The following is a 72,089-nucleotide window of genomic DNA, read 5'->3' as shown; positions in this document are numbered from 1 at the left end:
ATCACAGAAGATAGATATGAACTCTAAGTTCACAATGTGCATATCTAAGTTCATAAAATTAGTTGTATAAATTTAATTTTTTTCTTTAGTGCCCAGCACAGTGCTATTCACAGAAATTATTAATATACAATGATTGAATAGTCAATTGCATGATCTTGAAATGCGCTTTTTCTTTTTTTTCTTTTTTAAATTTTTTTATTATTATTATACTTTAAGTTTTAGGGTACATGTGCACAACGTGCAGGTTTGTTACATATGTATACATGTGCCATGTTGGTGTACTGCACCCATTAACTTGTCATTTAGCATTAGGTATATCTCCTAATGCTATCCCTCCCACCTCCCGCCACCCCACAACAGTCTCCATTGTGTGATGTTCCCCTTCCTGTGTCCATGTGTTCTCATTGTTCAATTCCCACCTATGAGTGAGAACATGCGGTGTTTGGTTTATTCTCCTTGCGATAGTTTCCTGCGAATGATGGTTTCCAGCTTCATCCATGTCCCTGCAAAGGACATGAACTCATCATTTTTTATGTCTGCATAGTATTCCATGGTGTATATGTGCCACATTTTCTTAATCCAGTCTATCATTGTTGGACATTTGGGTTGGTTCCAAGTCTTTGCTATTGTGAATAGTGCTGCTATAAACATACGTGGGCATGTGTCTTTACAGCAGCATGATTTATAATCCTCTGGGTATATACCCAGTAATGGGATGGCTAGGTCAAATGGTATTTCCAGTTATAGATCCCTGAGGAATCGCCACACTGACTTCCACAATGGTTGAACTAGTTTACAGTTCCACCAACAGTGTGAAAGTGTTCCTATTTCTCCACATCCTCTCCAGCACCTGTTGTTTCCTGACTTTTTAATGATCGCCATTCTAACTGGTGTGAGATGGTATCTCATTGTGGTTTTGATTTGCATTTCTCTGATGGCCAGTGATGATGAGCATTTTTTCATGTGTTTTTTGGCTGCATAAATGTCTTCTTTTGAGAAGTGTCTGTTCATATCTTTGGCCCACTTTTTGATGGGGTTGTTTGGTTTCTTCTTGTAAATTTGTTGGAGTTCATTGTAGATTCTGGATATTAGCCCTTTGTCAGATGAGTAGGTTGCAAAAATTTTCTCCCATTCTGTAGGTTGCCTGTTCACTCTGATGGTGGTTTCTTTTGCTGTGCAGACGCTCTTTAGTTTAATTAGATCCCATTTGTCAATTTTGGCTTTTGTTGCCATTGTTTTTGGTGTTTTAGACATGAAGTCCTTGCCCATGCCTATGTCCTGAATGGTATTGCCTAGGTTTTCTTCTAGGGTTTTTATGGTTTTAGGACTAACATGTAAGTCTTTAATCCATCTTGAATTAATTTTTGTATAAGGTGTAAGGAAGGGATCCAGTTTCAGCTTTCTACATATGGCTAGCCAGTTTTCCCAGCACCATTTATTAAATAGGGAATCCTTTCCCCATTTCTTGTTTTTGTCAGGTTTGTCAAAGATCAGATGGTTGTAGATATGTGGCATTATTTCTGAGGGCTCTGTTTTGTTCCATTGGTCTATATCTCTGTTAAATGCACTTTTTCATATATCAGAGCATAAAGGCCTTGGAGTAATTTTGTATTCCCCATAATATCTACAAACAAATTGCTATCTAAAAGCTACTTGTTCAATTAGTTGATTATTAAATATTTTATTATATAAAGGGCATCTGTAAAAGGCATTATTTAAGCTCATTAAGGGTGTGATGGAATTTTAAGCCTCAAAAGGAAATTGATGGGAATAAAGATCCAGTTTGCAACCTACTAGATCACATTGCATATTTATGATTGTACTACCCACAATTTGATCTTTCACACGACCAAGAAGTTGTGGAATATGAACTGGATCTAGCTCTCATGAATTTCCCTACTGTGGCATTTATTTTTATTTTTACTTTTTTATCTCTCAGTCTGGCTCTTCACAATACTTTATTTATTAACTGGTGACTAACGAAAAAAATAGTACCAGTATCTTCCCTGAGGAGTGCAATTTATTTACCTCCCCAGTTGCTATCTCTGAGGCTTATGCAGTAGATTTTTTGTCCACAGAATGTTAGGATGGTGAGATTCAAAAACAGCAGAAGGTCTGTAAAGAATGGCAAGTTAATTAGACACTCATTTTTTTACCTCCTCATTGCTTGGACATTTCTAATATACCTTTGTCACCAGATAATACTCTCATGTGACATTTGAGAATGAAAAGTGAGTGAACTGTTGAAAGCTCATTCTTGACGGAAAGTTATGGGTATCTATTTTTTTCCTTTTCAGTTACCCAGAGAAGCCTTGCTTAAGGAATCAGTCTTTCTGAGATGGCTCATAGGGAAGTAATCAGTGCTATGGGCTCAATATAACATATTTCATGGCATTTGCTTGAAGCAATAGCTTATTGTAGCTCATTTGGTGAGGCTCTATTTTATCTCTCCCAAGCCCTATACTATCTTCCATTTTTTCAAGCTATCATATATTATCTCACTATCACTGAGTAACTAGATAAACAAACTAAAACTCACGGGAGAATAAGAGCATTTCTAAAATGAGCATGGTGACTGGTACTTTTCTGTTAGTAAATTCACATACTATCTTCATTCACTTTCCCACATAAAATAATCCAAACAGGGTTATTTTCTGATGTTCCCTAGAACTTAGCTATTGTAATCCAGTGAAATCTTCTAATGAGATGAGACTCAAAACTTAATGTTATCACAACCATTTCTATATTGAAATAACACTATTCTATTCCTTTCTACTATTGACCTCTCAAGGCCCCAAACTCTGTTTACCTACCTGCTCTTCTGATAATTCTGAGAAGCATCGCCCAAAGCATCATTGGAAAACTTTTCATTAGTCTCTTATTAGCTAGGGCCCCAAAATGTTGCTTGGTACTTATACTTTCCAAAACTCCAGGGAGTCATTATTGCAATATTATTTTTGGCACAGTTCCGTACTTCTCTCACTTAGCAAAGAGGATGCAGAGAACACCACAGATCCAAAATCTCACAGGTCTAATAGAAACAAATAATAAAATAAAAAAACAGAAGGTGGGGCACAGCGGCTCATGCGTGTAATCCCAGCACTCTGGGAGGCCGAGGCAGGTGGATCGTCTGAGGTAAGGAGTTTGAGACCAACCTGGCCAACATGGCGAAACCCGATCTCTGCTAAAAACACAAAAATTACCCGGGCATGGTGGCAGGTGCCTGTAATCCTAGTTACTCAGGAGGCTGAGGCAGGAGAATCACTCGAACTCAGGAGACGGAGGTTGCAGTGAGCCAAAATTGTGCCTCTGCACTCCAGCCTGTGTAATAAAATGAGACTCTGTCTCAAAAAAAGAAAAATGGAAAAAAATGGCATTGATAATTAGTTGATCATCTCTTCCAAGTTCCCTGGTGTCTCTTAGAGGCTGAAAGCTATTGTAAATTAAGGAAGTACAAGTATATATGGAAAAACCACATTATAGGAGATAATTTAGGCCTGTCTTTTACAAGGCCTTTTTTAGTGAAGGAGAAGCTCTTTTTTCCCTTAGACTTCATCAGGACAAAGTCTTGCTTTATCATTGTCAAAAAAGAAGCAAAGTTCTCTCTTTTAGTCTGTGTTCATCTGAAGCCTAACAATTGAGTTGCTGCACCAAGGAGAGGAGCATAGGAGCACAGCATGAGGGACGGGGAAAAGAGCAATGTTTTGATGACAGAGCTGAAACCTTGAAGAACAGCAGGAAAGAATATATATTTAGAGACTGAAGACAAATTCTGGAGTGCTTAAGTGCAGGTCACAGAAGTGATACTCTGCTTTTTTCCAGCTTTCTGGAGGTGAAAATAACTTCAATCAAGGGTCCGCCTCAACGTTTGTGAATGGGAGTAAAGTGCTTTGTGGGTAACCTCCTAGAGGGCTTGGGTAGTCCTCCATTATTCTCATTCTTTCCTGCAACTCTCTAATAGTCTGACTCAAGATAGATGAGAGGGACTTGGGGTTGGAGAGAAAACAATTAAGTACCTGTCTACATTTGTGTGCCACTGTTGTGAGACCCTGAATTTGAAATTAGGTTAAAAGTTGAACTTTTTATTTCTGGACTCGGTAACACAGTATCTAGATTTTCAAGTTTCCTGGAAATTGTTATTCTTCCTCCTCTGTGAGATAACAGAGGAAAAATCTGCCCTCTCTATTCTCCCTCAGCTTGTTATGAGTGACTCGCAAGAGGATGGCAGAGAGAATTGAAGGCACTTAGCATCGAGGTCTTCCCCAGCCTGAGTCTATTTGTTGCAGTTTCTGTCAGTGGCTCCCAGCAGACGTTCCTGGCATTGTTCCCAGAAGGTGCTATCAGAGCAGTAGAAACTCCCAAATGAGAGGATTCCTGTCTCAGAGTCTTTTTCTTTCCAATTATACTAACCATTGTCACAGGTTACCCACAGAGATCCCATGGCAGCTACTGCTGCTTCCAGCAATTTTCAAATGTTCACAAAGTTTTTTTTTTCCATTTGCAGCTGAGTTTTGGGGTTTTTTTTGGACTTCTGGTCTGCTTAGTGCATCTTCCTAAATAAACATTTCTCCACAGGATGCTGGCCAAGTCCCCAGACTTGGTACTGCATAACTCTAGAAAGAAAACTGTCCAAAAACCTCTAAAGTATTAGAACAGAAATAGACCTGGAAAAAATACTATAGTTAGTCACACTTACAGAAATACTTCTTGACACAATTTGTGGTGAACTCAGGCAGGACCCCAAACCAGTAGCTGCCTCTGCTCACATTCTCATGTACCTGAGGATAGTTTTCCAGGAAATTAAAGATAGTCATTCCTTTTTGAAACTGGAGTTTAAACCCAGGTTTCCAGCAAACTTAGTATGATACATATTTCATCTCAAATATACCAACACAGTTCAAATATGCAAACAAAGAATATCTTTTATTTCTATATTCAGAGAAAGGGACTTGAATTACTTCATTATGCTCAGTCTTCATTGAGAGGTCAACCTCTGAAAAACATCCCCATTATAATTTACTTTTTATTCTTAACATATGTTAGAATTTCTGTGTAATTATGATTACATGTTTCCTTTACATATTTCTGGTTTTGTGGGGTGATTTTTTAATGTTTTGCTGAATGTTTAGCCCCATCATTTAGGATATTGCCTGATACATAGTAAAAAGGTAACATATATATTTGTTGAATGAATAACTAGTTTTTCTTTCTCTGTTTTACTTGATTAAGTTTCACTGTATGTGCTGTATTTCTTTTTCATTGGCCTGGCTTTATCCAAATTACAGAAAAAAAAATGAAGGTAAAAGCCTTAAATATATGTTCTTAGCAATTCAAAAAGCTGAAACATTCTCAGTCTTATGTCTCCTATATATGGGATGTAATCATGTCTTTTGCAGGGACATGGATGAAGCTGGAGCTATTATCCTTAGCAAACTAACACAGGAGCAGAAAACCAAATACCGTGTGTTCTCACTTACAAGTGACAGCTAAATGATAAGACCACATGGACACATAGAGAGGAACAGCACACACGGGGGTCTATTGGAGGGTGGAGGGTGAGATAAGGGAGAGGATCAGGAAAAATAACTGTTTCAATATTTTTCAGTTAAAAGTTAAAATATTTTAAGTTAAAAGTTAAGTTCAAGTATTTTTAACTTAAAATATTTTCAACTTATAACAGATTTATCTGGATATAACCCCATCATATGTCAAGGAGTATACTAAATATGTGTCACTTTTGCACCATCATAAAGCCAAAAAATCCTAAATTGAAACATTGTACTTAGGGAATCATCTGTATATAGACAGATACAGAATACTGCAATACTGTAATGGTGATGTAGCAATATCACTTTTAATTCTAACAAAAAGTTTAAAAGATTAAACTATTAAGAATAACTGAAACTACATAATTTGTCAAGGTATCCACAACACTACATAAAAAGATGTAAATTGTAATTTCAGTAACATGTATAAGGCGGAAGAGTAAAAGTTTAGAGTTTTGTACGCAATTGAAGTTAAATTGTTATCAGCTTGAAATTAACACCCATAACTTTGAAAAGTCATATATAAGTTTTATGGTAGCCACAAAGAAAATACTATACAATATGCACAAAAGAAAAGTAAAAAAAAAATCAAAGCATATCACTACAAAAAAATTAACAAATCATAAAGGAAAAGAGCAAAAGAGAAAAAGAGGAACAAAAGGACAATAAGACAGTCAGAAAATGGATAACAAGATGGCAACAATAAATCTTTATCAATAATTACATTAAACTTAAATGGATTAAACACCTCAATTAAAAGGCATAGGCTAAATTGATTTAAAAAACAACTTTATGCTATCTACAAAAGACTCACTTTGGATTTAAGAACCCACGTGAACTGAAAGTACAAGGATGGAAAAAGACAATTAAGTAAATGTTAACCAAAAGACAGAAGGGGTGGCTATACTTATATTAAATGAAAAAAACTTTAAGCAAAGAACTATCATAAGAGAAAGAGAGGCTATTTATATAATGACAAAAGTGTCGAGTCATGGGAACAAGATAGTTGATTAGAACCATCCAGCAATTGTCCCCTCATAGGAACACCAAATTGAACAATAATCCATGCAAGAAAGCACCTTCATAAGAACCAAACAATCAGGTGAGCAACTACAGTACCTGTTGTTAACAACATCAAGGAAAGAGGCATTGAAGAGGTTAGGAAAGATAATCTTCCTTTGCCTACATCACCTCTGCCCCAATCCCTGGCAGCACCACATGGAAAAGAATCTGTGTGCTTGGGGAAGGGGTAGTGAAGTGAAAGTGATTAGGAGACTATGCATTGAAACTCAATGCTACTCTGTCACAGCAGTGCTCAACACAGGAGAGAATTCTGCCAGCACCCATGGAGGAAGCAATTAGATCAGCCCTGGCAGGAGGGAACTAAGTTCTGGCTGGTTCTACCACCAGCTCACTAATGTGGTCTGGGACCCAAAATAGATTTCGGAGGTAGTTAGGCCCTAAGGACTGCAGTCTCTGGGAAAGCCCTAGTGCTGTATTGTGCTTGGAGGCAATGCAATTGGGGCACACAAGACACAGTAAGACATAATTGTGGTGGCCAAGGGAGTGCTTGCACAGCTCGGGGAGAGACCCTTTCTGCTTGGGGAAAGGAGAGGGAAGAGTACAAAAAACTTTGTCCTGTACATTGGGTACCAGTTTAGCTGCAATAAAACAAAGCATCAAGCAAATTCCTAAAGACCCCATCCGGGCCTTAGCTCCTAGATAGCATTTCTAGACCCACCTTGGACCAGAAGGGAACCTGCTACCCTGAAGGGAAGGACCTAGTCCTCATGGATTTATCATCTGCTGACTAAAGGGTCCTTGGGCTTTGAATAAATAACATCAGTAGATAGGCAGTAGTTTCCACAGGCCATGGGCAAGACTTAGTACTCTCCTAGCTTCAAGTATCACCCAGCAGAATGCCAGTTGTGTAGCCACAGGAGTGCTTGCATCAACCCTCCCCCAACTCCAGGCAACCCAGTGCAGAGAGACACTCTTTTTGATGAAGGGAAAATGAAGGAAGAGAGTGAGAGCCTTTGCCTGGTAATCCAAATAATTCTCCTTGATTCTACCCAAGCCCACTAAGGCAGTGACTCCAGGAGTCCAAAAGAGTCACAGCATTACTGGACTGGGGTGCCCCCTAGTGCTGATATTGCTGTGGTGACAGTAGGCTTACAACCCAACCCTCAATTCCCTTTGAATACAAGGAAAACCTTTTCAAGAAGGTCGGGTGCAAACAAGCCCCAACTGGTGATATTGAAACAAATACCTAACTCCTCTATGCCCAGGCATTGCTGGACATTCACAGGCTTCAAGAACATCCAAGAAAACATGACCCCTCCAAACAAACTAAATAAGTCTCCAGTGATCAATCCCAGAGTAATGGAGATATGTGATCTTTCAGACAGAGAATTCAAAATTGCTGTCTTGAGGAAGCTCAATGAACCTCAACATAACATAGAGAGGGAATTCAGAATTCTATCATAGCAACTTAATGAAGAAATTGAAATAATAAAAATCAAAAATTTTGGAGCTAAAAAATTCAATCGAGAAGGTGAAAATGCATGAGTCTTTCTACAGAAAAATTGATAAATTAAAAGAATTAGTGAGCTTGAAGTCAGGATATATAAACATACAAAGTCGGGGAGAAAGGAGAAAAAAAATAAAGCACATCTACAAGAGTGAGAAAATAGTCTCAAAAGGGCAAATCTAAGAATTATTGGCCTTAAAAAGGAGGTAGAGAGATTGGAGTAGAAAGTTTATTCAAAGAAATAATAACAGAGAACTTTTCAAATCTAGAGAAAGATATCAATATCCAGATACAGAGTCATAGAACACTAAGAAGACTCACTCAAATAAAACTATCTCAAGCCATTTATTAATCAAAACTGAATGATCAAGGATAAAGAGCAAATCCTAAAAGCACTAAGAGAAAAGAAACAAATAACATATAAAGGAGCTTGAACATGTCTGGCAGAAAACCTCTCAGTGAAAGCCTTACAGGCCAAGAGATAGTGAGATGATATATTTAAGGGGCTAAAGAAAAAGACTATTATCCTAGAGTATTATATCCCGCAAAAATATCCTTCAAACATGAAGGAGAAATAAAGACTTTCCCAGACAGACAAAAGCTGAGAGATTTCATCACTACCAGATTGATCCTACAAAAAAAAATGCTAAAGAGAGTTGTTCAATCTGAAAAAAGGACATTAATGAACCACAAAAAGTCACCTGAAGGTCTAAAATTCACTAGTAATAGTAAATAAACAAGCAAATACAGAATACTCTAGCACTGTAACTGTGGTGTGTAAACCACTCATATCTTGAATAGGGAGAATAAAATACAAACATCAAAAATAATGACTACAACAAGTTTTTAAGAGATAGATAATAGAAAAAGTTATAAATAGAAACAACAAAAACTCAAAAAGCAGGGGGAATAATGTCAAAGTGTAGTTTTTTTGTTTTCTCTTTATTTGTTTTTCTTTTTTAATAGCCAGTTAAGTAGACATCAATTTAAAATATTTGGTTATAAGATGTCATTTACCAGCTCATAGTAACAGCAAATCAAAAATCTACAAGAAATACACAAAAAATAAAAAGTAAGAAATTAATACTTACTATCAGAAGATTACTTTTACACAACAGAAGAAAGGAAGGAAGAAAAGGGTCAATTCATAAGAAGATATACTAATTATAAATCTATATATAAGTGTGTGTGCATCCAGCATCTAAGCACAGAAACATATAAAACAAATATTGACAGATCTGAAGAAAGAAATACACAGTGATAGCAATAAGGATAGGACATTCAGACAGGATATCAATAAAGAAACAGTGGACATGAACAATGTAATAGATCAAATGATCCTAATAGACATATGCAGAATATTGCAGCCAACAGCAGCAGAATACACATTCTTCTCAAAAATACACGAACATTCCTCAGGAAAGATCATATGCTAAGTCTCAACAAATAAAAGAAGATTGAAATCATATGAATATAGTTTGGATCTGTCTCCCTGCCCAAATTTCATGTAAAATTGTAATTCGCAGTATTGAAGGTGAAAACTGATGGGAGGTAATTGGACCATGGGCATGGATTTCTCATAAATGGTTTACCAGCATCCCCTTTGTGCTGTTCTTGTGATAGTGAGTGAGTGAGTTCTCATAAAATCTGGTTGTCTAAAAGTGTATATCACCTCTGTCCTCACTCTGTCTCTTGCTCCTGCTATGGCTGCGTGATATGCCTACTCACCCTTCACCTTCCACCATAATTTTAAGTTTTCTGAGGTCTTCTCAGAAGCCAAACAGATGCCAGCATCATGCTTCCTGTAAAGCCTGCAGAACCATGAGCCAATTAAACCTCTTGTCTTTATAAATTACTCAGTCTCAGGTATTTCTTTGTAGCAATGTGCAAATGGACTGATACACATAAAAATATCTTTTCAACCACAATAGAATGAAGCTTGGAACCAACAGTAGGAAAAAATGAAAAATTTACAAATATGTGGAAATTAAACAACATACTCTTGAACAACCATTGAGTCATAGCAGAAATCAAAGGGAAATTAGAAAGTATCTCAGGGCAAATAAAAAATCTTATGGAATGCAGCAAAAAGAGCAGTAAGAGAGAAGTTTATAGCAAGAAACACCATCATTAAAAAAGAATGATCTCAAATAAACCATCTAACTTTATACCTAAAATAATTATAAAGATTAAAGCAGAAATAAATGAAATAGGGAATATTAAAACAATTGAAAAAAATGTAAAACCAAGAGTTAGTTTTTTGAAAAGATAAAAAAATGATAAAAAGTTATCTAGGCTAAAAAAAAAGTCTCAAATAAATTAAATCAGAAACTAATGAGAAGCCATTAGCATTGATGCCACAGAAATGAAAACCATCTGTCTTAATCAGTTCCAGCTGCTATAACAAATTACCATAGACTGGGTGGCTTAAACAACAAACATTTATTTCTCACAGTTCTGCAGGGAGGGAAGTCCAAGCTGAACTACTCACAGATTCAGCATCTAATAAGGGGGATTGCTTCAGGATTTCAGATAGTTGGGGTCTAATTATATCCTCACATGGTGAAGAACAGAGAAAGAGCAACAAGTTCTTTCTTGCCTAAGATTACTAATCAAATTCAATAATATTCCATTGTAAGTATATACTACATTTTCTTAATCCATTAATCTGTTCATGGACATTTAGTTTATTTTTTTCTTGGCTATTGTGAATAATGTTATAATAAACATGAGATTGTTAACATCACTTTAAAATCCCAATTTTAATTATTTTGAATATATGCCCAGAATAGAAATTGATACAGTATTAGTCAAACTCATAGAAACAGAGAGTAGAACAGTGGTTGCCAGTCTGCAGGGGAGGAGAAAATGTGAGTTCCATTTTGTTGAATATAAGTTTCAGTTATATAAGATAAACAAATTCTAGAAACCAACTGTACAACATTGTGATTTGATATAGTCTGAATATTTGTTTCCACCTAAATCTCATGTTGAATTATAAATCCCCAATGCTGGAAGTGGGACCTGGTGGGAGGTGTTTGGATCATGGGGATGAGTCCCTCATAGCTTGGTACTTTCTTTGTGATAGTGAGGTGAGTTCTCAAAAGATATGGTCAGTTTAAAGTGTTGCACTTTCCCTTCCACTCTGTCTCTCTCTTGCTCCTGCTCTGGCCAAGTGATGTGCCTGCTCCCACTACCTTTTGCCATGATTGAAAGCTCCTTGAGGCTTTACCAGAAGCTAAGCAGTTGCCAGCACCATGCTTTCTGTAAAGTTTGCAGAACCATGGGCCAATTAAACCTCTTTTCTTTATAAATTACCCAGTCTCAGGTATTTCTTTATAGCAAGGCAAGAATGGGATAACACAAGAAATTGGTACAGAGGAGTGGGGTATTACAATAAAGATATCTGAAAGTGTAGAAGCAGCTTTGGAACTGGGTAATGGGCATAGAATGGAAGAGTTTGAGGGCTCAAAAGAAGACGGAAGTTGAGGTTTAGTTTAGAACTTCTTAGAGACTGGTAAAATGGTTGTAACCCAAATGCTGACGTGTGATATAGACAGTGAAGTCCAGACTGAGGAGGCCTCAGATGGAAATGAGGAACATACTGGGAACTGAAGTAAAGGTCACTTTTGATATGCCTTAGCAAAGAACTTGGCTGCCTTCTGTTCATGCCCTAGGGATCTGCGGAAGTTAAAGTTTTGAAATGATAATTTAGGGTATCTGATGAAGGAAATTTCTAAGCAGCCAAGCATTCAAGATGTGGCCTGGCTGCTTCTAACAACCTAACTCAGATGTGGGCACAAAGGAATACCTTAAAGCTGAAACTTATATTTAAAAGGAAAGTAGAGAATAAAAGTTTGAGAAATCTGCAGCCTGGCAATGTGGCAAAGGAAGAAAAAGCTCTTGAGGGGAGAAGAATTCAAGCAGGTTGTGGAACAACCACTTTACTAAAGAAATTTGCATACTTAAGTGGGTCAGGCGTGGTGGCTCACGCCTGTAATCCCAGCACTTTGGGAGGCTGAGGTGGACGGATCACAAGGTCAGTAGATCGAGACTGTCCTGGCTAACATGGTGAAACCCCATCTCTACTAAAAATACAAAAAAAAAATTAGCTGGGTGCGGTGGTGGGCGCCTGTAGTCCCAGCTACTCTGGCTGAGGCGGGAGAATGGCGTGAACCTGGGAGGCATAGCTTGCAGTGAGCCGAGATCATGCCACTGCACTCCAGCCTGGGTGACAGAGCAAGACTCCATCTCAAAAAAAAAAAAAAAAAAAGAAAAAAAAAGAAATTTGCATACCTATGAAGGAGCCAAGTGCTGATAGTCAAGACAATGGGGGAAAAGCCTTGAAGGCATCTCAGAGACCTCTGTGGCAGCCCCTTCCATTAAAGGCCCAGAATCCCTACTGCCACACACACAGCTTCATGACACTGCTCCCTGCATCCTGCTGCTCCAGCTTCAACTGGGGCTCAAAGGGGCCCAGGTACTGCTCAACATGCTACTTTGGAGAGTTCAAGCCACTGTAAGCCTTGGCAATTTGCACATGATTTTAAGCCTGTAGGCACACAGAGTTCAGAGTGAATGAGAATTTGCACCATCTGCCTAGATTTCAGAGGACATATGGAAAAGCCTGAGTGCCCAGACAGAGGCCTGCTGCAGGGGTGGGGAACCCCACAGGGAACCTCTACTATGGCAATGCAGAGGGGAAATGTGGGTTTGCCCCCCGCCCCAGAGTTCCCACTGGGGCACTGCCTAGTGGAGCTGTGAGAAGGGGACCGCCATCCTCCAGACCCCAGAAAGGAAGATCCACTGTCAGCTTGCCCTCTGCACCTGGAAAAGCCAAGAACACTCAACACCAACCCGTGGAAACAGCCATGGGTATTCAACCCTGCAAAGCCATAGGGATACAGCTGCCCTAAGCCTTGAGAGCCATGACTGACACCTCTCTGAGGAGCTTGCAGCAGTGTGACCTGGATGTAGAATATGGAGTCAAAGGATATTATTTTGGAGCTTTAAGATTTAATGACTGCCCTCCTGGCTTTAGGACTTGCTTGGGGCCTATAGCCCCTATTTTTTTGGCCAATTTCTTTCTTTTAGGATAGCAACGTTTACCCAATACCTGTATCCCTATTGTATCTTGGAAGTAAATAACTTGGTTTTGATTTTATAGGTTCATGAATGAAAGGGACTTTCCTTGTCAAAGATGAGACTCTGGACTTCGGACTTGTGAGTTAACACTGGAACAAGTTAAAACTTTGGAGGACTCTTAGGAAGGCATAAATATATTTTGCAATGTGAGAAGGACATAGATTTGGGAGGAGCCGGAGAAATATTGATATAGTTTGGATATTTGTCCCCACACAAATCTTACGTTGAATTGTAATCACCAGTGCTGAAGGTGGGAGGTGTTTCGGTCATGGGGGTGAACTTCGCATGACTTGGTCTATTTTTATGATAGTGAGTAAGTTCTCACAAGATCTTGCCATTTCAAAATTTGCAGCACCTTCCCCCAACTCTCTCTCTCCTGTTCTGGTCATGTGATGTGCCCGCTCCTGCTTCACCTTCCACCATGATTGAAAGTTCCCTGAGCCTTCACCAGAAGCCAAGTGGATGCCAGCACCATGCTTCCTGTAAATTCTGCAAATCATGAGCCAACAAAACCACTTTTCTTTATAAATTACCCAATCTCAGGTATTTCTTTATAGCAATGCAAGAATGGCATAATATATGATTACAGTTACCAATACCTTTTGATCAGGGGGTGGATTCATGTTAAATGTTCTTATCACACACAAAAAAAGTCAGTGTTGACCTAGTTGAAAAACTAGCTTATTTGTGACTCATGCTATATTAAAAAACAACTACTGAATAAATCAAGAGTGCTATTGTTTTTTCTGAGTGAAATTGTAATTGACCTATGTAACCCTTGTTTCAAATGTCCTTGTTAGAATTTTCAGAAAAATTTTAGTGGAGTATATTTTATAAACATCTCCTGACATTAACATAATTCTAGGGCTCATAGGGATGAATAAATCTAAATTCTGTCAAAATTTTAAAAAGAAAGAAAATTAAGAATGTAATTGCCTTTTAGCTCCAAATCTACCTTTACTTGTCCTGATTGTGTTACTGGAATGTTTCTCCTTTACCAGCAGACATGATGTTAAGCTCTTCTGTAGAAGGCGTGAAGGGACACTGAAGTTAAAACGGAGTTCTCTTCCCATTTCTGGCTGCTTTCATCTGCCTGGACATGCTGTGTGTGTGAAGTCTAGTAACAAGTAGGACGCCCAGTAGTGCTACTTCCCAGGCAGTACCATCATCAAAGGTATTTTGCCAGAAGGTTGCAAACAGAAGCATCCTCCCATAGATGCCCCCCACCCACAGAGTACTTCAGAGAGTGGTTTTCCAGCAAGTTCTAAAGTATAGCTCTTCCTTATGGATGGCTTCCCATGAGGACTAAGAGGGCAGAATCCAGAAGGCATTACATTGATTTCAAGAAATGTTTATTAAGCTATACTTTTAGTATTAGTATAAAGATGAACAAATAGATTAATGGAACAAAACAGAACACTCAGAAATAGAAACACATATGTATAATTAATTTTCTACAAAGCCTCAAGGCAATTTAATGGTAGAAGAATACTCTTTCCAATAATAATGCATTTGGATAGAAAAGAATCTTGAAATTTTTTCACACCATTTACAAAAATTAACTAGAGATGAATCACATCCTGCTTGTAAGAACTAATATTATTAAAAAGAACATTAGATAGAACCTTAGTGAGCTTGAATTTTTCAGAAACTTATTAAGTATGACAGAAAACACTTGAACTATAAAAGTCAAAGTCAATAAGTTGGACTTTATCAAAACCAAAGGAAACTTCTGCTCTTCAAAAGACATGGTAGAAAATTAAAAGCAAGTTACAATATAGTGAAAATATTTGCGTAATATACAAGTAACAAAAATATATATACCTGGAAAACATAAAGAACTCTTACATTTCAATTATGAAGACAAAGGAACTAATTAAAATATTGGAAAGAAGAAAATATGCCTCTAACTGAGGAATGGACAAAAGATCTGAAAAGACGCTCAACTAAAAAATATGTAGATGACCAATATACACACAAAAAAATATATTCAGTGTCTTCAGTCATCAAAAAAAACTTTTAATTCTAACCACAATTGGATACTATTATGCATCTACTTAATGTATGAAATTAAGACTAACACATTTTGTTGAGAATGTTAAGCAACTGGTAACTGTCATACGTTTCTGTTGAGAGTGTAAGAAAATAAAACCATTGTGTATATATACACAATGGTACAAAAAGAATGAACTGCGAAGTCACACACATAACGGATAAACCTCAAAAGTATGCTTAGTGATAAGAAGTTAGAAAGCAAATTGTTATTTTATTTTGATAAGATTCTTTATTGTCAAACTAAATTCTGGCAATAGAAAGCAAATCATTGGTTTCCTGCGGCTGATGGTGGTATAGGGGACACAATGGGATGGGGCATGTGAGAAAATTTAGGGGTAATGGAAATGTTCTATATCTTTTTTCATTTTCAATATCATTTTTATAATAAATTGCCTTGAGAGCCTTGTAGAAAATTAACTATACATATGTGTTTCTATTTCTGAATGTTCTGTTTTGTTCCATTAATCTATTTATTCATCTTTATACTAATATAAATGGTATTTTAAAGTGTAGCTTAATAAATATTTCTTGATTTTTTTTAAGTATTTTAAAACAAATACAGGCTGGATATTCTGTTGTACAACTTTTAACGCATTTGAAATCAGCAGAAAAGTTGCTTTGGGTAAGTCTGGGATTAAAGATTTGCCTATATCTGATTTTAATTGAAAAGCATTGCAAGAAGGGATAATATAAAAAATAAATAATTCTCTTTTAACTTGAAATTACTTATCTGTATGAATAAGTAATAAAGTACAATACAAATATAATGCAGAAACACATTGGAGGCTGAGCCTGATGTAGGGTAGAAACTGTCACTGATAACCCTTTGTTTCTGTCTTACATGCAAAGAAATGTTCTATATCTTGATCATGGTGGTGATTACATGTTTCTACATATACGTCAAAACATCAAACTATACACTTAAAATTGGTGTCTTTTATTGTATATAAATTATGTCTCAATATATTTGATTAAGGCATAAAACATAAATGAACCTGCACCACACACATGAGCTAATACTACAAAGCTCTAGGCACAAATATAAGGGAAGATTTCTTCAATCTCAGTTTAGGAAAACATTTATTAGACAAGACACAAGAAGTACTAAATATAAAAGAAAACAATTGTAAATTTAATTAATCAAAATTCAATAAAGCTTGCCCTCATTAAAAGACACTATTTAAATAATAGAAATGCAAGCCACAGACTTGGGGACAATATTCATAGTACATATGTGTTCCAAACAAACTTAATTCAGAATATATAAATAATAGGATTCAATAATTTTAAACTAATCTTATGAGCAGAAGACTAGGGTAATTTACTAAAATGGAATGGTCAATAGGCAAATGATAAAATAATGTTCAACATAATTAGATATCAGGCTAATACAAAATAAAACTAAATGAGGTACTACTTACCCTCACTAGAATTATTAATATATTAAAAATACAGGAACATAAAACAGGCAGTGCCAAAAGTTGGAAAGAATGTGAAGCAGCTGGTAGGAAAGTTATGTGGTGTACCCATACCGGAAAACATTTGGGAATCATATTATGGAGTTAAATGTGTACCTACCTTATGACCCCAGGAGTGCTACTCCTAAACATGTAAGAGACAGGACAAATGTCCACAGAAGATTTGTTCAAAATATGTTCATGGCAGGTTTATTTATAACAGCCAATAATAAGAATGAACCAAATGTCTATCAACAGATAAATGAATAAATATGTTTTTGCATATCCATTCAGGTGAATACATCAATAAAAAGACAAACTATTTTACATGCAGTAAGATAGATGAATCTCATAAGCATTAAGTTTTCTGAAATAAGTTAGACACACAAGAGTACTTACTATAATATTACATATATCTCAAATTCAAGAAGTGCAAACTGAACTATATTGATAAAAATCAATTCTGTGTTGTCTCTGGGTAGGGAGTCACCTGGAAATTCACATGAGATAACTTTTGGATGTGATGAAAATATCATATTTCTTGACTGGTGGGGGTGGTTAAATGGGTGAATGTATTTGTAAAACCTCAAATAACTGATACTTAAAATACTTAAATTTTTAAATATAAACCATTCCTTAATTTAAAAATAAGGAAAAAAGTGAATGTAAAAGGGAAATTTAAAACCCTCATGACCTGTTTTTTAAAAATCTAATTAACAAAATACACACAAGGAACTCTAAGTATAGTATTAGAAATGGTGATAAGAGCAAAAGAACAAATTCTGGAAGTACTAATATCGGGAGAACAACAAGAACAACAAAAAACAACTGCCAATGGTAATAACTTAAAAAGTCAGTTGGCTGATTTGATATTAGCCAAAACAAGGAATGTTTAGAGGCTCCAATTAACAGCTGAATACTTTCTGATGACAACACAAGAGGGAGCTCAACAGCTGCAAAACTAGGAATACTATCCTCCCCTTACAAGAGTACATGAAAACAAATCTCACTAAACATGAATTCAGGAAAAGATCATGCCTATATCTCATATGAAGTTATTATGAGGAAAAAAATCATCAGCAGTACAACATTACTATAGAGAATAACTGTGCACCTACCGAGTGAAAACCAAGATATCCTGCCCAGGTTCTCTTTCAAGTAAAGGACTTGTTGCCCGCCAACTGATGGTAGCTCTGTCAGTAGGCAGACTTTAGCTGTCAACTTAGTCATTGTATCAGCAACACAGACACTTTGTCCAAAGTAACAGGCTTCGTGCAGCAAACTACACCCAAACAAAATTATGCAGATTAATAAAGCCCTGGCCATCATGGCTCAGCTCAGGACGCCTCTGAATGGTCATTCTAGCTACAGAACTCACTGTTGGGTCAGCTGAGGCTGTCACTAGGAGTGCATTCGGCTTGACTTCTCTCTGTACCCGATACTTCCCCCCACATTCCATAGGTGTTAATCCCATACATTTATTAACAAATATTCTATATGCCAAGTTGTCTCAGAATATGCTTCCCAGGGAGCACAACTTGCAATAGCCAGGAAGATATGACTTCAAAATCGATGAAAACTCTAACTAAATATTTCAAAATGAGGTCAAAGAAGTTAAAGAAGTGATAGAAAATACAAAATAACAGCAAAGATCAGAATCATAAACTCAGTCATGACTGAATAGAGGAGAAGTTTTGAAAAGAGGGGATAGATTAGGAAGCAGTTGGAAATGAAAGAAAAATTGTTTCATAAATGAAGGTTAAACTTGGAGGAACATAAGACAATAAACATGATGGATAAGCCTATAACAGCAAAAGATACGGAAAGAGAAACTAGAGTAAAAGAGAATAATAATACTAGGGAATATAACTCTGTAATTATATCGTTATAAAGTGTGAAGGCATGAAAATACTAATGCATGATATTAGAAGCCATGAATATTGTTTCTGTTAGAGAATAGGTAGTGGGTAATGAAGTATTTGGAATATTATATTTTTTGACCTACACATATTCACTTTGTGGTAATTAATTGATGTATTCATCATAATTTGTACACTTTTCTGTATGTGTGTGTTTTGATCAAAAAGTGTACATGGTATACTCTTCTTCTTTCATGGTTCCAATATATTTTATATGAAGATGTCAATTATTTTATTTTTTATTCTATGCATTTTCTGTATATCCCCCTGGGGATTCTCTCTTATCTTTAGGTATCTGTGTTTCATGTTAAAGCCTTCTTCAAATATATGGTAACTCTTGGATGTTCAAATATATTCCAGACCACAGCACTAAAAAGCCTATTTGAAGCTCTCTGCACGTGGGTAGACCTTGTGAACTGGTGGGTTCCAATGCAGAAGTCAGGCAAAGCAATGCTATTCATTTTGTTGAAATTACTCATAACTTCTCATTACCTTCTCCAGAAAGAAACACTCCTACTACCTAAGTGAAAGGTGTAAGACTGGCTGTCAATCTGGGGTCTGAGTGTTGGGAAAGAGGCTGGTGCTGCCTCATAGTATGAAAGCATTCACATTTAATCCTCTGCTTGAAGTATAGCCCCTTACATTTGCCTCTGTTCTACCGAGTGTTTGAAGTCAGAAGTCCTTAGTTTAACTGCTGTAAAACTTAACCTCCAATCTTAAACTGGCATTCAACAGATACAAAGCAATGCTACTCCGTTGGGAGTTGGCAGTCTAGTGATGATCTATGAGCTTTTTGTTATTGGCTTGTAATGAGACAGGTATAGAAACTAAATTATATTTGTGTTACTTACCAGTGGTAAGCAACTATTATAAAATTTGGTATTACTGAAACATACAAGCACATAATCAGACACATTTTTGGAGCAGAATATAGAATAGCTCAGGTGCTTTTCATTTCGTTTTTCTAGTAGTTGATTTTTATCATATTTTACTGAAGTATTGGCCTTCTATGAAATGTAAAAAGAAACTGGTTCTTTACTGCAGATGATTTGAGAAGCACTGATGGAGAAGTCGAGTTCCTTATTCAGATATTAAGCCAATCTTACTCTTTCCAATGTCATCTTGGTGACCCAATTGTGACAAGAATGTCCAGATACAGTTTGGTGTTGTGAACTGGTTGGCTTCCCCGTTTTGCAGGTATGTTTTCAACTTTCTCTCTTTCTCTTACAACCATGTCAATCATCCTTTTTATTTTTGCTTCTATAATTGTTTTGATGTCTGCCCTGTGTTGTTCTCTCCTGTTTACCTTCTTGATGAGGGCTTATATGTATTTTTTAATACACCTACTATTATTTTAGTGCATTTATAGGTAGAAATACATGTTAAATCCCAAGAGGTTTATTTAGTATGTAATAAAAGATTTCACAACAAAATTCAACATCAATGTTGTTAGAAGTGTATAAAACTCTAATAAGCTCTAAAATGCAGTAAAGCATTTTAATTTGGCACTATGAAACCATGACAGGTTATATACACACCAATAACAATATAGTGTGCTAAAATAGTTTAATTAAATTTAATTCATAAAATAAATATAACATCTACACATACCAAAATTTTAATCTAAATGAATGTGCTTCACTGGGCATAATTCATAAGAAACCACTAATAAAACATAATAATTTGTAAAAATAGAACTGTCAATCACATTCTCCCACAAACAAAACTAGAAATAAATAACAGAAGTTATTTAAATATCAGCAAGAATATATCTATAATACATAAACACTCCATTCCTAAATAACATTTGGTCAATAAATGAGAAATATAAACCCATTAGAAAAAAAAAGAACAGAAGAAAACAATGGCAATAACCAATGTTGTACTTGAAATGCCTTAATTATTTAACCATGAAAATGAAATGAAGTAAAATGAAAATAAATAAAAATACCTAGGCCAAAAACTGGAAAAGGGAGATAAAAATTGGAACAGAGGTTATAATTTTTAAATATAAGAAAACATTATTTGTGATTTGACACATTTTAATTTGAAAATCTAAATAAGGTTAACAGGAAAGAATACAGTTATATTATGTCCCAGAAAAAAGAGGCTGCATATGAAATATGAACTTCAGTTTTATTTATTATTATTTTAAAAGAATACTGATAATCTACAGCATAGCTAGAGAACTGCACCCAGGATAGTGAGGCATCTGAAATTCAGGTCACATAAATTATGGAAAATGTTCAGACTGTCATCATAACTGTCTCAAACATCTGTGAATCAGGACTCGACTTACTGTATGACACAAGAGATAGAATGCATGAAAAGCAGAGGCAAACTTCAGCTGAAATGAGAGGGGATAATAGTATGAGCTGAGTGCAACGGGAATATACATTTTATGAGGTCGTTGATGCCCAATCAGTGGAGAAGGGTTTCCCTTAGAGATACTGATGAAGAAATTTCTGTACAGGTGAGAGGTTGGACCAGATGATCACCAAGATACTTCTCTCTCAAATCTTATATATTCCCATGATAAATTTGAAGCCGGGTATCTTCCTCTTCCTAATAAATTCAGTGTGGAAAGCCACGTAGATACCTTTAGCCCAAGATGGGACGGAATGGTTGAATATTGTTTTCCATTCCATTATGAAGCATAACTTCTATGTTACATAGCAAAACTTCTACATTGCATAAGAAGTGGTTCAAAGGAGCAGTCAGAAAAGCCATTCCAAAATACCTGTTTTGAGGACCTTGAAAGAAATAAAATCCTCTCAGTTATGGAAAGCATGTTTGAAATGAGCTCTACATTGTATATGGTTTCACATTTTGCACTGCTTTTACACTTTCTTTTATACTATTTATAAGATACAAATAAAGCCCCCATGAAGTAAAACAGGGAAATTACATTATCCCTACCTTCCATATATTAGAATTTAGATTCAGAGAAGAGTCAACGCTTCAGTCATGACCTAACCAGTGTCCAGTTTTAAATCATCTAATTACCTGTATGGTACAGTTTTCCCTGCCATGTCATACCACTAGATCTAAGCCACCTTCAGGCCTGGACACCTCATTTTAAGCTGGACATAACCTTAAACAGAGTGCAATCAGAGATCTTGGTCAAGCAAGACAAATATAGGGCAAAAAATGATGGTTGCTAAGACCCTTTTGAGGACTTTAAATTCAGAGGAAGAAGAGAAAGAGGAGGAGAGTTATGTTTTATTGCCAGATATTTTGTAATCTATCTTAATTACAATGACTCCAGGAAGAAAATATTGCTATCTCTGCTTTACATAGAACATGTAGGCCCCAAATGTCAAACAATTAATCCAAGGCCTCGCAGTTAGTTAGATAAATAGACTAGATAATCTCATGGTTTAAATAATCGTGACACAATTGTTCTAATGGTGTCCATACTGTTAGAAAGTATTCTGCTCATAGAGTCTTAAGAGAAAACCCAGACTTTCCAATCAGTTTCCGAATAGCCATCTGCACATCGTTGTTCCTGAGGCTGTATACCATGGGGTTCAAGACTGGGGTGATGATGGTATAGGTCACTGTCACCAGCCTATCTTTGCCCGATGTATATTTGGCTGAGGGTCGCAAGTAGACAAAGGAAGCTCAACCATAATGGACAATGACTACAATGAGATGGGAAGCACAGGTGGAGAAGGCTTTTTGTTTGCCTTCAGCTGATGGGATCTTCAGGATGGTGCGGACAATGAAGCCATAGGAAATGCAGATAAATATCAAGGGCACAACAAGCACCAAGACCCCGAAGATGAAGATGACCAGTTCACTGATGTAGCTGTCAGCACAGGCGAGACGGATAACTGGTGAAATATCACAAAAGTAGTGGTTGACCTTGTTGGAGCCACAGAAAGGGAGGCTAAAGACAAAAGTTGTTCCCACCAGAGATATTAGGAAGCCACTAATAATACAAGTTGCTATCAGTTGTCCACATACTCTCCAGCTCATGAGAACAGCGTATTGCAAAGGCTGACAGATGGCAGCATAACGATCATAACCCATCACTCCCAGAAGCAGACAGTTAGTGACAGCAAAACCGAGGAAGAAGAACATTTGGGTGGCACAACTCACAAAGGAGAGTGTCCTGAATACAGAGAATAAGTTGATAAGCATCTTGGGCAGAATAACAGTTGTGTAGAAGATTTCAGAGATAGAAAGAATACCTAGAAAGAAGTACATGGGTGTGTGGAGGCTGTGATCCAAATGAATGACTGAGATGATGATGATGTTTCCACTCAAGATAATCAAATAGAGGCAGAGAAAGACTGCAAAGAGGACAAGCTGCAATTCCCCAAGGCTAGAGAAGCCCAGCACTAAGAACTCAGTGACAGAGGAAGAATTGGCCATGAAGAGTTGATCCCACGGAATAAAGTCAATATGATCAGGTCCAGAGATCTTTGGAACTTAAAATTCAGGGAGACCTACCCTCATAAAGTAGCTATGCCAGTCTTGTTTGGATGAGAAACAACAAGCATGGGAGAGAAAAAAGAATTGTAAATTTAACCAGAAGTTCTTCTAAATTGGTATGCATTCAAACTCCTATTTTTCTGCTGTTGATTTTAGCAGTGAATCTGGGGACAAATGTACACATGAAGTGTACAGTCATTTGCTCAAATAAAGCCTATCTATTAGGTCCCCTACTTGGAGACTTTCTTGCTCCTTCCTGCCCAGGATAAGAATCATCCCTTTGTGCAGTGTATCCAGACTGTATATGCTATTATCCATTAGTCACTCAGAAGCCGTCCAGTTATTAGATCAACTGTCATGGTATCACCAAATTAGTGCTCAAGTAACCTTTATTTTCCTTAATAATGGCTCCAAAGCTCAAGAGTAGTGATGCTGATATAATGTTATTGTTGATCTATTTTATTATTAGTTATTGTTGTTAATATCCTACTATGCCTAATTTATAAATTAAGCTTTATCATGGACATGTATTATAGAAAAAAATCATAGTATATTTAGGGTTCAGTACTGTTCAGTTTCAGACATCCATTGGAGTCTTGGAATATATTCCCTGCAGACTAGAGGGGATTCTTGTAATCTAATGCTATAAAATCCTTTATCTATATTAATTATTATTTTCAACGGTCACACTTTTATCCTGATTACTGATACATATGTCAATAAGCGATAGCATGAATAAGCAATAGCACCAATGTCTGACAATTCACATTTCTACACCTGTTTTTAATACCTTCCCCATCTAGAGAAACATCCATTGATCTTTGTGTTACTTAAAGAGCACAGTTCCCTTTTACAACTAATTATATAACCAATTTTTATGCATTCATTTGTTACAAATAAATTGGTTTTGAACTATTGCTATTGTTTTAGGACTAGCTTTATGATTATTCTACAAACTCTTACAAAATTATAGGCCTGATTTCTCCTTACAGAAAAGACATAGCTAGAATCTTTAGTTTTGCTTCAGCATTCACTTGTTGCCCATTGTTTTATGTCCTATCCTTGATGTACCTGACTTGGAGGCCCAAAAGGCTGTCATTCCAAGGAGCTGTCTCTAAATTTCTGAATAAGTGGGCTCAGATATCTTCCCTAAGGCCTCCAACATATTTATCATTGCTGGTACTGAATTATATACATTTTAATCAAAACATTCTTATTCTGTGCTACCTCTTGCCTAAATGTGTTCTTTTATCTAGATTCTGTATCTCAATAAATAGTTTCAAAATACTCTTAAGCCATCTAAGCTGTAAATTTCTAAGACGTGTTTAAACTCACCATTTTTCTAATCCTCCACATTCAATCTATTTTTTTTCACTTTTAGGATTCATTCTTATCTTTTGCAAGCAATTATCCCTTCCCTGGACTATAGTGTTATAAATGAACTGCCCAGATTCTCTCTTCCACTCTGAGTAATCCTTCATAATAGCAGCAGAATTGTCTTTCTATAGAACAAATCCTATCATATTACCACAACAACTGACTCTGTTACCTATAAAATATTCTAGGTTTTTCACACTTTTCCCAGTTTCACCTTTTCACTCATAACTGCCATTATAGATTCCTTCATATGTACTTTAGCAGTGAGAATTTTTACACAACCAAGTCATTTTTCATACTACTTTCTATATCTGTAAATAGTCTCTGCTTTATACTTATTGTTTTTCTGCTTCTGATTTTGTGGTCTCCTTTTACTTTTCATTTAAAATGACTTTACTCATAGAATCCTTCCTACAGCTTCCTAATCATGCTGCACCATTTTTTCTGGATTTCCTGAGTAATCACTAGAATCTTACCTGCTTTGCCACAAACTATTATTATAAGAATGTCTTTGACTCTACAAATTATAACTTACCAAATAACAGAAACTGCATCTCAAAAACACACAATGATGCCCAATATATACTAAGTGCTTCAAAGCCTGTTAAAAAAATAAATGACCAATGATATCACTTTATTTTCTAAATCATTTCAAAACTCTCAAGTAGATGATATTTGATTCCAGGGATTTTCAAAACTTGTTACCTTAATATCAACCTAGCCTGTAATATTACACTCTGCTTCAACATTTTGGGATGAAAAATCTCTCTGATATTATTCTCTGAATGCAGAGCAAAAAATCCCGTAAAAAATGTTGCTATCTTATTTATCATTTCTGATGATCAAATAGTTTCCTCCGTTATCTCACTAGCTAAACTTTTTATTTTAATTTTAGAAACACTTGATTTAGGGGCTTCAAATCCTTTACAAATAACTAAATTGCTATCAATATTTGCTGTTTTGCTTAGGCAAATGTTTAATAAAATTTTGAAATGGGACTAGAACCAAGAGTTTTATTTTCTATCTCTATACATCTTTGAATGGCCTTATCTCTAAGCTTTATAAATAAAGAATATACACCATGCATTTGACCAAAACAGAGTCCTCACTAACATTCTTCCTGAGACATCTTCTATGCCTTTCCACTTTCCATATATCCTTTCTTGGAGTGTTTTCTCACTTACAGGCTCATCGCCAGTATTAATAGTGACAAAGTAAGCAAATAAAGTTGGTGCACCTGAATGAAAAGTAAGGTCACATTACTCAGTATTTACTCTATAACTCCTACCCCATCAACCATCTGTTCTTTCAAACTCATCCTTGGAACCTATGTGGAACTAATAGTGAAAAATAAAATTTACTATGGAAATCTTTGACTTTACTTAACTCAGTCTAGGATACTGCTTAAAGTAACTGCTAAATAGGAGATAGTGACATGAGTTTGGAAGGCAAGGCATTACAGGTTGAAAGAAAAGCTTAGAAAAATGAGAAAGAGAGAGAAAAAGAAAAGAAGAAAAATAGAGTAACTAGATCACCTTCTTAACAAGTAGAAATTGTGAATTGATATTTTCACATTATACCGCTTAGTAACTCTTCATCATCTACAGGTAAAGTCAGAATTCCTTAAGCTGAATCATAGGACATCTGATTCTCTGTCTCACATACATTTACAATCTAATCCTCTAAGTTTTCATCACACAGGAATTGTACTGAAATACAGTTTCCATTATATGCCCTTGTGTCTCAAGATTCCACTGGAAGAGAGAGAGAGAGAGAGAGAGAGACAGAGAGACAGAGAGAGAGAGCGATCTCAGCCTCCAATATCATTTCCTCTTCATGTATGGCCCACTCATTCCTCACATTTTTTGAGTCATCAATTATTGAACTTTCTCCAATATGTCTAGGGAGGGTGTGCTGTTCCCTTCTTAGTAATCTAAAGCTTGTCTAGTATGTCTTCATCAAAATACTCAACATGTTATATCTAATTTTTTTTTCCTATTGGTCTCTCCAATAGATTTAAGAGTCCCAAGGATAAATGCCTCATCTTATTCCCTTTGTATCCTCAACTTTATCCAATATTTAAATAAATGAGATATGGATACTTGATGAAAAAATAAATGTCTATTAATGAATTAATAATAATTCCAATTAGTTTATTTTGTAGTAACTTGGTTTCCCTAAGAGGCACTACCATGTGCCTCTTAAGTGAGAAACACTTCTGTCTTCCTTATACATTCTATGTTTACTGTAAATTTTTTATTCTTTCTTTCCAAAACTAATACTACCTCCACCCTATGAAATAATCAAGACTTAGCCTGAGTCTCTGCCTTTGTCTTGGCCTTGGTCTCAATTTTTATCCTTATTTTCTTCACTATTCAGCTTTGCTTTCTGTCATTTGGTCACAATTTCTATTTTTCATTACTAATAACTAGGGATAAACAGATCACTAGCTCATGGAAAAACTCAACAATTTTTAAATTTGACATACAAATAAATGACTGTCACTGGTCTTCTTAATAAAAAAATCAAGGTCTCTAAATAAAAATTAAAATTTTACATTTCTTCAAATCAGAGTTCTAGTGCCTTGTAACCTGCCAGTTAATTCATTCTCAGGCATTTCCTAGAAACTTCTGTAAAGGGTTTCTAAGTGAAATTTGCCAAAATTGCCTTCCCTGTCATGATGCCTCAGGGTTCTTCTTCATCTTTCAGGAACTCCCAAGACCAAAATAAGAAAATAGCATTACTCCAGAGAAAAATGTTACCTGTGCCCTGTCTCCATGGGTGCTTTAGGTAGTGCCTCAATGGGTGTCATCAATGGCCTTTCCTTTTTACATTAGCCATGGTCTCAATGCCTTGGTTGGTAAGTGAGCTCGCCATCTCCACAGGGAGCTAATTACCACATTGTGCCCAATACTTGTCCATAATTTTTCTAATTAGCATGTGGAACCATGATAATACACTATGAGAATTCATTGGCCAAAGAAAAAGCCCTATTATTCATGGGGATTAGTTGACTTCCTCTTGGAAATTCTCTAAGGAGTCAGAGATGTGGAGATTCTCCAGGCAACATTTGTTAAAATATACATCAATGAAACTATCTCCTTTGAATTTCCCTACATAGTGCCTCTAGAGTTTCGTTCTGAAGTTGAAGAAAAGTATTCTTTTTTATGCTGCTACACATTCCTATTTCTGAAAGCTAAAAGAGAAGAAGATATAAAGAATAGAGGACAGAATATTAGAATGGCAGAATCTTTCAGATACATTAGAAACAGGTTTGCTTCTGGAATATAATGTGAATTTGGTAAATATTTCCTCAGTATATGAATACAGTTTGGGTTATAGAGAAAAGTGTGACAATGCCTTCATGTAGGTTTTCACAAAGCCCATCAGCTTTCTCCCCATTTCAGCTCACATATCGATTCTTTCTGACAGTGAGTCCATCCACTTGGGCTGGAAATGGGTCAAATGCTAGACATGCATGGACGTCTCTCTAAGGTGCTCACGTGAACTGCTCTCGTATAAGTCATGTCCCGCATGTTCTCACTTATAAGTCAGAGCTGAACAATGAGAATACATGGACACAGGGAGGGAAATAACACATACTGGGGCCTATGGTTGAGGGGCAGGGGAAGGGAGAGCATCAGGATAAATAGCTAATGCAGCTGGGCTTAATACCTAGGCGATGAGTTGATAGGTGCAGCACACCACCATGACACATGTTTACCTATGTAACAAACCTGCACATCCTGCACATGGATCCCAGAACTTTAAATTAAATTAATTTTTTTTAAAAAAAGATGCTGCAGCAATGAGAAAACAAGAGAAAAGCCCAAGTGATTAACCCAGACAGGAACTTTTGGTGGCTTCCTCCTTCCCCTGAATCCAGATAGGAAGAGTGACTACTTTGACAAATAAATTATAGTAAATGTAAGACTGTATCCGTTTATTAACCCTAGTCTCTAAAGTCTTGTAGCTGCTACTTATGGAGTGTTGAATCATCTACTTTTGTACCCTAGTAACCATGTTTTGAGGAAGCCCAAACAGCCCTTGGAGAATCTATATGGTAAAAAACCAAGGCTCCTGGCCAATAGCCCCAGCTGAGCAAACAACCAATAGCTAACACGAATAAAACAGGCACATAAGTGAGCAATCTTGAAAGTAAATCCTTCAGCCCCAATTGAATCATCCAACCTGCTGGGACAAAGAACAAATTCCAGCTGTCCCCACTGAGCCCTGCCAAAATTGCAGACTTGTGTGCAAAATAATTACAGCTCATTTAAGCAACTAAAGTTGTAGAGAGTTGATTATGCAGCAGTAAATAATGAGAACAGAATTTGGTATCTAAAGGCAGGGTGCTGTTATAATCAACATTTAAAACATTTGGCATTAATTTTGCAATTGGTGGTATAAATAATCCATAAGGACTTAAGGAGTCTCTTACTAAAAGGTGAAAGGATCATAAGGCAACTCTTGGTAAAGCTTTGAAGCACAGAGAGAAAAATATTTGAAGGACAGAGAGGAAACTGTTATCATACTTAGGTAAAACATGGATACTTATTATCCATTGCTCTAAAGTTTGGCAGCAGGACCACATGCTACAGCCTGGAAAATAGACTATTTAGTAATCTCATTATCTTCCTGGGTAAATTTCTAGGAAGACTATAGAAAATTCCAACCAATGATAAAATATGAAAAGAGAGTAGACAGCAGGATACTAGAGGAAGGGAATAGTAGAGAAAAGGGAAGGATAGGTGGAGATTTGCTAAAGGATACAAAATTACAGCTAGATAAAGGAATAAGTTACAGTGTTCTTTGCTACTGTAGGATGACTATAGTTAACAGTAATGTATAGATTCAAATTGCCAGAAGGAGGGTGTTGAACATTCCCAACATGAAGAAATGATAAATGTTTGAGATGATGATATGCTAATTACCTTGATCTGATCCCTATAACATTATTTATATCAGAATATTACTATGCACCTAAGGAATATGAACAATGACTATTTGTCAATTTAAAAGTACATAATTTTTTAAAGTTTCTTAAGTTTCTGAGAATTTAGAGGAAACAGAAAGAAACAAAACTTGTTGGGTTTGCAAATAAAGATGTTTCTCATGCACAGTCTCTCTCAACAAAGACTCTCAAGGTACAAAATGGCTTCAAGGAAGAAATCAAATCCAAGGTGCTATCAGGAAACCAATGCCTCAGGGTAAACCTCTTAAGAATGTAGCTGTAATACTTTTTGTTAGAACTCAGAAATATTTTAGGCTATACCCAACAAGATTTATAAATATCCTAAGGGCCTGACTCCTTAAAGTTAAGCAATAAGTCTTTTTAAGAATCTTAAGGGAATTGCCATACAGCAGTTATTAATACTGCTACCTCACAAGTGACCCATAATAAAGAAATGAATATGGATGTGACTTTTATCTAATGGAATTAATTTATAAACTGAAACATAAGAAACTCACCAAGTTTTAAAAAGGCATTCTATCAACATGTGCTAAAGGCTACAGAGCAAACAGAAATGAATAGACCTTTGGACCCTCAACTTCTTCCATGGAGGTATCAGACTAAGAAATGACATGTCTGCAAATTGTAGCTATGTCTTGCAGATAAAAAAGGATGATCAGAAAGTGGGGAAATGGCATCACAGGTTAGATCTAAGAGTCATGGAATTCATTCCCAGAAAATAGGACTGGCAACAGTGTCCAGATGAATTTCAGAATTTCTATGGACCAATGACTGTGATGTGTCTAATTTCCTCCTTTTTCACAAGGGAATGTCCATTGCTATTCCTATGCCCATCACATCATTGTCTTTTTGGGTGTCAGGAGCAGACAACCTGCTGGTATTATGCCTTAAAAGACTAGCAGCTTCCTCTTTCTGTTTCTTGGAATGTTTAGTCTTTGAAACCAGTCATGATGTTGTGAGAAAGTTTATAGAACCCCATGAAAAGGGCCACATGGAGAGATACTGACTCTCACAACCTATAGCCCTGACTCAGCTCCACTACAAATCAGCATCATTTTGCCAGCCGTGTAAATGAGCCAAATGGAAGTGGGTCCCTCAATTCTAGTTGAGCAGCTCAGTTGACATTGTATGGAGTTAAGACAAGCCAATCTTATAAGCCCTCTCCCATTTAAGAGATTAATGAGCAAAATAAATTATCATTGTCATTGTTATTTTTAATTACTGTTATGGGGGACATAAATATTGCTACACTTTCACATGTAGTTTCAGATGTTTTTCTTAGCTAGACCAAGAAGTCATTTATTCAATTAAAGTTAAGAGACATGTATTAGTTATCTCCTGAATGTCAGGGATATAAAAGACATTTAGGAGGAGTTAATGTATCGGTATAATAAATTACTTCCTTTCACGTTGTTGATTGTCCATTAGAGAAAATAAGATATGTACATAATCAGCTCAATATGTCAGAGCTCAGTAAGAAGTATAAGTAAAGCTTACAATGCTATGGTGTTTTGAAGAATGGAAATCAGGTAATACTTCATGAAACAGGTGAAAATAAAAAAAACTTTGATGGTAGACATTGGACAAAGAAGGAGATAATCTTTTCAAATAAGACCTTTTTTGATTCTTAGGCCGGTACAGGACCATTCTCCATAGGATCCCACTTTATAAGCTGTAAGTAAAGAAATGTGGTGCACAGAATGGCAAATTTATGTTTATCTTCTACTGCCTTTTTAATTAATGATGGCTATAGTATGATGATGGCAAACAAGGCCATTTTGTCACTGCAAATTATTTTCCTGTAGAAGTATTATTCTACTGTTTATTATTATAATATCTTTTAAACATAATTTTAACTCTTTCTTGTTTCTACTAATAAAAAAAGGAATTCAAGAGACCTATATGCCAGGATGGTAGGAAACTAGAGCCATATAGTAAGATAGAAAAAAATGTTTTGAATCACATTCATGTCGGCATGCTGCAGAAAATATTCTATACATTAGTGTTGGACACAAAAATCAGCTACTTTTCATGAAAGTTGATCAAGATGTTAAGTGTAGTTTATTTCTGAAACTTCCTGCTTACTTTTCATTTCTTTTCACAGTATAGAATTTAGTTTTCCTAATGTATACATATTCTGTATTTAAAAACCTCAAATGTTAGACTGCACAGTACCTTCTCCTAAATTTTTAACGAATGTGACATAAAATAGCAATACTCTAGTTAATTGAATATGCTATCTTGACCAGGATAGTTTCTCTGCCTACCTTGCGGTAAATTTTTCTGAAATTTGATATTAAAAAGGAAATTAAATCCATTAAAGGGATCTAGAAGATAGCAGCAGGGATGTCTATTAATCTATCCTGCTGTTATAATAAAATTATAAAACATGTAAACTCTGTGACATGATGATATAAATAACCTTTCAATCAGGTAAAAAAAAGTTACAACAAATTGTTAAAAGTAAAAAAGAAAAGGTGAAATGATGAAAGCAAATTTAAATAGATTATATGACTTTGGCCATGAACAAGTACTCCCATGAATTGGATTTAGGGATGGACTTTGTATACTATGTAAACTCCTCAGATTGTAAGCAAGTTTTTTTTTTCCTGTATATGTGCATGAGGAGAGTTTCATGCATTAGATACATAGCTTTCAACAGATTCTCAAAAAACCATGTGCTGCAAAATGTGATCTAGAGTGATTAAGGTGACTATTTACGGCTATACCACTGGTCAGGCCAACTACTTGACTCTGTATACAGATGGTAACTTTATGAACTAAATATTTACCAATAAACACCATCATAACACCTTAAACTATAGGAAAAACATGCAGCAATGTCATAAAAGGCAGTTTTTCTTAGTTTCAGTTGAGGCACAAAAGCTGAGAGAATAAAATATGTGAACTGCTCTTAAAAAATAAAAATTTTGAGAAAAAAGGGGTGGAAATATAATCTTTGGAGGAAGCTCTTGACTTTCTTAATGTTTTATCTCTCCCCAAGAGTAGAAAACTGCTTCAAGATATTGATATATATCTGCTGGAGATAAAGGAACACAGTGGATTGCTATCTGAGCTCACCTGAGAAATCTGAATGTAGAAATCTGCAGTTACTGGCCTGAAATACCAGTACACAGAGAAATATGTCAGCACTTCAACTGACTATGGGTAGCAAGGATTGTCAAAATTTTCTTTTGGATCACATATTGACCATTTAGGAGAAATTGTCATTGTGGAATCACTTAAAAATAACATTTTGTCCAATAAGACCTTTAGAAAACATGGGACCCAGATAAATGTTGAAACCTCAGAATTAGGAGGAAACTTTACAAGCTGTCAGCTAGAGGCAGATTCAACCATATCACAGGAAATGTGGTAGAAGTTCCGAGTAAGGAATTATTTCAGCAGCCATGAAAGCTCCCTGCATAAGAAAGACTCAGTGTGCAACATCTGAAAGCAGTATTGCCAGAGCATGACTGTGGCAATGAAGCAAGATGTTCCCTCCACCTATCCCTCCCTCCCCAGTATAATGCTTGAAGGGTCAGTCACTGAAATAAGTAGAGAGAAAAGTGTTTGCTGAAAGAGCTAATACATAAGTCAACCTTCACTGGTACCAATGAAGGCTTCCCAGTTCAAAATTCAACACCCAGAAAAGGCAGAAATTTTAGCTTTAAATTAAGTTTAAATTTTCAGTTATCCCAGTGGACTAGGCATTTAAATTTGAGGAGTTCCCTGAGATTCCATATGAGGAAATGAAAAACATTAGCTTGTGGATTAAATTTAAAGAGACTGTAAGGAGAAAAACATATTTTATGACATGCCTCTTAAGGACTCCTATTATTTCAATGAATTTGTTACAGTTATAATATGCTTGTGATAAAAAGGCATTATTTATTAAGAAATCTAAAATGTAATAATATTTCAATTATATAGTTTTAGAGAACCTTTCTTGCCCAACACTTTTCTGATAGCAAGTTGGACATCCTTGTTTCTGAGGCTATAAACCATGGGGTTTAGTAATGGAGTGACAATCGTGTATGTCACCGTCACCAGCCTGTCTTTGTTGGACACATAGTTTGCTGTAGGCCTCAGGTAGATGAAGGAAGCACAGCCATAATGAACAATAACAACACTGAGGTGAGAGGCGCAGGTGGAAAACGCTTTCCGTCTGCCCTCAGCTGAGGGAATCTTCAGGATAGTCCTCAGAATGCAGAGATAAGAAACACAGATAAACAGAAAGGGAACCACAAGTACAAGAACTCCACAAATGAATATCACAAATTCGTTAACATCTGTGTTGGTACAAGCCAGAAGAATGACTGCTGAGATGTCACAGAAGTAATGATTGACTTTGTTGGCGCTACAAAAAGGGAGGCTGAAAACTAAATTTACTACTGTAAGAGAGGCCAAGAAGCCACCAATTGCACAGGCAGCTGCCAGTTTTCCACACACCTGCCAGCTCATAAGAGTGGGGTAATGCAGAGGGTGACAAATGGCAGCATAGCGATCATAACCCATCACACCCAATAGCAGGCAGTTGGTAATGGCAAAACCAAGGAAGAAGAACATTTGAAGAGCACAACAGTTGAAGGAGATTGTCCTGGCCACAGAAAGTAGATTGATGAGCATCTTGGGTAGAATGACAAAGGTGTAGAAGGTCTCAGATGTTGAGAGAATGCCAAGGAAGAAGTACATTGGTGTGTGGAGGCTTTTATCCAGGTGGATGACACTGATAATGGTGACATTGCCACTAAGAATGACTAGATACAGAAAAAGAAAAACTACAAAGAGGGCCAGCTGAATTTCACCAAGGCTGGAAAAACCCAGCAACAGGAATTCGGTGACCATGGTGAGGTTTTCTGCCAAGATCTGCAAAGGGGGAAAGAAGTAAAACATATTCAGGTATGTGAATATAAGAATTTGGGGCATGCACTCCTTTGTTCCTTTCAGGTGGTGACAAAGAAGAATCTTGCCTTTTATTCACCTTTTCCGGTTCCTAACTACCTCTCATGTTCATTGGTTCATGGTCCTCTTCTTCCATCTTCAAAGTCAACAAAGTTACATCTCTTTCTCTGACTTTCTGATTCTCTCTCCCAATTTTAAGAACCCTTATGATTACTTTGGGCCCACCAGAATAATACAAGATAATATCTCTATTTTATTGTCAGTTGACTTTCCTTCTGCAGCCTTAATTCCTTGAGCTTGTATAATCTAACATATTCTCAGGTTCTGGTGATTAAAACATAGACATCTTTGGGAGCTCATTATTTGGCCTACTACAACAAGCAACAAAAAATCTAAAAATGATATTAAGAAAACAATTCAATTCACAATATCATAAAAAAGCTTAGTGTCAGATTTAACAAAAAAGTGTGAGACATATACAGAGAAATCTCTCAAACATTGCTGGGTTAAATTATAAAATATATGACTAAATGAAGAACACCCATGTTCATGAGTTTAAAGATGTAATAAAATAAAGAGCAATTCTGACCAAATTGGTCTATGTAGTCAACATAATTCTTAACAAATCCCAGCAGGCTTTTCATCTAAAGGTTGATAAGATGATTATAAAATTTATATGAAAAGAAATCAGAATTGCCCAAATGTGTCTAGTTTAATCACTAAATAGAGGCTTTTGGAGCATTGTGATCCATTTAATTGTCACCATTTTAGTCCTACTCTAGGATCTTTAAGTGTTTCTGGAACACATCACAGCTCTTTGAAGATTGTTGATAGAAACAATTGTAAGTTGATTATTTGCATTCTCAGGCTGATAAAGTTTACCACTCTAGTAATGCCCAGTTATATTTGTAATAATAATTAAAATAACCATAAACACATTTTACAAAAGAAGATATTATATACCTGAACAGAGGGTTGGGAGATAGGTTCTGTTGAGCTCAATATAGATGGATTGAATTAGGTTAATATCACTTATTCCCCACTTTGAACAGCAATAATGTAGACATTCAAGAAAAATGAGCAAACAGATTATGACTAATTATCTGTATTTATATGCAGAATAAGTATTTTCTGAAGTGACTAGAATTATCCTTATCACCTTCCTTCTTTCCTTACCCATCATCTTCATCTATAGACACACATGGAGTCCAGCATGCCTTAAATAAAACATGGTCCATTGTAGAGTCATTGAATTCTGATACATAAACTGCTTTTAGGAAAAACTTTGTGTATGGTTTATGAAAAAATGAAAATTGGGGTTTGAAACTTACAATAGTTTTTTTCTGCAGTAAATAGTCAAAGCAATGTAGTATACCTTTGATTTTCTAGTAACAGTTAATTAAATCTTAGTATAAGAGAAGACAAGAATACTTTTTAGTCAGGTAGAATCCCATTAAATAAAATTAGCTTATATGAAATTTTTTCTAATTACTGCACATAAACCTCCCCTCAGGTTCTAACAGGTAGAAATAAGAATCTCTTCTCTCTGTCAATAGTTTCTTTTGCTGTGCAAAAGCTCTAGTTTAATTAGCTCCCACTTATGAATTTTTGTTTTTGCTACAATTGCTTTTGGGAACTTAACCAAAAATTCTTTGCCAAGGCTGATATTGAGAATAGTATTCCCCAGGTTTTCGTCTAGGATTTTTAGAGTTTGAGGTTTTACATTTAAATTTTTAATCCACTTTGAGTTAATTTTTGTATATGGTGAAAAGTGAGGGTCCAGTTTCCCTCTTCTGCAGATGGCTAGCCAGCTATTCCCACACCATTTATTGAATAGGGCGTCCTTGTTCCATTGTTTGCTCTTGTCAGCCTTGTTGAAGATCAGATGGTTGTAGGTGTGCAGCTTGCTTTCTTAGTTTTTTATTATGTTCCTTTGGTCTATGTGTCTGTATTTGCACCAGAACCATGCTGTTTGGGTTACTGTAACGTTATAGTATAGTTTGAAGTTGGCTAGTATGATGCTTCTCTCTGGCTTTGTTCTTTTTCTTTAGGGTTACTTGGGCTATTTGAGGGCTTTTTTGGTTTCATATGAATTTTATAATAGTTTTGCTAATTCTGATAAAATTACATTGGTAGTTTGATAGGAATAGCATTGAATCTGTAAATTGCTTTTGACAGTACGGCCATTTTAACAATATTGATTATTCCAGTTCATGAGTATGGAATGTTTTTCCATTTATTTGTGTTATCTCTGATTTCTTTGAGCAGTGTTTTTTAGTTCTCCTTGTAGAGACCTTTCTCCTCTTTTATTAGGTGCATTTCTAGATATTTTATTTTCTTTGTGGTTATTCAAATATAATTGTGTTCTTGATTTGACCCTCAGTCTAGACATTATTGATATATAGAAACACTACTGACTTTTTTAGATTGATTTTGTATCCTAAAATTTTGCTAAAGTCATTTATCAGTTCTAGGAGCCTTTTGGCAGAGTCTTTAAATTAGTTTTCTAGATATGGAATAATATCAACAATGGAGACAAATAGTTTGACATTTTCTTCCTATTTGGATGCCTTTAATTTCTTTCTCTTGCCTTGAATAGGAGTGGTAAGAATGGGTATCCTTGTGTTGTTTCAGTTCTCAAGAATAGTTCCAGCTTTTGCTTGTTGAATATGATGTTGGCTGTGGATTTGTCACAGATGGCTCTTATTATTTTGAGATATGTTCCTTAAAGCCTAGTCTGTTGAGGGTTTTTATCATGAAGGGACGTTAGATTTTATTGAAAATTTTCTGCATCTATTGAGATGATCATATGAATTTCATTTCTAATTGTTTATGTCATGAATTACATTTATTGATTTTCAAATATTGAACCAGACAACCTACAGAATGGGAGAAAATATTCAAACTATGCATCAGACAAAGGCCTAATATTCAGAATCTTTAAGAAACTTAAACAAATCAAGCAAAAAACAATAAACCCCATTTTAAAATGTGCAAAGGATATGAACAGACGCCTCTCAAAATAAGACATACAAGCAGCCATGAAACTTATGAAAAATGCTCATCATCAATAATCATCAGAGAAATGCAAATCGAAACCACAATGAGATACCATTTCACACCAGTCAGAATGCTATGAAATAAAAGACTTGTATCTACACATTGAAATGATCCATCACCCTTTCATCTTATTCATATTCATGACTATCCAAGTGCTCACAAACATTGATCAAAAACTGTAAAGACTAAAACGTATCTTACACATTTATCCTATATACTTAAAGAAGCATTAATTAAAACATTAATTTTTTAAGTTTAATTATTTTAATTTTTTTCCTTTTTTTTTTTTTTTTTGAGATGGAGTCTCACTCTGTCGCCCAGGCTGGAGTGCAGTGGCATGATCTCGGCTCACTGCAAGCTCCGCCTCCCGGGTTCAAGCAATTCTCCTGCCTCAGCCTCCTGAGTAGCTGGGACTACAGGCACCTGCCACCACGCCCAGCTAATTTTTTTGTACTTTTAGTAGAGACGGGGTTTCACCGCCTTAGCCAGGATGATCTCGATCTCCTGACCTCGTGATCTGCCCACCTCGGACTCCCAAAGTGCTGGGGTTACAGGCATGAACCACTGCGCCCAGCCTACTTAAATTTTTTTTAAAAAATATAGAAAACCTGTCTGTACATTTGAGCAAAACCATTGATCAGTAACAATAAAATCATACGAAAATCATATTTTTGAAAGCTCTTCCATATGATAATTTGAAAATACTATTAAACAAGTGTTGGGTCAAAGGGAAAATATAATGTAAAATAAAATAAGTTCTAGAAAATAATGTCAGCTATATATATTAGAAAATATGGCTAAATTTAAAGCAGTTATCAGAAGAAAGTTTATACCTTAATTCTTTACCTAAACAAAAATTTAATGATTTTTAAAATATAAAACATCTCAATGCCACCTAAACTGTTTCTGACCTATAATAGTAACTTAATAAATACATCTTTAATACATTTTAAATATCAGTTTAAATTTTCAACGGATACATTCAAAATTTATATGTTAATAAAATACAAAAAAATGTAAAGGATTAGAAAACATTGTATTACTGGACAGAAAATTTGAAAAGCTAAACGTAAACAATAATGAGATATTATCAAAGAGTATTAAGCAACAATTGGTGTAAAATAAAATATTTATTTACAGAAAGGCACAATTAGAAATAATAGAAAGCAAACAACAAATGGAAAACTACCAAAAATATTCTTCAGATGTTAATATTAATAAAAAATGTATTACAAGCCGATGGAGAAAATAACAAACTTTGAAGAAGAAAACAGATAAAAGCATACAGTTTATAAAATAGAAATAGAATGCATCAAACATATAAAAATTTATGTTAAAAATATATTTTAACTTGAAGTGTATTTCAAATAAAGTAAAGTAGAGATATTATTTACACTCATCAAATTAGCTGTGGTGGTGTTATATGACTAGTAACAAAAAATTTACTAATAAGATTATAATTTGGTTTTGTTTATGCCAAGAAATTTAGCAAACTATATCTACATCCTTGAATATATTTATCTAATTTATTCCAATATTCTATTTCTTAAAAGTTGCCTATAGAGATTTATATGTAAAAATGTATTTTTAATAGGGAAAAATTGAAAATTGTAACACAAACTAATAGTACTTGTTTTAAGAAAGGCAGGATTATTGTGTATTGAATGACAGTATGGAATCTAGAGGAAGGTAACTTGGCTTTGGGTACCAGTTCTTCCATTGGGTGACTGTAACCTTAGACAATTTATTTAACCTCGCTATATTGTAGTTGTCTCATCTATGAAACAGGCTGTGATTATTATTAAATGTATTAATTTATATAGAGTGCTGAGAACAACACCTGCTACATAATAAGTGCTCTATCTAGTGGTATTATTTTCTTAACTATTATTAATTTTTTTTTGCTGGTCTCTTTGTCTTATAGGAAAATACGTTTTAAGACAGTGATTTTGAAACTTTATGTTTATTACATCACTGAGGTTATAGAATCAAATTAGGTTTCAACCCCAGCAGTTTTTAAATTTAAATGGAGAGCAGATAAAAGAAGAGAAGATTAAAATAAAGCATACCCAGTCTGAATAGCTCTTATTTAAAGCAAATATTTTATTTCAATTTGTGTATGTGTGCATGCATACTAGGTGTCAATTAAAATATATTTGTACTTTTTCTTGCAGATAGAACTACAAAAATAGAATACACACTCAATGGGCTGACCAACTGATTCATAACATCTTTATTGGAGAATGAACTTTCTTTTTCTCTCCAGGCCCCCTGTAACCCCTGTCTGGTATTTTCTACATGACTGATTCCTCTCTAGAGCCAGAACTATGGAATCTTAAGAGAATCTGTATTTCTTTAAAAAGAATAAATATCTTATGACACTCTTTATTTTTGTTTGCCTTTCCTCTCTTGTATCCAGCCTGAAGGGAGAAATTAGAAGAAACAAATTTATTCAAAGTAGGAAGCTATAGGGTTTTGTTTGTTTCATTCTGTTTTTCATTTTTACCTCCACTCCTGTTGACTTGGGAAGGGCAATTGGAGGAGATTATTTTCCAGAGTGATTTGGGCAGCAGAGATACAGGGGCCTGAGAATAGGAGGCATGGCATTGCGAACACAGAGAACAGCTAGGAGAAGATGGGAGAGGATAGGAGAATAAATGGTAAGGTGGGTGTTGAAACAGTTCAACTCAGAAGTGGCAGTCACAGAGACATTTAAATTTACATTTTACCAAGTACCTTCTTACTCAGAACCCTATAATAATCCCTGCAAACGTTGTAAAATTCCAATTTTCTTAGAAAGAAAGAAAGAAAGAAGAAAGAGAGGAAGAAAGGGAGAAATGAAGAAAGAGAAGAAAAGAAAAAAGAAAGAAAAGAAAAAGAAAGAAAGAAAGAGAGAGGGGGAGGGAGGGAGAGGGAGGGAGGGAAGGAAGGAAGCAGAGAGGGAAAGAGGGAAGGAGGGAGGAAGGAAGCAGAGAGGGAAAGAGGGAAGGAGGGAGGGAGGAAGCAGAGAGGGAAAGAGGGAAGGAGGGAGGAAGGAAGCAGAGAGGGAAAGAGGGAAGGAGGGAGGAAGGAAGGAAGGAAGGATAAAGAAAGGGAGGGAAAGGGAAGGAAAGAAAGGGAAGAAAAAAGGAAGGAAAGACAAGGAAAAAGGCTGTTAGATCTCTCACAACACTGCAAACATTTATTCCAGTTCCCAGATTTTATCCCAATGTTTTAATCTTATGGAACTTCTTAGTTCACTGAACATGCAAAGAGCCATGTCTTATAACAACAATGCCTTTTCCTGTGTTAGGGCAGATCCTCTAATCTTTCAAATCACTTCCCTGTAAGTCAGGTTTCCAAGCACTATTTCAATTTAAAAACTATTTATTGTATACATTACTAAATCTGAGACACATTATTTGGTGTTTGAGATACAACAGTGAACAAACCAAAGATCTTTACCCTTGTGAAACACTCATTCTTGGACTTCTTACATTTTAGATCATTCTATACAATGATCATTCTTACCTGGTACAATTTAAGCTCTTAGAATCAAAGACTATGTTGTTCATTTGACAAAAGTTTCCGTATCATGCACCAAACATTTATATACATCTCTCTAACCACATCAGCATCAGAGTTTCTAGCAAGAACAAATATTCAAAATCTGACAAAATTATAATTAAGCAAATTAATACCTAAATAAATCATTGCAACTAATTTGTAGGTATTTTTCATGTAGTTGGTAAAGATACTTCCAGCAAGCGATCAAGGAAGCTAGATAAAAATTTATGTTATGAAGAAAGCACTCAAGATGGAATTCACATTCTTATTTCAGCATTTTCTTTGAGCAAATAAATTAATCCTCCTGAATCTTAGTTTTCTCTTCTGTAATATGGGATGTTATAAAGATGAATGGACAACATAAGTAAAAAATGTAGCCCAGAATTATAAGAAGCCCTAATTAAATATTTCTTTCCTTTCTTCCTTCATTCCTTCTTAAGACTGGTGCCAGGGATAGCCTTTTTGACCATTCTGCAATATCTCTAATGTTCTTTTTTCTTGACCTTAAGATCTCAACTTGAGCATTATTTTATCTGCCCATCCAGCTACTTTTCCTATTACCACCTTCCAATCCTTTGCTGTCACGTATTTGTAGACTGCAATTTGAAGAAAATCTCAACAATTTCTGAATTAAACATAAGATAAAAGGCATAACTAGCTAACATCTTTAAAATGACATAAATATGTCCTAAGATTTTAGATAATTTAATTTCTGCAAGCCATCTATGGAATAAAGACCAAATCTCCAATATGAAAGAGTTTCACTTTCTTTAAAACACGAATCCTGGGGTACAGAGGAATGCAGTTGCCGTATATCTTAATCATGGCCCAGGCCCTTTAAGGAAAAATCTAAGTAATTCCCCAAAACTAGCATATTCCCAATATATTACACATCTTCCTGCTAGTCTCTTAAAATTTTTCAAGACAGCAACAAATGACTTACTACTTCGCTCCCCAGAACAGTGGTCATTGTGCCTCTTCTGTATGGGCTGGATCAGCTACAGGCCTAATGAGTATAATTAAGGAGCTTTTTTTCTGGTTCACATTAGCATCAATGCCTGCTTGGTAATTTTACTATCTAGCACCCTAGAGAGCCATGACCACATTGCTTCTGACACATTCTGCCCTCCCTCAATTAGCAACTATGATCCAAAGGGAAAATGCTCCTCAAGGCTTTTTTTTCCAAATAGATAAAGGAATAGACTCAGGAAATTAGTTGGTTTCCTATTTTAGATCCTTTGGTGAAGTGACTCATTACAAATCTAGAAGCTACTAGAAATACAATCAGCAGAAAAACCTCCCATGGGCTTCCTCCTATAGTTTCTGATTTTTGCCCTTTTGCTGGAGACAAGAATATTCACTCCTTAACTCAAGCCTCTATTTCAAGGGAAGGAATATATTTTGAGAAATGGCAGAGCAATGGACTGACAGGTGCTTGTAGATCCAGCAGTGACAGCAGCAAGGAGCAAATATGGGAAATGAGGCAGAATGTGGGAGAACTCAGTTATAGTGCCCAGAGAGAGCATTCATGTATTTATCTATTACAAAGTTTAGTTTCAGTCATGAACTGTGTTGTGTTTAGGTGATCTGAGTTCAAATAATTGGTAGTTTTTACCTTAAGAAATTAACCCTCCGGCCAGGTGCAGTAGCTCACGCCTCTAATCCCAGCACTTTGAGAGGCCAAGGCGGGCGGATCACCTGAGGTCAGGAGTTCGAGACCAGCCAGGCCAACATGGTGAAACCCCGTCTCTACTAAAAATACAAAAATTAGCCGGGCATGGTGTCAGCCACCTGTAATCCCAGCTACCCGGGAGGCTGAGGTGGGAGAATCGCTTGAACCTGGGAGGCGGAGGTTGCAGTGAGCAGAGATTGCACCATTGCACTCCAGCCTGGGTGACAGAGTGAGAGTCCATCTCAAAAGAAAAAAAAAAAAAGGAAAAAGAAAAATATTAACCCCCAGAGAAGGAAACATAGAAAGCAGCGACTGCTGCACATTTTGATGGGGGATTATGAGAGATATGCATATGTCACTATAAAGAAATACAGAAAATAAATATGAATTGGATTATGGAGGTCAATAACTACTTAGAGGTGGTTATGCTTGAGTGAAGTTTTGAAATCTGAGTAGTGGGTAGACAAATAATAAGAAATCATAAATTTTCAGGAAATACATGTAAAAGCAAAGGGCATGAAACAATGTATTTTATTGGAACAACAAGTACTTTGGTAGAATTTTTAACAGAGTTAAAATGTACCTTCAAATCTGTTAGAAACTATTGAAAGTTTTATAACCTGGGATATTATTTAATTAGATTTTTATTTTAGAAAGATGATGATGACCATGATAATAAAAATCAACATTAAAATAGTGCTCAGTATATGCCAGACAACTGTTGTAAGTGTTTAACACATATTTTCTAATTAACCATCACAACAACCCTAAGACTTCCCTGGCAGCAGTGTGAAGAATGGATTGGGGACCAAGGGACTTGAAGTTTTTGCAGTAATCCAGAAAAGACAGGATGATCCTGTAAAAACAGAAAAGGAATGTGATTGAGGAACTTTTAGCCAGTGGAATCTATAGGACACAATGGGTGGTATGAGGATTAAAAAAAAAAAAGTAGTGAAGATGACTTCCATGTGCTTGGCATGGTTGCTAGAATGGATGGAGTTAATATTCACCAAGATAAGGCATGAAGATGGCAGAGCAAGATTGGGGGGCACATAAAATTGCAGGACAGTGATGGCCATTCATAAAACAGATATTTCTGTTATGCCAGGCACCATACAAGGAACTGGGTCAACAAAGTTGTGTCTGGTGCAAAAACCCATGCTGTCAGTAAATTCAAATTCATTCCAGAGAGAAAGCAGAAAAAGAATTTATACCCCAAAAGCTCAGGTAATCGAAGCCAGAATAGACAAATGGGATTACATCAAACTAAAAAACTTCTGCACAGAAAAAGTAACAATCAAAAGAATAAAGAGACAGCATATGTAATGAGAGAAAATATTTGCAAACCATATATCTGATAATGGGTTAACATTCACAGCATGTGAAGAACTTTAAAAACTCAATCATAAAATAACAAATAACCCAATTAGAAATGGGCAAAGAATCTGAATAGACATTTCCCAAGACATATAAATGGACAGTAGGTAGCTGAAAAAATGCTCAACCCCACTATTCATCAGAAAATGCATATTAAAACCACAATGAGATATCGCCTCACACCTGTTAGAATGGCTATTATCAAAACGACAAAAGATGTAAAGTGTTAGGGAGGATTTGGAGAAAAGGGAACCCCTACACACTGTTGACAGTTGTAAATTAGTACAGCCATTATGGAACTCAGTAAGGGGTTCCTCAAAAAACTGAAAATATAACTACCATATGATCTTGTAATTCCACTACTTGATGTATATCGATATAAAGTCAGAATGTCAAAGAGATAGCTGCACTCCCATGTTTATGTAGCATTATTCACAATAGTCAAGGTGTGGAATCAACCTAAGTAAGTGTCTATTAACGGACAAATGTATTAGGTTGGTGCAAAAGTTATTGCAGTTTTTGCCATTGAAAGTAATGGCAAAAAAAAATACACAATTACTTTTGCACCAACCTAATATAAGAAAATGTGGTATACATACACAATAAAATATTATTCAGCCATATATAGAAAGAAGTCCTGTTTGCAACAAGATGGATGAACCTGGATGATATTATGCTAAGTGAAATAAGCCAGGAACAGAAAGACAAACACCATGTGATCTCACACATATGTGGAATCTAAAAAAAGTCAAACTCATAAAAGCAGAGAGTAGAATGTTGGTTACCAGAGGCTGAAATTGGTTGAGCAGTTGAGGGGAGAGTTTTGAAAATGTTTATCAAAGGGTACAAAATTTCAGTTAGATAGGAGAAATAATTTTAAAAGCTCTACTGCATATCTTGGTGACTATAGTTAATAATAATGTATTATATACTTGAAAATTGCTAACAGTAGATTGTAAGTGTTCTCACCACAAACAAATAAGTACATGAGCTAAAGGTATATGTTAATTAACTTTAGCCATTCTACAATACATATGTGTATCAAAATATCATGTTTTTTTTGTATTTTTTTAATTTTTTTATTTTATTATTATTATACTTTAAGTTTTAGGGTACATGTGCACAACGTGCAGGTTTGTTACATATGTATACATGTGCCATGTTGGTGTGCTGCACCCATTAACTCGTCATTTAGCATTAGGTATATCTCCTAATGCTATCCCTCCCCCTCCCCCCACCCCACAACAGTCCCCAGTGTATGATGTTCCCCTTTCTGTGTCCATGTGTTCTCATTGTTCAATTCCCACCTATGAGTGAGAACATGCGGTGTTTGGTTTTTTGTCCTTGCGATAGTTTGCTGAGAATGATGGTTTCCAGTTTCATCCATGTCCCTACAAAGGACATGAACTCATTATTTTTATGGCTGCATAGTATTCCATGGTGTATATGTGCCACATTTTCTTAATCTAGTCTATCGTTGTTGGACATTTAGGTTGGTTCCAAGTCTTTGCTATTGTGAATAGTGCTGCTATAAACATACGTGGGCATGTGTCTTTATAGCAGCATGATTTATAATCCTCTGGGTATATACCCAGTAATGGGATGGCTAGGTCAAATGGTATTTCCAGTTATAGATCCCTGAGGAATCGCCACACTGACTTCCACAATGGTTGAACTAGTTTACAGTCCCACCAACAGTGTAAAAGTGTTCCTATTTCTCCACATCTTCTCCCGCACCTGTTGTTTCCTGACTTTTTAATGATCGCCATTCTAACTGGTGTGAGATGGTATCTCATTGTGGTTTTGATTTGCATTTCTCTGATGGCCAGTGATGAGCATTTTTTCATGTGTTTTCTGGCTGCATAAATGTCTTCTTTTGAGAAGTGTCTGTTCATATCCTTTGCCCACTTTTTGATGGGGTTGTTTGTTTTTTTCTTGTAAATTTGTTTGAGTTCATTGTAGATTCTGGATATTAGCCCTTTGTCTGACAAAAACAAGAAATGGGGAAAGGATTCCCTATTTAATAAATGGTGCTGGGAAAACTGGCTAGCCATATGTAGAAAGCTGAAACTGGATCCCTTCCTTACACCTTATACAAAAATTTATTCCAGATGGATAAAAGACTTACATGTTAGACCTAAAACCATAAAAACCCTAGAAGAAAACCTAGGCAGTACCATTCAGGGCATAGGCATGGGCAAGGCCTTCATGTCTAAACACCAAAGGCAATGGCAACAAAAGCCAAAATTGACAAATGGGATCTAATTAAACTAAAGAGCTTCTGCACAGCAAAAGAAAATACCATCAGAGTGAACAGGCAACCTACAGGATGGGAGAAAATATCATGTTTTACACCATAAATATATATAATTTTGTCAATTGAAAAGCATTTTTAAAACAGCATTTATACAGGCCTTCTTTGCTTGTCTCCAACTCATCCAGTTCTTGCTTCAGGGGTTTTGTACACATTGTTTCTTCTGTCCTAAAGGATATCCCCTTTACCTGAAGACTTTTAATTACCCTTCAGGTTACATGCAGGTTAACTCTCAGTTTCTCTGGGAAACCAACCCTATGCCATTCGATCTAAATTAGGTTTATCTTAGTATTCTCTCCTCTATCGCCTGCATGCACTTTTTCTTCAGAGAATCAACTTAAACTGGTAAGGTATTTTCCCTCATTTTTCTGTTTACTGGGACTATCTTGAACCAGGCAATAAGGCCTATGAGGGCAGAGACCACATTTATTTTGTTCATCACATTTATTTGTTTTAAAACAAGCAAATAGTTGGTTAGCTTCAGAGTGTACAAAAGGCATATAGAAAATGGAGAATAACAAAATTAGAAATGATAATACTGAAGAGGTAGGTGGAAACTAGATGATAGATTCATGACAATGAAGGACCCTTGGCATTATCTTGTAGGGCAAAGGGAGTCACTGGAGGGTTTTCCATGAGTTTTCTGGTCATTCTAGGAATCTAGCCTTCTATTAATATTAACTCAAGCCCTTTGCTTGGAATTACTTGAGATATTTCAGCAAGTAGGCAATGCTAGTAGCTTCCTTGAAGAGAGCAAATTAGTATGGTGTCTCAGGAACAAATGTGGGGGCTAAGACACACTAGTATGTGAAGGACATACATGTGCATCAGGAAGAGAACCATAAAGTGGTTCCACCTCAAACAAAGGAAGAACAAAACAACCCCAAGTAAAGGCCAAGATATTTCAATATGTAGGTTAAGGAAATGAATTGGGGACAAAAAGGACCACCAAGATTTGTAGCAGAATGTGTGGGACCAAAGTTTTCTGTTGTCTTTAGGAAAAGAAAAGTACGGATAGATGGATTTCCTGCTGTTTTCCTTTTTTTTTTCTTTTTTCTTTCTTTTTTTTTTTTTGGATACATCTTTTCTTTCCTGATGTATCCAAGCTCTCTACTTCAAGACACAGCTCTCATCAGTTTAGATGCATCTTTGCTCTCATATTAGTTTTTAAATTAGCAATATTTAAAGCAGTAAAATATAATTAAATTTGTTATGGAACTGTGTGCTCTGTTCCCATATCTGATTAGTCTTGTTAAAGTATCATGGAGAGTAGAAAGCCAGACTGTCTTAACTTCTGTGAGCCTCATTCTTCTCATATGTAAAATGTTCTTATGTTACAGTGGAGCTGGACAATTAAATGAAAAAAAATGTATAAAACACACGTTCTGCCTGGCATGTACTAGGCATTAGTAGTTTAAAAAATAGCTCTTTAACTAAGAGGATAGAAAGTTTGGCCGATTGTTCTTCGTAGGGCTGATTTGAATTCCTTATTTCTCAGACTATAAATCATTGGATTGAACAATGGGGTAAGGATGGTGTATGACACAGATATTAGGGTGTCTTGGCTTGAAGTGTAATTAGTCTTGGGCCTTAAGTAGATGAAAGAGGCACAACTGTAGTGAACAGTTACCACAATGAGATGGGAGGCACAGGTGGAGAAGGTCTTGTATCTTCCAACGGAGGAAGGGATTTTTAGAATGGCAGAGATGATGCGGATGTAGGAGACTAGGATAAGTAGCAGAGGAATGACCAAGGCAAATACACCAAGCATGAATATGACCAGCTGACTGAAGCCGGAGTGCTGAGATGCCAGTTTAAGGACAGGGGAGATGTCACAGAAGAAGTGATGGAGCTGGTTGGAGGAGTGGAAGGGCAGATGAAATACTAGGGAGGTGGTGACCAGGGAGACAGTGAAGCCACAGGCACAGGCAGCAGCCATTAGTCCCATACACACCCCATGTCCCATGAGCACTGAGTAGCGCAGTGGGTTACAGATGGCCATATAGCGATCATAGCCCATGGCTGCCAGCAGGAAGGAGTGAGAGGAGCCAAAGAAGAGGAAGGAAAACATTTGGATGGCACAGCCCAGGAAAGAAATGGTCTTCTTCTGGGACAGCAGGTCAACCAGCATCTTGGGTACAATGACAAAGGTATAGCAAATCTCAGAGCAAGAAAGGATGGCAAGGAAGAAGTACATGGGAGTATGAAGGGCTCTGTCCAGCACAATGGTGGAAATGATGATTGCATTGGTGCCCAGAGTGAACAGGTAGAGGAGCAGGAAGATAACAAAGAGCAGCTGCTGCAGCCTGGCCAGGGATGAGAAGCCGAGGACGACGAACTCTCTCACCACAGTCTTATTGACTTGCTCCATGGAGAGCACTTCTATAAAGGAGAGTCAGGGACAGAGGTAGAAACCAGGATCCAGAAAGGAGAGTGGAAATGTACGGGAAATTTCACACAAAGTTTGCAGGTGGCAGGCATTTCCAGATATTTGATGGAATTCTTCATTCCCCCATTAAAATGCCTGCTAAAAGAAGAATTAGGCAAAATATGCAAAAGAATAACTGATAGCCAGTTTGGAGGCCTTCTCTAATGTGAAGAACAGGTTATCTCTCTGACCAAGGATTAGGAAATTTGCTAATAGTTTTCCTTCTTATGTAACAGAGAGATTGTTGTTTTTGTCACTTACTATAAACCCAAGGCAACTCACTCTCCAAAGTGGAAAACGTTAACTTCAGCTACCTGAAGCTGATCAGAATATAGAACGAAAGAATGAATAATATTCAGACATAATCATGTGGACTTCAGTTTATCCAACCATGAAATGAGAAAGGAGATAAAGTATTCCATGGTCTCTAAGTAAAGATGTGAGCACACATCTATTTACTGGGAACTTTTTATATCTCCAAGGGAACAATAAGAAATACTATTGGAAGTTCCACAAGTTGAAACATTGAGTCAACAGTGAAACAAAAAATAACATTAGCCAGATGTGGTGGCTCACACCTGTAATCCCAGCACTTTGAGAAGCCAAGGTGGGTGGATTGCTTGAGGCCAGGGGTTCAAGACCAGCCTCGGCAACATGGCAAAACCTGGTCTTTACTAAAAGTACAAAAATTAGCCAGGTATGGCAGCACACACCTGTAATCCCAGCTACTCGGGAGGCTGAGGCATGAGATTCACTTGAGCCCGGGAGGCGGAGGTTGCAGTGAGCCAAGATTGTGCCTCTGCACTCCAGACTGGGTGACACAGTGAGAATCTGTCTCAAAAATAAATAAATAAAATAAAATAAAAATAAATAACATTAGTGCATTAGTATAAAGAAAAAAATTCTTCTTTCAGGAAGAGAATAGTCACCAGGGTGGTAAAGAGAGATGACTGACTTTGTGGCATTTTGTAACACACTTCACTTTTCCATGCTGAGCTAACTTGGAGAAACTCAGAGAAATAAGAGTTTTGTAGAAATGACAGAGCTTGCTACAGAGTGTGAGAGAGAATGGCACACTTGGGAATTTTGCCAGTTTCCCCTCTCCTGCTGTAAACCATAGGCTTTGTATCTTTTGTATGTTGTTATGTTAATAAGATTTCTTTTGAACATTCTGCCACTAAAAATATTTTGCAAACTGCCATTACAAATTATTTCTAAAATCATCTTAGGCCTAATTTTTTTCACTGGAACATTTTTCAATAACCCAACCTAATAAGTAAAAAAAGCACTATCTGGATACAAAATCATCCAGTATGTCTTGCTGGTATCCAGTCTTCATTTATATACTTCTGAAGTTACTACATCATTTTGTCTTGGGAAATTATTGGCATCTGCTACCAGAATTTTGTTGCTGTTACTTTTCCATTTTTCTATTCAATAGCAACTTTTTTTGTTTCCTGAATCCTAAGTTAATTCATCAGGCATTCTTGAAATTCATTATATCTATTCATAGAATTTGGAGATGATTTTTTTTCTTTCTTACTTACTAGAAACTGGTCCTAAACTTAGTTAATATAATTACTTATTTTAATAACGTTAGTATAACTATAAAGATATTACTATTGTACATAAACATAGAAAAAGTAAACACAATGTATACCTCCATTGATATTTGTGTATGAGTGTGTGTGTATTAGTTATATGTTTTTATATACAGAAAGGTAAAAGTTTCCCTACATAATACCTCCTTCTGGACAAATGATTTCCTGTCTATTCAAAACAATGAGGAAATCTAAACTTATGGTCATTGCTTAGCCTTGCCTCATTGCTTTCCCAAAAGACTTTCATTTGAATCTTCTTTCAACTAATCAACCTTTAACCGCCACTAGGCCCTCACTTGACTGAATATGATGAATAATGTAAACCATGGAAGCTGGAATTCTCTGATTCTGAAGGAGTACCTGTATCTAACTGATACCAAAGAGAATTGTTTGGATTATTTTTTGCTCAGGCACATGAGGACAGCTGATTCTAGTCCAGTGGATTTTTACATAGTATTAATATAAATCCATAGCCTAAATGAATCATGTGATCGATATAATTGCCTTTTTATGATCTATGGATTCAGCTCCATGGTGCATCTGAGAAGGCAGCCCCCATCTGCTCAAGATGCCATTAGGGACCACCATAGTGTGTTGTCATCTGTACTGATAGAAAGACTTAAGACCAGGAAAATAAAAATTCTCATCCTACAAAATACGTTCAAGCTGTAAAATGAAGATGAAAGATCTTTAGGGTGATGTGAAAAGATTTAGGTTTCAGGTCTAGTCTTCTGTGACTTTAGATGAAGTATATACCTTCAATATTTAGTTTTTTTTTTAATTAAAGGGATAGCATAAACAGTAATGGAATAAACTGTTGGGATATGTGGAAGGCACTGAAGCAGAGGATCCCTGAACATTTTACAGAGGAATTTTGACTAAGATAGTATCGGAGTACTATGACCCCTAGGAGCCTTTCTTGCTCAGAGAATCAAAGACTCTCTAGTTAGATGATCTCAAAATCCCCTTAATTGTGATATTTTAGAACGTATGAATAGAATTCAGGCTATGATCCTTGGAGATGCTACTTCAGTGTTTTATTTTTCTAATTCCTCAGATGCTCCACTGGGATTTTATGTAATCTGGATTTAAATAGAAACAAAGTACTTGAGGGTGCTGGGTTCCCCCAAAAGAAGGCAATCTACAGAGTTTTCACGTGTAAAACTTTTAAGAAATATAAATATTTATTTTAAGGAAAACATCAATCAGTTAGCTGAGAGAAATTATGTAAGCAGCTTCAGATAATAAAGGAGTGAAATTTTAACTTCTTAGATACAAATAAAAATCTTTAATTTCTCCAGATTGCCATATTAAAATGGAGTTTAAGTACTAGATTTCAATTATACCTAAAATTATACATCCAGGAGTACACAGCAGAAACAGAAGTAGAAGAGTGAGAGATGAGAGACAAGTGGAGTATCTGTTTCATTTAATCCATGAATCCACCAATGAACAAAAAAGAGAAGTAGAGGAGGAAGGAAGGAAGGAAAGAAGGAAGGGAGGAAGGAAGTAAGGAAGAAAGGAAGGAAGGAAGGAAAAGAAAAAAGAAAATAAAATCTAGCTATGAGTAAGAATGACCCAATATGATCTTCAAGAACAATTCAGATAATTTTTTTTTTTTTTTCAGAAGGAGTCTCACTCTGTTTCCCAGGCTGGAATGCAATGGCACGGTCTCGGCTCACTGCAACTTCTGCCTCCCAGGTTCAAGAAATTCTCCTGCCTCAGCCTCCCAGGTAGCTGGGATTACAGGTGCACGCAACCATGCCTGGCTAATTTTTTTATTTTTAGTAGAGACGGGGTTTCATCATGTTGGCCAGGTTGGTCTCAAACTCCTGACCTCAGGTGATTCACCCATCTTGTCCTCTCAAAGTGTTGGGATTGCAGGGGTGAGCCACTACACCCAGCCAAATTCTGAGAATTATAAAGGCCATTCCCAGTCACTCTTAGTAAGTTCAGTGAAAGGTAGCCTCTGATTCTCCTTTTTAACTCTGCTACTTACCAGAAATGCCATCACTGATCTCCATGGGAGGCACAGAAAGAGGCTTTCTCAAACACTACCCATCATTCAAGTCCAGTCCCCACAAATCCCCAAGCTAGGTCAATGTTCCCACTGCTCGGTAAGTACTTACATTGCTCTCTCCCTTCTAATTTAGAGAGAAGCAGCTATTCAGTATTTGGCAGTCTCCTGACAAGTAGCACCACTGCCACAAATCAGAGCCTGAGGAAATAACAGCAAATGAGAGGGAAGCTGCCTTGAGATAGAAACTCTCATCTGAATCAACAGAGCTAGCCTCCTCCATCTATCAGGACTCCCAGCTTCTCCAGATAAGTCACCATCTTCAGAAGTTCTGATGACCAACGTGGGATGTGGTTATTAGAAGCATGTACTGTAAACACTGGACTCCTGAGGTTAGATCTACTGCACTGGAGCTGTTGTCTTGGGGTTAATTAGGAGTCAAGTTCATTTTGGAAAAAATAATGTCACCAGTTTCTCAAAGGTGGCCTCAGTTGAGGAGCCTGGGGAGTTGAAGTCATGAGCATAATTAGCCCATGTATGCTTTGAAAGTTGAGTCCATTTGAAAGTTGTGATGGATTCTGAAGGAGAGCCCACCACAATTAAGACTGTAATGCAACAGACCAAGTGGAAAATTTTTACTGAATTTTAATCAGAAGACTGATGTATTTGTCCAATGACACTCAACTTCAGTGTTTCTAAGAATCAAAAGAGGGTTGAATGATGTTTTCCAGGGCGCTGCCCCTAGAAACTCTAATTAAGAACATTGAGATGTTTTGCAAAAACCTAAAATTTTAGTAAGTATACTAAATCTAGTTGAGCTCTGTCATCAAACAGTGTGTTATCTTATTAATGCATTTTACCAGAATGACAAAATAATATAGAGTTGTGAATTTTGTTCAAGCTAATCTATAAAGCCAATATAATTCCAACCCAAATCCATGCATAAATTTTGAAGTCACCCTGACAATCAGATTTCCAAAATTTTCATGAAATTATAAAACAATTTTGTAAAGGGCAAGTAATATAGGCCCTCACTCTTCCTAGTAAAAAAAAACTATGCTTTAGTAATAAAAAAGAGCATGCTATTGGTGCAAGAAGAAATAAGTAGTATAGAGACAGAAAGGAGAGCTCAGAAATTAATGTATGTGTATTTGAGAACTTGGTCTTTGGCAGAAGTGACCTCACAAGTCAGTGAGAGAATTATAATTATGTACTAAATAATACTGGGAAGCCTCTGTGTATTCCACCGCTCAGAAGGAGGTGACCTGGTGGAATATGAAACGGTTTACTTGAGGCTCAGTTACTGCACTGGCTCTGTGCCAATACCTAGTACAGCCCCATGTGTCTGCCCAAAGCAGAATATACTCTGAACCAGCAGCCAAAGGATTGTGTTCATTCTCTACTAACAAGAATGTATAAGTCTGAGAACCGACGTTTAAGGGGAGATGAAATGAATCCTTCTGTTATTACTCCTAATGACTTATATGCATAAGTTTGAGCTTTGTGGATTAGAAGTGTTATTTCACAAAGGAGTGTTACTTCCACCAGAAAACACAAAAATGGTGATTGAGATGGCCCCTTGGCCACTTCAGTCTACTTTGTCCTTCTGTACCAGTAATCTACAGACAGAAATGAATCCTGTTTTTTAACGAAAAATAGGGTGTTGCCGCTACACTACCAAGGCAGAAAATAGTATGTCTAGAATCTAGATGTTCTAGGGCATTTTTTATTACTTCATATATAAAGGCAAAATTTAATAGAAGACTAAAACAACCTAATTTAGGCAGTCACTAATAGTTCAAGCCCTTCAGAAATGTTGGGGTATTAGGTGAGTTCAAAAGAATATAAACAGGTGACATTTTAAAAAGTCATAAGCATCAGTGATAGTCATGTTTACTTACAGAAACAAGGATTGCAGTAGCTGTTTTATTTTACTGCTTGCTTTATTATGTATATATGTGTATGTTGATCATTTTCCCATCTTGTCTTAACCTACCAGTATATATAAGGTGTGTTGATGTTACAAAACATTATAATTCCATCTACAAAGAAAAGGCTATCAAATAATTTATTGTTTCATTTTTAGAGATAAATGTGGGTACCTCTTTATGTGAGATGTATTTTCGTTATATTCGTTATTACTGTTTGGAAATTTAAACATCAACAGAAGGATGTGTATGGATGGTGAATATCTAAAAGGGAAACCTGTGCTGACTATATTTTACTGATATTTAGTATCATACTTACACTTCTAAGTTCTCTGTACCACAATGTAGGAATAAAAATTCTGGAAATCCTGATGTCTGTTTTCCATATCACCTTGCCAAAAGGGTTTTACAAAAAAGGAGCATTCATGAAATATGTGGATGCAGAAGGGGGAAGCCAGTTGTTTGGGGCAGGGTGATATGCCAGCACTTATCAGATGATAGATGTGGACTTTAGCCCTTCACGTTCAGATTTTCTGAGAATCATCCATCAGTACTGAAGCAGCCAAGATCATCTGTGAGGGCTTCCTGTGATCCTTGCAATTCGGAAAATCAAGAGCAGCTTTCCTGACATTTATTCTCCTAATCTTCCAATACATACATAAGCCTCTATTTTCTCTATCAAACCTATTATTTTAAATTCATAGACTCTCAAAAAGTAACAATATGTAAACCTACCTCAATCTTTGCAATAGATGCTAGAGTTGTGATTTTTCTTGTCCATAGTTGGAATAACTTTATAAATGCCATTTTATTAATTTTTATAAATTTCTCAGAGTTTGGATAAATGAAATAGTTTTTTGAAAAATTGTGCATTACCCACAAAATGAAATTGCTGATTGAAAATCTATTCTTATTTCAAATTTTAATATGCATTGTGTTGGCATATAATCTCCACAAAGGTTATAAAACTTATACTTTCATTAACAATATGTGAAGATGCCAATTTCTCCATAATGTATATGATGTTACTTTTAATCTTTTAAATTCTAGCCAAGATGAAATATAAAAATCATACCGTGCTCCCATTTACATTTCTTTGATTAATAGTAGAGGTAAGCACTTTAAAAAAAATTATCAGACACTGTTATCCAACTTTTGAAAATTATCTATTTATTTTCCTATTACATTTTTTCTTTATAGATTTGAGAGACTACTTGGTTCAATAATTGTGTTTGACCTTTGAATTAAAAGTGTTCCACCTTGTCTTTTATTTTTATTAGAAAACTTTTAATACTAACAATTAACCTTATAGAGGATTAACTTACATCATATAAAATGTTCCCAACTTAAATGTACAGTTTGGTACATTTAAGCAATACTAAGCAACAACACCCCAATCAAATTACAAAGAATTTCTACAATGCCAGAAATCTCCCCCTCCAGCCCTGTGGTCAATTCTACCCAGATTTGGTCCCAGAAACACTCCAATCAAATTACAGAGCATTCCTACAATGCCAGAACTCTCCCCCTCCCCACTTGTGGTCAGTTCTACTCAGTCTTGGTCCCAGAAAAACAGTAATCTGTTTTCTGTTAATATGGTTTGGCCTTTTCCAGAATTTCATGTAAATTGAATCATACAGTATGATAACTTTTGTGTCTAGTTTCTTTCTCTTAGCATATTTCTGAGATTCACTCATGTTGTGTCATTTGTCAGTTCATTCTTTTTATTGCTTAATAGTATTCCATTTTATGAATACACTGCAATTTATTCAGTGAAGGATAAATCGAACTGTTGAAAGATACTTGGATTCTTTCTCGTTGGAGGCTAATAGGAATAAAACTGTTATGAACATAAGTTTCCCAGTCATTGTATAGACATATATGTTCATTTATCTTTGGTACATACCTAGGAGTGGAGTGACTCTGCCACATCATAGGTATAAATTTAGCTATTTATAAACCTCCAAGCTGTTTTTCAAAGAAGTTGTATCATAATTCAATCCTACCAACAATGTTGTAAAAATTCCAGTGGTTTCTTATCTTATCCACCTCTAGGCATTGTCAGTTTTTTAATTTATCACATGTGTAGATATCTATCCTTTTAGTTTTATTAGGCATTCTTTTGAAGAATAATTATATTGAGCATTTGTATGGGCTCTGTGGCTATTTGTATATCTTGTTTTTTGAAGTGTGTGTTCAAACCTTTGACCATCTTTTAATTATGTGTCTTCCCTTTTTATATAAGAGATATATATTTATTCTGGATACAAGCTCTTTATTAGGTATATATTTTGTAAATATGTTAGCCTAGCATGTGAATCACCTTTCCATTTCATTAATCATTCCTTTTTATATAAATTTTTGAGCTATAATTTTATATCATAAAATCTGTACTTTTTATTTATATAGTCCAGTGATTTTTAGTATTTTCACAGAGTTCTACACCCATCAAATTGCCTAACTTTTTAAAAGCAGAAGTTTTTAATTTTGACATAGTTCAATTTATCATTTTTTTCTTTTTATGATTCATGTTTTCTGTCTCCTGTCTAATAAGTCTTTGTCTACTCCAAGTTGAAGAAATTTTCCCCTGTGCTTTCTTTAAAATGTGTACAGTTTTGACATTTTTAAGTTGCAATGTCTATATGAGGTGAAATTATGTATGTGGTGGTGTAAGGATCAACTTTAATTTTTTTTGGATGGGTATCCAATATTTCCAGAACAGTATGTTGAGAAACTATTCTCTCCTTATCAAACTACCTTGACAACTTTATTGAAAATCAATTAAGCATATATGCATAAGACTATTTCTATAATATACATTCTGTTCCATTGATTTGTATGTCTATTTTTATGATAATATCACTTAGTCAATGTCATTCTATAATATGTCTTGAAATTGTGTGCTAATATATTTTAAATGTTTTTCTATATTTCTAAATTGCTTTATTTTACATGCTTTGCATTTTCATATACATTTTATAATCAATGTGTCAATTTCTAGAGAAAATCACACCAGGATTTATATTGTGATTGTGTTTAACTATAGATCAAACTGGGGGGTAATTGCCATCCTGACTATTTTGGGTTTTTCAATCCATGAAAATTGTATACCTCTACATTTATTCAGGTCTCCTTTAATTTTTCTCAACAACTTTTATTTTGGTTTTCAGTTCACTTAACTATTTCATGGTTTTGAGAGCATTTTATAGAGCTTTTCTAATTTTGATTTTTACTTTTTGGTGCTATTCTAAACAAATACAATTGAGTTTTGTACTGTTGTAAACTTATGACCTTTTATTCTTGTATTTGTTTTATTTTATTGCAGTTTCAAGGTGTACATATGCAGGATTGTTGCATGGATAGATTGTGTACTGATGTGATTTGGACTTCCAGTGTAACCATTACCCAAATAGTGAACATTGTACCCAATAGATAACTTTTCAAACTTCATGTCCTTTCCACCCTCCCTTTTTTTGGAGTCTCTGATGTCTATCATTTCCATCTTTATGTCCGTGTGTACCCAATGTTTAGCTCTCACTTATAAGTGAAAATATGTGAGATGTGGTTTTCTGTTTCTGAGTTATTTTACTTAGGATAGTGGCCTCCAGCTCCCTCCATGCTGCTAAATAGGACACAATTTTATTCTTGTTATGGCTGCGTAGTATTCCATGGTGTATATATACATTTTTGTGTGTGTGTGTGTGTGGAAAACCAGCTCACGTTTAACTGTGACATTTTAAAATTGTACAAGTATTTTGACAACTGCCCCCCACATTTAGTCTCTTAAAATGACAGGAAAACATTAATCAATCACATGTTTAATACATTTACCCCTTCGGTTCCTATTTTCAACATCCAATATTCCTTTGAAATATGAAACAGACCTGGCAGTGGCCAACAGCACATTTCTGCTCACCGCCTCCCACCCCCAACGGAGTTGAAAAGTTCAGGTTTAGTGTTGTAGCAGTGGCACTTGTCCAGAATTGGTACCTCTCCATGGTTGGAGGACTTTAAATGTACCAGTGAAAATAGCTTTTCCCCCTTCAAGGGGAAGAAAAAATATCACTCCTCAAAACGCAGCAGATCTGGCTGTGAGATCTTTCCTCCTATCTCATCTCTTCAGGCTTTTTTTTTTTTTTTCCAGTGGAGCAGGACAGACCAAAACCTAATCTGAGTTACAAGAAACAAGAGAGTAATGGCTATAAAGGGAGTGACCAGAAGCAACTGGGACACTCCTTTACCTCCCATACCCAATGTATGTGCCTGGCAGAAAAACAACAAAAATAACAAATCCACAAAATACAAGTTGGAATTACAAAATCCTTTTATCTAAGGGTGGTAGAAGGCAGGATGGAAAGGTGGGAGGGTAGATGGCACAGAGAGAAAAACAAAGTATTCAAATCAGTCCAGGCACAGGGACTGGCAAATGCTAGAAAATAGCTGCAGTAAAACCTGTGGTCCTTTTTAGACTCATGGTGATGTTAAAAATCCACACACTGGTGTCAGGGAACATTATGCCTCACGTGCACCAGAGACAAAAATTCCAATTCCTCAGAGAGAAGGGAACACGCAGAGGGCCCTTGGCAGAGTGGGTCCTGTCTTCCTTGGCAGGGAGAGGTGAACAGGAAAAAGAGCTGCCACAGCCTCCTTCCAACCCCGCCTATCCCCTTTGGATGGCAGGCAACTCAGTGGCCTGCAGTAGCCTTCAGTTTGGCAAGAGACGGATGAGGTGAAGGGAACTTCTCTGCAGAAGTGGAGCTGCTCAGGACAGACTGCAGGTAGACTGTCTTGTGGAAGAGTCTGTTGCTTAAGAAGACCACCAAGGAGAACAGGCACAACTGGAAGAGATACGCTTTTCCAGGGGTCTTTGCTTCATTGGCGCTGATAATGAATAAAGGAAAGAGGATAGAGAAAAGGCAGCTGCTGATAGTATATGAGGACTGCATTGCTATGAGAAAAGCCAAGGGCAAACCAAACCCAAAGTAGTAAGGCCAATTGCTCTCTATGTTAGACAACTGCTGGTGTATTTCAGTTCCTTTACTGAACCAACGATATTCAAAGCAGTACAGTGACTAGAGAAGGGACATATGCAGGAGACTAACCAGCTGACCTACAAGATGGATGAGAAAGAGAATCACAAACATTCCCTGAATGGGGAAAAGAGCCTGCAGCAAAAGGTTGAAGAGCATGTCAGCAATTATTTTGCTGACACTAGGGAATGGGTGAGGCTTCCTCCCTGATACCTCAATTGTCAGGTCAGCTATATCCTGGAACCAAATGGCATTCACTACTTTGCTAAGCACAAACAAGGGGAGCACCCAAAGAGCATTGAAAATTGACCTGAGGAAGAATTCCAGCCACTACCAAACATCTCCATGTAGTGATGGATCACCAATAATTTGGGCTGTTACTGACTGAAGCACAGGAATAAATACTCGATAAAACAAAAGGAGACTGAACAACAACACTCCACCATTCCAAGCACAACGCTGGAAAATTCTACTAACAACGCATGGCTCACTCTCTTGCCTCCACTCTATATGCTGGGCTCTTCTTTGGGCCAAGACACTACTTGCCCTTCTTCAAGGCTGCTCCTCTCTCTTTTCCTGGATTTGAGCATCTAGCTTTGAGATGGTACAAACAGCCCAGGTGGAGTCTTTGATTCCTCTGGCAAGGTCCTGAAGAAAGGTTTTGACACTGTCAGCCATCTCTTCACCAGCAAACTATCAACTACACAGAGGAGAGAGAAATGTCTCCAAATCTCTCATGAAGGACCCGCAGCTCCGCCATGAAGGCTCCGGCCCAGCCCCTCACCAACCACAGGCTCGCTCCACCAGGGCGCTCACATTTTCTTAATTCAATCCACCAGTGATGGACACTTTGGTTAATTCCATGACTTTCCTATTGTGAATAGTGTTGTGATAAACATTCAAATGGAGGTGTCTTTTCTTTTTTATAAAATAGCTTTTTTCCCCCCTTGGGTAGATTCCTGGAAGTGGGATTGCTGGGTTAAATGATGGTTCTATTTTTAGTTCTTTGAGAAATCTCCATACTCTCTACCACACAGGTTGAACTAATTTACATTCCCACCAGTAGTGTAGAAGCATTTCCTTTTCGCATTCATGCCAATATCTGTTGTTTTCTGACTTTTTAATAATAATCATTTTGACTGGTGCAAGATGATATCTCATTGAGGTTTTAATTTGTATTCCTCTGATGATTAGTACTGTTGATTTTTTTTTATGTTTGTCATATATTTGCATGTCTTCTCTTGGGAGATGTCAGTTCGTGTCTTTTGCCCAGTTTTTATTGGGGTTGTTTTTTGTTTCATTGTTGAATTGTTTGAGTTTCTTGTAGATTCTGCATATTAGTCTTTTAAAAATATTTTATTTCATTCTGTAGGTTTTTTGTTTACTCTGTTGATTATTTATTTTGCTGTGCAGAAGCTTTTTAGTTAAATTAAGTCCTATATGTCTATTTTTGGTTTAGTCATATTTGCTTTTGGGATCTTAGTCATAAATTTTTGGTTTGGGGGTTTTTCTGTGTTTTTGTTGTTGTTTGTTTGTTTGTTTTTAGGTAGAGAAGAGATTTCACCATGTTGCCTGGACTAGTCTTGAACTCCTGGACTCAAGTCATCTGCCTGCCTCCGCCTCTCCAAGTGCCCAGATTATAGGCATGAGCCACCCTCTCCAGCGTAGTCATACATTATTTCCCTAGGCCAATGTCTAGAAGAGTTTTTCTGGGTTTTCTTCTAGGATTTTTATACTTTCAGGTTTTACATTTAAGTCTTTAATTTATCTTCATTTAATTTTTTATATGTTGAAAGCTAGGAATCTACTTTCATTATTCTGTATATGACTGGCTAATCTTCCCAGCACCATTTATTGAATAGAATGTACTTTCTCCATTGTTTATGTTTGTTGACTTTGTTGGACATCAGTTGGTTGTATGTATTTGGCTTTATTTCTGGGTTCTCTATTCTGTTCCATTGTTTGATGTGTCTATTTTCGTACCAGTATTGTGTCATTTTATTTACTATGGCCTAGTAGGGTAATTTGAAGTCAGATAATGTGATGCCTCTGTATTTGTTCTTTTTTAAAAAATTTCTAAAAACGGAACAAATACAGAGGCATCACATTATTTGTTCTTTTTGTAGGATTGCTTTGGCTGTTCAGGCTCTTTATGGTTTCACATGAACTTCAGAATGTTTTTCTAATTCTTGGAAAGAAGACCTTGGTAATTTAATAGGAATTGCATTGAATCTATAGATTGCTTTTAGCATGATGATTATTTTAACAATATTGATTATTTTAATCCATAACCTTGGGATTTTTTAAATTAGTTTGTATCATCTATAATTACTTTTATCAGTGTTTCATACTTTTTGTGGATATTTTTACCTCCTTTTTAAAATGTATTACCAGCTATTTTATTTTTGTAGCTTTTATAATGAATTTGAGTTGTTGATTTGCTTATCAGCTTGCATGCAAAAATCAGAAATGCCACTGATTTTTGTACATTGATTTTGTATCCTGAAACTTTACTGAAGTCATTTAACAAATCTAGGTGTCTTTAGGGTTTTCTAGGTTACAATATTTCAACTTCACTAGCTTTATTTTTTCCTATTCAGTATGACTTCAGCAGTGGGTTTGTCATATATGGCTCTTACTATTTTGAAATATGTTACTTCAGTGCCTAGTTTGTTGAGAGTTTTTATCATAAAGGAATGTCAGATTTTATCAAATGCTTTATCTGGATTTATTAAGATGATCATGTTTTTTTCTTAATTCTGCTTAAGTGGTGAATTACATTTATTGATGTGCATATGTTCAGCCATCCTTGCATTCCTGGAATAAAACTCAATTCATTGTGATGAATTATCATTCCTTGTGATGTTGGATTTTGTTTGCTAGTATTCTGTTAAGAATTTTTGCATCTATATTCATCAGGGATATTTGCTTGTAGTTATCTTCTTTGTTTTTCTGTCCTTGACTGATTTTGGCATCAAGGTAATATTGTTTTCATAGAATGAATTAGGAAGGAATACCTTCTCCTTGATTTTTTGGAATAGTTTCTGACTGTTAATCCATCTGGTCCTGGGCTTTTTTCTGTTGGAAGATTTTTTTTTTATTACTGATCTATTTCATTGCTCGTTATTAGTCTGTTCAGGATTTCTGTTTCTTCTTGGTTCAGTCTTGGGAGTTTGTATGTTTTCAGGAATTCTAGTTTGTGCACAAAGAGATAGTCATAGTGGTCTCTGATGATCTTTTGTATTTCTGTAATATCAGATGTAATGTCACCAATACCATTTTTATTGTGTTTATTTTAATCTTCTTTTTTCCTGGTTAATCTACCTATTGGTCTATCAATTTTATTTATTCTTTCAAAAAAATCAACTTTTCATGTTGTCGATACTAAGTATTATTTTTGTTTTGTTGTTGCTGTTGTCCTTTTTGTCTAAATCTCATTTTGTTCTCCTCTGATCTTTGTTATTTCTTTTCTTCTGCTAGATTTGGGCTTCATGTGTTCTCATTTTTCTACTTCCTTGAGGTGCAACATTGGGTTGCCAATTTGAGATATTTCTGTCTTTTTGATGTAGGTGTTTAATGCTTTAAATTTGTCTCAGCACTGTTTTTGCTGCCTCTCAGAGTTTTTGGTTTGTTGGGTCCCTATTTTTATTCCCTGAAATTTTTTTGACTTCTGCCTTAATTTAATTATTTACCAAAAAGTCATTCAGGAGCAAATTGTTTAGTTTGCATGTACTTGTGTACTTTTGAGAGTTCCTTTTGGCATTGACATTTGATTTTATTCCACTGAGGTCCAAGAAAATACGTGACATTATTTTGATATTTTTGAATTTATTAAAACTTTCTTTATGGTCAAGCATATGGTCAATTTTGGAGAATGATCCATGCACACGAGAAAAATGTATATTCTGCAGTTGTCGGATAGAATGCTCTGTAAATATCTGTTAGGTCCATATGGTCTAGAGTCAAGTTTAAATCCAGAGTTTCTTTATTGATATTCTGCCTCAATGATCTGTCTAATATTGTCAGTAAAATGTTGAAGTCCCTCATTATAATTGTATTGCTGTCAAACTGTTTTCTTAGGTCTAGTACTACTTGTATTATTTTTATATTGCTGGACCTGCTAAATTCTTTTACTAGTCTTTATAATACTTTTCTTTGTTTATTTAGGATTTTGTATGTAAACATTCACATTTTCTGTGAATAAATACAAATTTACATCTTTTTAATATAAATTATTCTTTCTTTTTTTGCTTATTACATTGGCTAGGAATTCTCATACAGTATTGGATTGAAGTAATGAAACCAGATGTTCTTGTTTTGCTCTGGGTATAGAAATTACTTAACCTATACATTTGATTACCCAGGAAGTGCTATACCTTTATAAACAGCCTATGTGCACTTGATAAAAAATAATTTTCTGCTATTTTTGTGTGTATCTTTTTATAAATAGTAATTATGTCAAGCCTGTTATTGTTTGCATCTTATAATTCTTATGAATTTTTTTCTACTTATTTTATCAATTACGTAAGAAGGTATGTAGAAATATTTATAGTTTGGATTTGGCTTCTTCCTTTTCTGTCTTGTCACTTTGGGCTTCCTTTTTTTTAACTTTTTATGAAATGCATATTTATATTTGACAATTAGAATTTTGTATTAATTTTTTATTATTAGCAAATGTCCATCTTTAGTTCTGTTAATATTTATTGTGCTGACGTCCACTTGTCTCATGTTAATATATTCCTTCTGCCTTTCTAATAGTTAGAGTTTTGTGCTTTTTTTCTAGGACATTACTGTTATCTGAGACTTAAGATTTATAGTGGGTTTTTTTGCAGAAAATATGTAATTGCTTTGTTTATACAAATCAGGCAATCTCTTTTTATTGAAGTGTAAATAATTTACAATCAATGTAAGTTTCATTTTGAGTGTGTTTAAGTCTACCATTGTTCTATGTGATGTCTCTTTGTTTCATTTATTTCTTGTTACTGTTTTCCTATTTTCTTGACTTCCATTGGATTAATTGAGTAATTATTAATATTCTGTTGTATCGCCTCTATTGGTTTATTAGCAATACATTTCTTTAATTTTTGTGTTTTGTGAGATATAAAATGTGCGTTTTTAACTCATCACAGTCAACCTTCAAATAATATTGTAGCACTTTATTTATATTGTGATTTTTTATAGTATGCTTTCATTTCTCCCTACTGAGTTTTGTCCTAGTTTTGTCATGTATTCTACTTATAAACTTATAAAATAAATATTGTTGGATTGAAAAGGTATAAGAGGAGTTTGAGACCCACTTATTTTGGTACTAAATGTGAGAACTGTACTTCCTCTCAGTAATGCTGTCGTGCCCTGTGCTTGTACCTAGCTTAACCCTCTTTGCTTGTTGTAATTATTCACTTATTTCTTTATCTCATCTTCTAAACATCAAGCTTTTATCAGAATGAAGTCAGTAGCTCTAAACTTTCTGAAAATCAAATAAATTACATAAACAGATTGCAAACTATTCCAAGCTCCACCTAAAATATTTCTTATTTAGGAGATCCTAGGGTAAAGCCCCAAAATATGCATCTTCACGTGCACCTCAGGAGGCTCAAATGTATATGGGTCCATATGTCACCACTGGCACAGACTAAGCCATCATCGTGCCACCTTCCCCACTAAAACACTCACCAGAGTGCTTGGAGCATTATAGGTACTCGATGCATATTGATTAAATTAATGAACTAATGAATGTCCTGACAAAAGTCTACATTGATTAATGTATTTGAAGAGACAAATTGAGCAGGTAGAGGAATGTAGAAAAGGTTAGACTGTGTGCCCTCTTATGATGCCAGTATAACTTATTCATAAATCAAGAGAGTTATAGAAAAAAATAATCTCATAATTCAACTAGCAACTTTAAGAAGGAAGAAAAAATTTGTCAAGAATGTCATTTATTTTATCCCTTAAAACAGTCCATCTATGTTTAGCATCCAAAAAGCTAATGACTAAGTAAGTAACAGTCATCACTTTATTCAGCAAATGTAACCTTTCTCCAAAATGAATGATCACTGTAAAAAATTATAGTATTTAAAGCTATTCGTCTTTTACGCAGATCAAGTAAACCACATAATTTATCTACCCTTTTTTTTTCTTTCTTTAAGGTTGAATATTACATTTTTAATGCCTAGAGTCCAAGGAAGAACCTCCCTCCAAAGCCTCAATCCCCTGAGGCACCCCAAATGTATAAGACCCAGGGATTTTGCTGGAGTATGTGCTGTCAAGGCCACAGAGCTGCTAAGATTGGGGCTGTACAGTTACTTTCAGCTCAGACACCAGGCAGAGCTGTCTTTCATCTTTAAAAGCGAATGGCCCCTGGACTTTCCCTGGTAAGATCTGGGAGAAATATGCTACATGATTTTTTTTAATGTTTGTTTATTTCTCTCTCCTTTTTAGACTTTGATGGGATATGAGAAAAAAAGGAACATGAGATTGTGCTAAAACTGCCTGTGGATGTAAGTTTTTCCTTTGTACTAGAGTTGTAGGACTACTCTTTCTTATGAGTAATATCTGTCAATTTTCTCTAAAAATATTCTGAATACCAAAGAAAGATTCAGAGGCAGAAGAACTCATGGAAACCATGCACTGGTGAAGTGTGGGCCATAGCATCAGAATCTAGAGTGAGAGACAGGACAGAGACCATATGGAGAGGGCAAAGATGCAGCTGAACAAAACCTGACCATGTGAGCATGGGAGATATAGTAAATGAAGAGAATAACTAAGAGTGTAAACAGCAAAATATTCCTAAAATAGACCTAAACTAGGAAATAGGGAGAAACTGCCTAATGTGTACCTATATATGATGGGTTAAGGTGGAAGAATAAGAGATAGGAGTGAATGAAAGAGTGGAACAGAAAGCCTTGTGGGGATCATACAGAGTAAAGAAGACATTGATCTATTTCCTAAGTCACTGGTGTATAAGCACGCAGTGCAAAGGAAATATTAAAACTAGAACCCAGGTAATTCAAAAGACAAAACCCTAGATGGGAGACTTAAGGTATTTGGGATACAGTTCCTGCCTCATAGCTTATGCAACCTACATCTTGATATTTTACTTCTCTGGGCCTCTGTTTCTTCATTTATAACATGAGGGGGCTTGGCTAGATATTTAACAGCCTGCCTGTATTGACCACTTATGCATCAGGAAATTCATTGTGGGCATTTGGTGCTCACACAAACTTTTTGGCTTATGCTATTATTATTGCCATTTTAGAGATTAAATCATGAGACCCAAAGTGATTTCCCCAACATTGTACATTGGCAGAGCCATGGTCTCAACCTAGGCAGTCTGACTCCAGAGCCTCAGTCCATCCAGCCTCACTATGCTGCCATTCTAACAAATGATCTCAGAGCAAACTGACAGGGAAGTGAATTCAAACAGGATTCAGTCATTGAGAGCTACATAGGGAAGCCTCTCAGGAGATGAATAATGAGTTGAGGTTTTGTAGGAAAGACAAATATTAATTCTGAGGGATAACAAAAGTAGGAAAGAAAATGTAATGTTATGTGTAGAAGCAGAGAGACAAAGTTAGTTATGTTTGATGCTGCAGCCAACCAGCTTGTCTACAGCTGAGGGGCAGATGCGTGACCTAATGTTGAGGACAAACACACCTAAGATGGTGATGAGGACAGAGAAAATTCCAGAAACATTGCCATAAGCTATGTATTAAATAATTCGTTAGAAGGAAAATAAGACCCATAAAGATATATGATCATTTTATTTCAATAACTAAAGGCTAGCTGTCATTCATACAAATAATTTAACATTATTGTGAGTATCTGCAGAGGACAAATCAAGAACAATGGGTGACTATTTCAAGGAGGCATAGTTCAGCTCAGAAGTAGCCAAATAAACTATCTAGCAAGGGAACAACAGCCTGTTTTGGAAGTGAGTGACTTCTTAAAATTTGTCCTTGACTGTGGACGTTGGACAATACTTCCTACATTGCTATAAAGAGGTTCACAGAATTGTATGCAGGTTGAGTTAGAAGATTTCTGATCTTTTTTCCAAAATGAAAATAATCTGATTGTCTAAGTCTGATATGAAGGTTTTAGCATTTATTTGATCTCCAAATCAAACCACAGATCTTCTTACAGATAATGATGAAAGTTCTTCTTAGAACATTATGGAGGCAATGGAGATTGAGGCATAGGCCAGAAGAGTGGAGATCTCAGCCCAAGCCTCATAATGCTCTGAGGTTAATTTGAGCTTTATTAGGTTCTTAATCTCAGATTCCCATGCACTGATGACAAGGGAAACCCCAATATGTGAGCCATCCCAAAGTCTTCACAATTGATCATGGGTAAATAGAATCTGAATACTTTTAAGTAGATTAAAATAGTTCCCTACATCTGAACAAGCATTATTTGAGTTATGTATATGAGAGACTGGGTACATCACTTTTTACTTGTTTTGTTTGTTTTTCTGAATCAGATTTTTATAAGGTATTAGCAAAGATAGGTGATTTTTAAGGACTGTTACTGTCATGTGGGTAAGCAAATGGTTTAATCTTATTGAGCCTCATTTTCTTCTTCCATAAAATGAGAGTACTTAATGAGATGAGGTCTAAATCACATTTTGATTTTACAGTATGAACTTTCTAGGCACATAGGAATACAGAGAATGGAAATAACTTACAAAAATAAAAATAAATAATTTCAGATATCTTTGAATTGGGATATGTCACTATTCATGTCCCTTGACCCTTCCCTATACTCTGATCTATGTACTTAATGTGTGTTATGTATTTTTTCAGACCAGTATTATCAGCTTTTTACAGAAACGCGAAATGAGTATCTCTAGGGTCATTTCACTTTTATCAAATTCTCTCCTTCTCAATTTCAGGTTACCTAAGTCTAATTACACTGACCAATGAAAAGACAGAACCAGAGCATGATCACCGAGTTCATCCTTATAGGCTTCTCAAACCTGGGGGATCTGCAGATCCTTCTCTTCTTTATCTTCCTATTAGTCTACCTGACCACTCTGATGGCCAACACCACCATCATGACAGTCATTCACCTGGACAGGGCTTTGCACACTCCTATGTACTTCTTCCTCTTTGTCCTTTCATGTTCTGAAACCTGCTACACCTTGGTCATTGTACCCAAAATGCTTACCAACCTGCTATCCGCAATTCCAACTATTTCTTTCTCTGGATGTGTGGTCCAGCTCTATTTATTTGTGGGCTTGGCTTGTACCAACTGTTTTCTCATTGCTGTGATGGGCTACGATCGCTATGTTGCCATCTGCAACCCCCTTAACTACACACTCATTGTCAGCTGAGCCACCTGCATGCAGCTGGTTCTAGCCTCCAGCTTTTGTGGCTTCCTGACTTCTGTGATTGTCAATATCCTGGTGTTCAGTGTGCTCCTCTGTGCCTCCAATCGGATCAACCACTTTTTCTGTGACATTTCCCCTGTCATAAAACTGGGCTGCACAGACACCAACCTGAAGGAGATGGTCATCTTTTTCCTCAGCATTCTGGTATTGCTGGTTCCCCTTGTGTTGATATTCATCTCCTACATCTTCATAGTTTCCACCATCCTCAAGATCTCCTCAGTGGAAGGACAGTGCAAAGCCTTCGCCACCTGTGCTTCCCACCTCACAGTGGTCGTCGTCCACTATGGCTGTGCTTCCTTTATCTACTTGAGGCCCACATCCCTGTACTCTTCAGATAAGGACCGGCTCGTGGCAGTGACTTATACTGTGATTACTCCACTACTCAACCCCCTTGTCTATACACTGAGAAATAAAGAAGTAAAGATGGCTCTGAGAAAGGTTCTGGGTAGATGCTTAAATTCCAAAACTGTATGAGTGGGCTGATAAGGCAGTAAATTACATTCATGAAAGTTTCCTAGGTAGCACTTCAGATCTATAAACAGATTCGTCCTTTTCTTAAGACTCCTTGACAAAAAAAAAAAAAAAAAAGAGAGAGAGAGAGAAAAGAAAAGAAATAAGGACTTTAGGTGACCTTGATTGTTTATATCAAAAAATTTTTTTCATGTTAGCCTGTATCCACTGCAAAAGTTATACCAATTGGTCTCCAGAAAATTATGTGAACATTGAAACTTTCAATAACACAAGCTACATTGTTTTTATGCATTACAAGTGTTTGCTTTGTCAGATCAAAACTACAAATGCTGCATTATCTTTTTGAGAATTCCCAGATTGTTGATACTCCTTTTACAGTGAAAGAAACAACATATTCTAGAAATAATTTACTGCAGTTATTTCTTTATTAAACTTATATATACATACACATACCTACATATGTGTGTATATATATATGAATGTATATATATATACATGTGTGTGTATATTTATATAAAGTTTAACCCACTTCCCATTTAGGAAAAAAAAAAGTGCAGTTCTGTGCCATTATGGAATTCTCAGGGCAAACGGGAAATGGGTTAAAGCAAATGGTTTAATCTTTTTGAGCCTCATTTTGTTCTTCCATAAAATGACAATATTCAATGAGATGAGCTCACATCATAGTTTGACTTTACTGTACAAACCTTCTTTGCACATAGTAATACAAAGAATATAAATAACTTGCAAAAATAAAGATAAATTACTTCAGTTATCTTTAAATTGGGGTATGTCACTATTCATGTCTCCTGATTCTTCTCTATCCCCTGATCTACATATGCATATATATACACACATATATTATATATATATATATGTTTAAAAAGAAATATATGCAGTAAATTGTTTCTAAATAATGAACATAAATTTGCTTCTGGAAAAATGAGGGGGGTGGTGGTAAAGTTCTAAGAGGTCGATGATAGAATAGAAAACACAGACTTTGGAGTCACAAAGACCTGGATTTTAATCTTTATTTGGATCATTTTCCAGCTAAGCCCCTTGTGCCAGGTTTAACTTCTTTTATTTTTAGTTATTTATTATGTAACAAAGGACCTTTAATACCTCCTCAGTGGGCCACTGCAAAATCTAGTTAAATTAATAGATGTAAAACAATTCCATGCTTGCCTGAGAGAAGGTATTGAAAAATTGCTTCTGTTTTTACTTCTCTTTCATTTTCCTTTCTTTATTCTATAATCTAGGGTTAGACTCTATGTCAGATAAAGTGTAAAAGTAAGTTGACCATTCAAGAGCCCTGCACTGTTTATGCACCTGCTACCATATGCAAGGCATTGAAACAAGCACTGTAGTGAGTACAATGAAGAGTAAAGCACAGTCCCTTCTTTTCCTCATGCCTCACTGAAAGAAAGGGTCAAATTTTAGTCACCCAATATAGGTGCATCATATACATTTGAATGAGTTTACTGTGGCTTTTGCTAAAGCTGTGTTTCAATAAAACAATGGAATTATGTTAATATCAAAAAAATTTCATTTCTTAGCTTTTCACTTGAGCAACATGCAGTTTAATAACTCTTGCTTGGGAAATAGATTATGTGGATTTAGAAGGAGGTTTCTTCACATACTTGTAAGTATGAAACAATAACTTAAACACCATACATTGAAAGTGATCAAAATAGGGTTGCTGTAAGAATTAAATGGGGAAATTCCTTAATTAACACACAGTTTGAAACGTATGTATTTGATATATTTTAATTATTATTTGTATGCTATATGTAATGTTGAGAGATAAAGAAAGACATTAGAATGCAGAATATAAGGAGAAGGAAGAAGAAAAAAAGCTAGGATTGAAAGAAGGGAGAAAAAGAAAACAAATAAATAAAAGAGTGATAGAAGCCTTAGTTGAATTTACTAAATGCTAACATGATTTTTTTTTACTACCTGGAAAAAAATGCTACCTTTAGCATTTTTTACGTGCCACACCCAATAGTTTGGCAATGAGTGTCCCAAGGATAAAACTGAGTTGCTAATGTATTCTTAGTTTATCGGAATATGATTATTAAAACCTCCTTAGGACATTTCTTTGATTAAGACAGCTAAATTAGGACACGATCATTTATTTTAGATTTTTTTTAATTCAAGGATTTGAGCTTTGTTTGTTGACACCACCCATTGATGAGAGTAGTTTGGGGTTTCTGTGATTGTTTCTACTATAGGAAAGGTTAAGCTGAAGAGAGTGAGAGGCAACTTTCATCTTCATTCCCTGTCACCTCAGAATTCCCAGAACACCACTTTTCCTCAAGTCCACCTACTCAACACACACCCAGACAAACACACATCTGTAAAATGTACTTCCCTCTGATTTGCATATGATATATATACTTCTTTGTTTGCTACAGATGTGAGAGTGTTCATAAATTTGTTTTAAACCCTGAATGCTTAGATGGCTTGCCATTTTTTTCAGAGAATAACACAACTGGTACTGAATTTGCATTTGAGGATGACCATGATGGTGATGGTGATATTAATGATAGCTACACCTGGCGTATACTAGGCTTTCAAAATCATTTTTAAATTAATAAATGAAAATAAATGTTGGGTAATCCAAGGTTCTCTAATTTATCTGTAGATAAAAATTATCACAAAACTGAATGGACTTTTTTCTGCATCTTTAATGGTTCTTTTAATACTGATTTAATTTAATAGTGATTGAAGACTTATTCTAAAGCAGGTAGGGTGTCCTGTGCCTGTTCTCCCAGTTACTCCAGAGGCTCAAACAGGAAAGGTTGCTTGAGCCCAGAAGTTCAAGGCCAGCCTGGGCAACACATTACGATCCATCTCTAAAAAAGGAAGACAGAAAATACTTATTCTATGTTCTAATATAGTCTATGTTCTTCTT

General features: G+C 35.9%; 2 protein-coding genes, 2 long non-coding RNA genes and 3 pseudogenes across 5 annotated transcripts; 3 read left to right on the top strand and 4 right to left on the bottom strand.

The window, feature by feature from the left end:
* Positions 1-19,364: 19,364 nt before the first annotated feature.
* LOC107985213 (uncharacterized) lies at positions 19,365-39,797 on the top strand. Its single transcript, XR_001738258.2, has 3 exons — positions 19,365-19,596; positions 19,697-19,849; positions 39,584-39,797. It is a non-coding gene; the product is annotated as an uncharacterized LOC107985213 (long non-coding RNA).
* Positions 22,093-23,031, bottom strand: OR10R3P (olfactory receptor family 10 subfamily R member 3 pseudogene; annotated as a pseudogene).
* Positions 33,315-42,031, bottom strand: OR10R2 (olfactory receptor family 10 subfamily R member 2). Of its 2 annotated transcripts, NM_001395749.1 has the most exons (2): positions 41,899-42,031; positions 33,315-34,313 (listed from the first exon to the last, which is right to left on the bottom strand). In NM_001395749.1, the coding sequence occupies exons 1-2, from the start codon at positions 41,923-41,925 to the stop codon at positions 33,366-33,368; spliced, it is 975 nt and encodes a 324-aa protein (NP_001382678.1). In that variant the 5' UTR covers positions 41,926-42,031; the 3' UTR covers positions 33,315-33,365. The 2 variants fall into 2 exon arrangements, with proteins under 2 accessions (NP_001382678.1, NP_001004472.1); NM_001004472.1 differs by lacking the exon at positions 41,899-42,031 and having other exon boundaries at positions 33,366-34,373.
* A 4,761-nt stretch (positions 42,032-46,792) lies between these two features.
* Positions 46,793-52,417, bottom strand: OR10K1 (olfactory receptor family 10 subfamily K member 1). The gene is made up of 2 exons (NM_001004473.2): positions 52,347-52,417; positions 46,793-48,845 (listed from the first exon to the last, which is right to left on the bottom strand). Exon 2 carries the CDS (start codon positions 48,687-48,689, stop codon positions 47,748-47,750), a length of 942 nt encoding a protein of 313 aa, NP_001004473.1. The 5' UTR covers positions 48,690-48,845; positions 52,347-52,417; the 3' UTR covers positions 46,793-47,747.
* LOC107985212 (uncharacterized) lies at positions 51,480-54,664 on the top strand. The gene is made up of 2 exons (XR_001738256.3): positions 51,480-52,080; positions 52,501-54,664. It is a non-coding gene; the product is annotated as an uncharacterized LOC107985212 (long non-coding RNA).
* A 4,118-nt stretch (positions 54,665-58,782) lies between these two features.
* On the bottom strand, positions 58,783-60,135 carry EI24P2 (EI24 pseudogene 2; annotated as a pseudogene).
* Positions 68,237-69,183, top strand: OR10T1P (olfactory receptor family 10 subfamily T member 1 pseudogene; annotated as a pseudogene).

Source organism: Homo sapiens, chromosome 1 (genome assembly GCF_000001405.40).
Source record: "Homo sapiens chromosome 1, GRCh38.p14 Primary Assembly".
Lineage (NCBI taxonomy): Eukaryota > Metazoa > Chordata > Mammalia > Primates > Hominidae > Homo > Homo sapiens.
Note: the sequence above shows the minus strand (reverse complement) of the source record. Positions and strands in the feature narration are given on the sequence as shown.

What these genes read in the sequence shown, in the direction of transcription:
- OR10R2 (NM_001004472.1), bottom strand. Translation starts at nt 34,373, where the DNA reads ATGCCCCAAATTCTTATATTCACATACCTGAATATGTTTTACTTCTTT.
- OR10K1 (NM_001004473.2), bottom strand. Translation starts at nt 48,689, where the DNA reads ATGGAGCAAGTCAATAAGACTGTGGTGAGAGAGTTCGTCGTCCTCGGC.